General features: G+C 38.0%; 4 protein-coding genes across 8 annotated transcripts in view; 2 read left to right on the top strand and 2 right to left on the bottom strand.

The window, feature by feature from the left end:
• LOC109075956 (molybdopterin synthase sulfur carrier subunit) overlaps nucleotides 1-316 on the bottom strand; it is a 1,739-nt gene extending 1,423 nt beyond the window's left edge. Inside the window, exon 1 of one of the 2 annotated variants that reach the window (XM_019091789.2) lies at nucleotides 105-316. In XM_019091789.2, the coding sequence (XP_018947334.1) occupies nucleotides 105-116 (12 nt within the window). In that variant the 5' untranslated portion in view covers nucleotides 117-316. The remainder of the gene's footprint in view (nucleotides 1-104) is intronic. The other variant, XM_019091785.2, reaches the window with a different exon arrangement.
• Nucleotides 317-8,043: 7,727 nt separating this feature from the next.
• Nucleotides 8,044-13,013, top strand: fstb (follistatin b). The gene is made up of 5 exons (XM_042732284.1): nucleotides 8,044-8,255; nucleotides 9,068-9,259; nucleotides 9,445-9,663; nucleotides 10,595-10,819; nucleotides 11,106-13,013. The coding sequence occupies exons 1-5, from the start codon at nucleotides 8,093-8,095 to the stop codon at nucleotides 11,342-11,344; spliced, it is 1,038 nt and encodes a 345-aa protein (XP_042588218.1). The 5' UTR covers nucleotides 8,044-8,092; the 3' UTR covers nucleotides 11,345-13,013.
• A 9,646-nt stretch (nucleotides 13,014-22,659) lies between these two features.
• Nucleotides 22,660-68,625, bottom strand: arl15b (ADP-ribosylation factor-like 15b). Of its 4 annotated transcripts, none has more exons than XM_042732280.1 (5): nucleotides 68,249-68,625; nucleotides 48,966-49,110; nucleotides 48,674-48,733; nucleotides 43,946-44,154; nucleotides 22,660-23,667 (listed from the first exon to the last, which is right to left on the bottom strand). In XM_042732280.1, the coding sequence occupies exons 1-5, from the start codon at nucleotides 68,354-68,356 to the stop codon at nucleotides 23,515-23,517; spliced, it is 675 nt and encodes a 224-aa protein (XP_042588214.1). In that variant the 5' UTR covers nucleotides 68,357-68,625; the 3' UTR covers nucleotides 22,660-23,514. The 4 variants fall into 4 exon arrangements, with proteins under 4 accessions (XP_042588214.1, XP_042588216.1, XP_042588215.1 ...); XM_042732282.1 differs by lacking the exon at nucleotides 68,249-68,625 and adding an exon at nucleotides 66,389-66,605; XM_042732283.1 differs by lacking the exon at nucleotides 22,660-23,667 and adding an exon at nucleotides 43,085-43,159.
• Nucleotides 68,626-70,387: 1,762 nt separating this feature from the next.
• Nucleotides 70,388-72,089, top strand: part of snx18b (sorting nexin 18b) — a 3,549-nt gene continuing 1,847 nt past the window's right edge. Inside the window, exon 1 of the mRNA XM_042732279.1 lies at nucleotides 70,388-72,080. Within this exon, the coding sequence (XP_042588213.1) occupies nucleotides 70,634-72,080 (1,447 nt within the window). The 5' untranslated portion in view covers nucleotides 70,388-70,633. The remainder of the gene's footprint in view (nucleotides 72,081-72,089) is intronic.

Below are 72,089 nucleotides of genomic sequence, written 5' to 3'. Positions count from 1 at the left end.
ACTGAATGTCATGAGTGATTAACGTTACGTACATGACACGTTTTGTATTTTCGCAGGAGGTTGAGAAGATGTAATTGTATAAACGATCTGAAAAGCAGACTTACCTCGGTATTCATGTATGTATATTGGCTGGACACGAGTAAACTTCAACCCTTCTCCGCGTGCGTCGGTTTGTCTTCCTGAGAGCCCAAATCCAATTGGTTTTGCTTCAGGTCAGCTGACTCGTGACAGGAAAACAGAAACATGACGCTCTGTTTATTCCGGAACTCAACGGCCTTGTGAATGTTTAAAATTGCATCTTATAAATCCGCACTTCTTCTCTTCTATTAAGTCTTCACTGAGCTTTTATCGTTGAAATAGCGGCGTTTAAACGTTCCTTAAATTAGCTCTGCATTTCCCTCCACCCTTCACCAGCAGATGTCTCCAAATTTACATAAAAAAATTGAGCCATTCACCAACCACACAGTTAGGTCCCTAAATATAATCAAGGCTCAGTAATAATATATATCAGTGTAGGAACTAAATTAAAACAATAGATCAAACGCTCATTTCGCCATTATTAAACGGCCGATGGCTGTTTTTGTTCAGTAAGACAATTCTTTGCGGCATTCGATCAATCCAGTGACATCTGCAACCACAGACCACAGCTGTGCAACGTATGTCCCCGTTTCACAGCCATTGTTATTAACAACGTGTGGCAGGAGACACTTGCAGAGTCGTGCATTTCTCCCAATTTTTCAACAGAGGGACAGCAGGGCAATGACGTCAAACCCAGACATGTATGGCAAGCCAATTTAACATTTACTTCTTAAAACTAGTATGTTTTATGTCACCACTAGGCCTACTACTAGTGCAATATGTATATGTATTTTTTTTTTTTTACTACTGACAGATAGTTAATAGATACCAGTATGTGTAACAAAAAAAACAGTTATGTGACCTATTACATAATAAATTGTTACTAGTAAAACTAAAATAAACACAAAAAAATCCAAGGAAACAACAAAAAAAAAAAAAAAACTCTAAGGAAAGAAGTACAGTGTGTTCAATTGACTGCAGTGTTGTTTAACAACATACCTATTGTTCATCTGATTAAATGTCTTTCAACAGACAAGTACACCATAAAACAGTTTGAAAACTGTGAGAATTACATGATCAAGGACCTTTATACAGTGTGTGCCATTGTTAAATTTAAATTTATGCATTTAGCAGACACTTTTATCCAAAGCGACTTACAGTGCATTCAATCTATCAATTTTTACTTATCATGTGTTCACGGGGAATCAAACCCCCAACCTTGCGCTTGGTAACGCAATGCTCTACCACTTAAGCTAAACACAGGGGCGCCCCCAAGGGGTGACGAGGGGTGGCCACGGCCACCCCTGTATAAACTCTGGCCACCCCTGTGGCCACCCCTAGGATGATTTGCAGTGGCTACTATTAATTTAAATCTATTTTAAATCTATTAATTTTAGATCTATATAATTTATATATCATTTAATATAGTTACTATCACACGAAGAGTGACGTTTTTCTCCAGAAGTCTGCATAATTGCAAATGTGACATTGATTTTATACAACAGTTCAATAAAACAAGAAGTTAATATCAAGAGTTTTACGTTTTAGACAACATATTTACTTTTTGCGCTCTATTTTCTAAAAACAAAATCATTCCAAACACAGCCACTGTTTTGCGTCTCTGAGAAACATGATAGTGTTTCGTTCCTGAATGAATCAACCGTTTAAATGATTCGGTTCAATCGCAATGACTCACTTATTAACAGTGACTCGCTGCCATCTACTGGCTGGTTTAATTTCACATTTAAGGTACCATTTCAGTTTTTTAAACAATTTCAAACATCAGTTTTCAATGTTTTATGTTTAAAATATCAAAAACTATTAATTTGTAACTCCAGGTTTAAAGTATTCCATGTCCCTCAGAGCTCCATTAAACAGTGTGTAAAAACATCTAAATGGCACTTCAGATGCAGTTTCTGTTTTCTCTGCATTGCAAAGATCAATTTTGTTGATTACTGATTGCATTTGCTTGGTAACAGCCAAAACTGCAATCATGTCTGACTTAAAACATGGTGCACACTTTTAGAAAAATGGCTTTAAAAAGGTAAAAAAAAAAAAAAAAAAAAAAAGCCTCAGCTGTCAGCACACTTAGAAATAAGATATCAGCACAATACACACACAGCAAAATATTGTCTAATTTTCGTTATCGATAAAATCCCAGAAAGTCACAGAGATATTGTTTTTTTGTCAATATTGAAAACCCTTTATTTATTTATTTTTTGATGTGCCACCCCAAGATTTACTGTGGCCTCATCTGGCCACCCCTATTAAAATTTTCTGGGGGCGCCACTGGCTACAGGAACACTTGTTAGGATAGTAAGTTTATCCTTCACTGTTGTATTCAATATGCTAAATCAAGTAAGGTCTATAACTGGTATACATACATATAGATATGTATTGATAAATGACATTTGACCACTCTAGACATGTCGACGTGTCCGCCATCTTGGAAGAGTCAACGTGTCGTCAATTACAGTAAAAATCAATTCATTTTCCAAGATGCCATAACAGTGCACAGTCTCTGGTTGGAAAATCCACCAAGATTTAAATTCTTAAAGAAATGGGACAACCTTTCACAGGTGAGAATGTGTTGGTTTGTGTTTTTATATATGTATACCTCAATATTACAGGTTTTTAAATTATGGTAACTTTTTAATGTCGTGTTAGCTAATGCCTTTGTCTTTTTGTATTGTGTTAGTTTAGCAGAAAAATCTTCATTAGTCTATTGTAGATATAGATGTTTATACATGCATATACCTATGGTTGCAGATGCACAGTCATTTGCTCTCGAGTGTTTAAGGACTAACTCTGACTGCTTCAATCAGGGTTGCCAGGTCTGCATAAGAAAACCAGCAACAGCTCAAAACTAGCCCAATCATGTTCCAATCACATTCACTCCAAAATCACATTCCCACAGACTACTAAAAAAAAAAAAAAAAAAAAAAAACGGCATAAAAGTAGACTAACTCCATGAGAAAAATATGCGCCATCTCATCAGAATCATACGACTGAATCGTCAGCAATTGATTCGCATGCAGCTATAGCATGCCCAGTTACGCAACGCTATCATTCCCTTATCTCAGGGAACCAAGGTTAAGTAAGAAACTGGAGAGTTCCCTATCGAAACGTAACTCACGTTGCATTGTCGTTTGATGACTGCTTGGGGAACATATCCAGTAGCGCCATGCTATAAGCAGATGCAGAACTTAGCCTGCTCCGCGAGCTCAGCCCAGGAACACTCAGCGATGGCTCCATAGAGGCATATAGGCTCCTTGTAGACAGAGCTCTAGCCTCTAAAATGGAATTGGTGACTTTTGCTGGGAGTTGGCTAGATTCCCGTCGAGTGGCCAGACATTGCCCTGCGCCTGCGAGAGAAGGTCTCTCCTCAGTGGTATTAACCACCGCGCTGCATATAGCAGCTAGATCATCTCTGTAAGCCAGACTTGGAGAGAGCACTTTGTGTCCCTGACTCACCTGATGACCTGGGGTAGCAGGGCGATTGGAGGGAAGGCATAGAGATGGGTGTTGGGCCAATCGTGGGCCAGAACATCCCGCTGTTTTGAAAAATAGGTTGGACAATGATAGTTGTCTTCGGAGTCAAAGAAGTCGACCTCTTGCCCTGCCGAAAACTGACCTGATCATCTAAACCATCTGGGGATGTAGCCTCCATTCCCCTGGAGCCACATAATTGCTCCCTGGTTCAGTCTGCCCGGCACATAAACTGCTCGTAGTGAGAGGAGTTCTCTCTCTGCCCAAAGCAGGAGACGTTGAGTCATCCTGTGAAGGGGACGTGACCTGAGGCCGCCTTGGCTGTTGATAAAGGCTACCACAGTCATGTTATCCGAATGGACCAGGACTTGGTGCCCCTTTAAGGCTGGCAGGAAGGTTTTTAGGGCCAACAAACACCCATAATTCTGAGGCATTTGATATGTAGGCGTCGCTCGTGGGTCGACCAGGAGCCGTATGGCGAATTGCCCTCATACAGAGCACCCCAGTCTTAGCTGGAGGCGACGATTGTGACCACCTTATTTTTGGAGGTCGTTCCCAACTGCACGCCTGACAGAAACAGGCAGGGACCAAGGCACCTTTGCAAGCAGTGTATGTACTTCGGACCGAATAACATGCATTGTCCCATACTGAAGTATGAATAATACCTCTGAAGCAAGTTGGCCTGTGAGCGAACTGGAGCAAGTAACCACATTCCATGGTTTTTAGAATCCAGCTTGACACGCCGCGGATGGCTTTCCAAGCAAAAAGCCAGGCAGCAAGCGGTTACTTTCCTAACTAATGGCAGTTTATGGCACAGGGGCAGGGAACTGGCATTTGCAGTATGAGGAGTGAAGAATTGCTCTTGTGGGTCCACTATCACAGTGGTAGTTTTCTTGGGCACGTGCTGAATGAGAAGGACGTGCCCAGCTTGAACAGAATTTCCATGGAGAGCGAGAGCGAGCGTGAGCTTTCTTTGATGAAGTTCTGCCCTCAGTGAGAACTGTTCCTTTCCTTTTCCTCTCAAAAGTTTTACTTCGCTAGACTCAATGCTGTCAGTGTGATCAGCCAGCCGCCGTGAGCGCAACATCAGTGTGGGCGTGGTCCAGATGCGTCTAATCTGAAGCTCTCAGTATTCTCCTTTTTAATCCACCTAAAAAGATCAAACTGCTTGTTAGATGAGGGGTGTTGATGATCCTTACGTGTAAACACAATGGCAGATCAAAGTGCTGTGTGCATCTGCCTAAAAGGATAAAACCGCTTGTGCAAACGAGGGGTTAATCCACACGTGTAAACAAACTGGCGGATCAAAGCACTGTGGGGAGATTGGAGCATGCGGGAGCTGTGCCGGCATTTGATCACTCAAGCCCGGTTGCTCAGCCCCGTGACTTTACTGTTTCTTCCTCCGAGACAGCTGGGAGGGGAGAATGTGAGAGCGGGAGGGGCGGGGCCGCCTTCATTGAAGAAGGCAAACCGCGAGCGCAGCAGATCGAGACACACACTCTCATAGCGAGAGCGATCTGTCTCAGTGAGCGCAGCCTCAGCGTGGGCGTGGCCCAGGCGAGCGGCGCACTCAAATCCAAGGATGTCAGCAATGTGAAATCACTGGTGACAACCTTTACTCCGATCTGCCTAGAAGGATTGAGCTGCTCGATGTAAGCGAGGGGGCACTGATCCTCACATGTAAAACACACTAGGAGATCAAAGTGCCGCAGTGAGAGTGAAACACGCGGGAACTGTGCAGGTGTAAAATCACTCAAGCCTGATCGCTCAAACTTGTGAGTTCGCCGTTTCTTCCCCGAGGTAACTGGGAGGGGAGAAATGCAAGAGCAGTGGAGGCAGGGCCATCTTCACTGAAGAAGGGTATCTGCGAGCGATGCAGGGATAAACTCACGCTTTCGTCTGTGAAAGCAGCCTGTCCCAGTGAGCACAGCCTCAGTGACACACACCCAAACGCGAACTGTCAGCGATCGGAGTAATTGGTGACAGCACTCTACTTCCGATCCGCATTGAGGCATTGAGCCGCTCAATGTAAGAGGGGCACAATCTCATGTGTAAAACACACACCGGTGGATCAAAGTGCTGGTGGAGAATGAGCACGCATGCTCTTGCCAACGTGAGATCATTTAATCCTGTTGAATGATCCATCCCGTTGAATCAGCTCCGTGACTGCACCGTTACTTTCTCAGAGTTCGCTGAGAGAGGAGAAATGGGAGAGCGGGGCTGCCTTCATTTGAGAAGGTGATTCACGAGCGGAGAAGAGCGAGACTCATGCTCTCTGTGAGTGCAGTGAGCGCACAGTCCCTGCATTGCACACACCACATTCGCAACACAACAAACAAAACAACATAAAAAATAAACAGCAAATGAACTTACCATACCAACAGTAGAATAGCCACACACAAATGAATCTTTTCTTGCTTCTTCCATAGCTGGTACTCTTCTACAGTGGCGAGCTGAAGGCTGAGCTTCATCCCTCTTCAGCTTCTTGATTGCAGAGTCAGCAAAGAGATGGTCTCATCACTGAAGTACAAGATTCTGACGAGATGGCACTCCGAGCCGACTTATGTAGCGGTCAGCCACGCCCCTTCTGGTGGGCTTGAACGCCATTGGTTTGTGCAGCTACACAAACATTAACCAATCAGGCTTCAGTAATGGTGTAAACACAAGTTTCCCTAAGCAGTCGTCAAACAACGACACAACGGGAGTTACCTTTCAATAGGGAACTAAAATGCTCATCTACTCTGCAAGAGTTCAACGTCAGCAGCTTCACGGGAGTTTGTCGTGTCACGTCACGTCACTAATAGTGTAGACGGAGTGTAACGAAACACCCTGATTGCTTCCTTTTGAAGGAGGAATTGTTGTGCTATATTTACAGGTTTGACCCTGAGGAGGACCACACAACTGTCTCAACTATTATTAGAATAACCGTATCCGTCATTCTATTATTACCTGTCAAAATTCACAGTAATAGGCCACTTTAAAAGATTAACACTTATTGTCCAAACTGAAATAGATGGAAAAGTGTCTGGATCCATTCAAAGCAGAGAGTTTTAATAGTTCATATGTATTGCCATGGCACAGAGATGCTTATGTCTCTATGCATATTGTCTGGTTTGCTGTACAGTATATACAGATTTAATGTTACAGAGTGTAGTAATTAGAAAAAACTGCCAGTTTATAGTAATCTAATAGCTCGTTATTGTTAGTTAGGCCATAATATAAGCCAATAGGATTAAATGAAAAGGGTGCACTTTGTGCATGATATAAAAACTGACTATAACTTTTACTATGTGTTTCGGGATTTCTTCAAAATCCCAGTAACTTTATTTCATTTTTAAACATTTGTATGTGTTTTTTCTCCATTTTGTATTGTTTATTTTTTGGTCTGTTCACAGTTTCTGTTGTATTAGCAAATTTTTATGAAAGTAATGAATTTTTAATGAAAAATTAGCAACATTTTGAATAAACAAAAATACATAAAAAAAAAAAAAATACAAAAAAACACAACACTCTTTCACTCACTCTAACTCAATCCAACACTCTCAATTCAATTCAATATGTGCTTTATTGGCATGGCAATTGTTACAATGTATTGCCAAAGCATAGTGTTTACAATGAATCTAGAAGAGCTAGTGTATTTAAAAAAAAAAATACTGTACATGCATGTATATACATTAAAATATAGTCTAGAACACATCAACATTTTAGACTTCTATGAACAATTTATCTCTCTCACTACACATGCACACACATTTTTATTAAAATGACATGAAATTCCAGGTTAGGCATCAGCCCATTTGCCTTATTTATTTATTTATTTATTTTATTGAAAATAAATCATTATAACAGTAATCATCATTGTGAACTTGTATTTTTCATCATCTTATATTGTATTATGATTTTTGGCAGGTACAATCTAAAATAGTCAATCCTGTTGAGTTTGAAAAGTAAACTGGATATTTGCAGAAAGATACCTTGTAGTAGCCTCGAGAGCAGTGAAATATTAAGTATAAATCTCAACCCTGTTATATTGATATATTATATTTTAGCCTTATGGCACATCCCACTTTATTAATAAGAAAAGACATTTGCATTTTCTAAAAATGTTTACAATCCTACAACAATCAAAGTTTATCCCATCAAAAATAAACTAGTATTTATTCTGCAATTTTGCAGAACTGTTTTCTGTTTCATAAAGTTTAACTTCAAAATTTGGCATATGCTGAAAGAAAAAATATTATGCTGTAACAATAAGCCTTCTTTCCACATTAAACACAAACAGACCCCTAAATTACTTTTCTGCTGTTTTCCAACTCTTTGAAATCCCCCCAAACTCAGTCCCAAATCATAATGTTGCTCTTGAGGGGAGAAAGTTTCTAGACTTCCAAGTGTCACCTGATAAATTTCGGTGGGCAAACTATTACAATGCTCTCCCCACCCCCCTATGAAGTATGAAGACCGCCCACCACAGGCATCCAACTCGAGACCCCATATAGATTTAAAAAGCGAGACGGATTCCGTGTGTATGACAGTCAGTGAGTGCGAAGCATCGGGAGAACATCTGTCCGTCTGTCTCCAACGCGCGTCTCCACTTTTTCTGAGGATGCTACAGTTACCGCAGCTCCGCCAGGGCGTTATCGCGCTTCTCATATGGTTCGCGCACTTGATGGAACAGCAGAAAGTACAAGGTAAAGTGGCATCTATCCTTCGCGTGCAGTCTGAAGTCTGAATGAGGAATATTATGCAGTGATATAGCCATTCATGCACTGATTTGGACTTGAGCAGCGGTCCGGTTGCGCGCTGGTGCCTCTCGTGCGTAAAAACTTATATGAAAATTTATATGAACTTGTTTTTGAGACACCTATAAGAATTTACAGTAGATATTTATTTTAAAGGCACTTTCTATATGATCTTGAAATGATTCATGTTTTCAGACGTTATGTCCAACTTTGTGCAATAGGAAGTGTGGTATTTTTATCATTTATGAGGTTTAAAATGGCATTATGTCTAAACGGTTGAGCATGTTGCCGTGCAATGCTCAAAAAACGCTTGCACAACCACAATATAGAGTTTCTTAAGAGTTTGAGTGGATTCAGATGGCAGATAGTCTCTTTGAACATTTGGAATTTAAACCCGAGTTCCTTTAAAAAAAAATACCATTGAAATCATTTTCAAATGTTGTTTTTTTTTTATTATTATTATTTATTTATTTATTTATTTTGTTTTTTATCTTTTACCGGGAACAAGCAACATCTGTGGTTATTTCATATTGTAACTTGACAGTAAAGATGTAACCAGATATTGGATACTGAAGGTACCAAAAGCAGAAATTTAAGACGTAAAGTAAAAAAATAAAAAATAAATCCAGCATGTAACCCTCAGTAGTTGTGGCTCTGCTTGGCACTATTTGGTTTCAATTAGTTACATTCAATTACATGCCTGGTATGAGTGATATATGAGCAGAATATTATTCAGCACGTAATAAAGTGGCTCTTTCCAGCTGGCAACTGCTGGCTTCAGCAGGGCAAGAACGGGAGATGCCAGGTTCTCTACATGTCTGGGATGAGTCGCGAAGACTGTTGTAGAAGTGGTCGTCTGGGCACGGCTTGGACCGAGGAGGATGTACCCAATAACACGCTTTTCAGGTGGCTGATCTTCAATGGCGGTGCACCGAACTGCATACCTTGTAAAGGTACCACATAAGAGTGATTTCATCATTTGGATGACTGGAAATAATCTGGAAGAGGCTTTGAATTGTTAGCCTATGAAGATTTCAGACAGGAAATATTAGGAACGTATATATATGAACATTGTGATCATTTGTCAGTCCAGAACTGATATGCCAATTAATCATAGACTTCTTTATTGATTCCACAGAGACTTGTGATAATGTGGACTGTGGTCCTGGAAAGAGGTGCAAAATGAACAAGCGGAATAAGCCTCGCTGCGTATGTGCCCCAGACTGCTCCAATGTCACCTTTAAAGGCCCTGTGTGTGGCTCAGATGGGAAAACATACCGGAACGAATGTGCCATCCTTAGGGCCAAGTGCAAGAGACACCCTGACCTGACTGCGCAGTACCAGGGAAAATGCAAAAGTACGGTCACTTAAACCTTCTTCAAAGTCAAAATGAAATCTAAATTTAAATGCTTAATTACTTACAAATTATTGTGCACATTCTTGCAAAAAAAATATATATCTTTGCAAACTTAAATATTTAAAAATACTAACATGCGCCATCTCTGAAACAACTTTTTGTTTCAGTGACATCCGTGCAAACTACTGAATAATGTAGGAATTGCTTTTAACAAACTTGCATTTTGATTACATTTGGCTATGTAACACACTTTTCATGATCCACTCAATTCCCAATTGATATAGAAAATTTCGGTCCCGAATGTTTGAATATCCTGAATATCCTGTTTTATGAAAAAAATACATCACATTACAGAATTTAAATGTTCACAAAATACTAATCTGCTCCGCCTCTGAAACAACTTTTTGTTCCGGTGACATCATGCAGGCCATGCGATCTTATTGGATCATGTAAGAACTGTTTAAATTAGCATTTTAAATTACATTTTACTATGTAATACCCACTTTTTATGACCCAGACAATTCCCAATGGATATGGGAAATTTAAATTCAAACCAAAATTGTCAGTTATATATCCTTTTTCACTCAGAAATAGACCACATTACAGAAGTAAAATGGTTGCGAATGCGGTTTCACGTTGACTTTTTAAGTCTAAAACTAAGACTCAATTCTGAATTCTTTAAATAAAATGTGCATTTAAAAGGAACTGAATGATAACTTGCTAGTAATTGAACGAACATTCATAATTTCATGTCTTTTTGATAAAAATACTTTGCCTACCAAAATATATATAGAGAGAGAACAGAATTTTAAATTTTTATGATGCATTGACAAAATATAAAGCTATAGTTTCACATCAGTATCATGTAACCAGGTGTAAAAGGTTGTTAAACAGAAGGTGCCAGCATTGATGGATTATTATTTTCATACAGAATCATGCTATGATGTGCGCTGTCCTGGAAGCTCGACGTGTGTACTGGACCAGACCAACAACGCCTACTGTGTGACCTGCAACCGGCTTTGCCCTGAGGTGACCTCACCGGATCAGTACCTGTGTGGGAATGACGGGATTGTGTACGCCAGCGCCTGCCATATCCGAAGGGCCACGTGCATCATGGGACGGTCCATTGGAGTCGCCTACGAGGGGAAATGCATAGGTGAGAATAAGACAAAATCTTGTGCTTGCACAATCCTCTCTTAAACATGTGGTTCTCATTACTCTGTTTTCTGTTGCAATAACATATTCATGTTTCACATGGGTAGCTTTGACTGTTGCTGCTTTTCTGCATTATTTAATACCTCCTTAAACCACACGGAGTGAAACAAGACTAAAATTAACAGCCGAAAGGGGCTTGAAAATAGGTTTTACATACAGTAAAGTGAAATCATACTTTGGGAAAACTTCAGCTCTCATTTTCTTCGTTTACTCCACATCGTCCTCAGACGCCAGGTCCTGTGAAGACATCAAATGCCGGGAGGGACGAAAGTGTCTTTGGGACAAGCAGACGGGACGGGGACGCTGCGTGGTATGCGAAGACACCTGTCCCGAGAGTCGTCCGGGCGACAGCGTCTGCGCCGGCGACAACGCCACTTACCCGAGCGAGTGTGCCATGAGGCAGGCCGCCTGCTCCTTAGGTCTCGTCCTGGAAGTCAAACACTCGGGCTCCTGCAACTGTAAGTAGAGGATGCTAAACCTAGCCACACCCATGTCCCGCATTCCCTCCCCCTGCCGAAAACACCCCTCTTTCTTGACCCTCCCATTGCGCCCACAAGGAACACGAGGACTGTCGGAGAGAGAGCCTGTACTTGCCCTTGTGTCGGCTTCCTATCGCAAAGACTTAACTCAGTGGCGATGAGATGTTAGAAGTGTTCGGGACAGTGCAGTTGTCCCCCGCTCCTCTCTTTCAATGAGGTGTTAAGCCAAAATCTTTGAGGTCAAGCCTGGAAGGATTTCCGTTTGGGATGCGAGACAGTTTTGAACATGCTGCTCCTCTGATTTGGTTTGACTGTCTGCGCATCAGAGACAGAAACGTGACTGACGGTGTCATGTGGAAAGTGCATAGGGACGTAACTCACTTAGCGTGCTCTGTTTGTGAATCGTCTTCTTGTTTTTGCCCTATGGCAGGCTGACCTGCTCTGTGATGGACAAAGAAAAGCGTACCTGGTGCCATTATGGTGCATGGCCAGAAATTCACCAGTTGTGAAAGTGACAAAAAATGCCCTGGAAATATAAAATATACGGGGCAGAACGTTTTTTTTAAATGTGTATTTTAATATATAGATATATTTCTGACACATACTTTAATTGCAGTTTTTGAAATGGTCAGTATGCTGTGTTTTATATGTCCAGAAAATCAATTCCGAGAGACAAATATTGTCTGAGGACGTTCATTTCTGACCCCAGCTAACATCTCTAACACCTTTGTCTATGTGTAATAAAGGGAAACTCAATTTTTTCACTGTCGGTTTGTTATGTCCATTTTGCGTAATGTGAAAAAAAAAGATTTTTCTAACCATATTCTGTGTTTCAAAAGTATTCTTAATGAAAAAAAGCCACGTATTCCTCTAGAAGAAAGGACTTTCTTCACGTTTCTAGAAAATATCACTTCTTTCATTTTAACCTTATAATGGTTAAAATGTGGGACATAACAAATCTCATGTGGGAAAAATGTGATTTTATGTTTAGTAGGAACATGTTTAAATGATCAGTTGTTAATGCCCTAAAGTAGAACCATATTTCACCCGGCCGAGTCTGTGTGTGGTATTGAACAATCATCTTCCAAACAGCGATATTTTTGTTTATATGAAGGGATTACGTAGTGTCTCTTTGCATGATTTTATTTTATTTTATACAATGACTTGACAAATACAAGAAATTGTCTCCGCTAATAAAAGACAGAGGTAAAGCACCATTCCACAGAGAAAATCAATCCCACCCTCTTGTTCCTCTCTGAGCTGTGATCCCACAACCTTGTGTGAATTGCAAAGCATCAGTTAGAGATGCTTTGGGAGAAAGATGCAGTAAGACTCTGTGCCTGAATGCTGTTGTGTTTTATACTAATGCAACAGCTGCTATATTCCTCCGTAGCTCTCTCTGAAGAGATGGATGAAGGAAGGATGATGAAGATTACACGGATTATAGCCATGTATCTCTGATACTGACTGGATAAACCACCGTCAACAGCAGGACTCCATTTGAGCACAGAGTCGTGTTCATGTTGTACAGAAGTGTATTCTTATTTATTTTCCACAGACACGTGGAAGATGCTTATTGTTGTAGATGTTTATTTATACATTTTTTTGCCTTTTTTATTTATACATTTATAGTCCAAATAAATGATCTCTCTCATCTATCCTTTGTCGTCTTTGAAAGAATATTATTTATTATAATGTGCAATGGTACTCTGTGTAAGATAAATGTGTTTTGAAAAGTGTTAAATTTTATGAAGCAAAAAAAAAAAGTATAGTTTTTATCACTTCCCCAAATGAAATCTGCAGCAAAACATGCATGTGTTTTATTTATCAATCTAATGTTCACTAATAAATGAACTTTGTAGATCTGGATTGGTTTACAATCAAAGCTGACAAAAATAGCTTTGTCAGTAAAATCTATTTCTGATTTGTTTTCACTCTGACACCAAAAATTGGTTTTATTTTACAGAAATCATGTTGATTTTAGTGTTTTCTAAAAATTTAAATATACTAGTTTTTTATGTGGTTGCTCAGACAGAGGAATCCAGTTTATCGTATGTTGTATAAAATTAACCATATCAACTTTAGCATTGTTTTCTTGCAATATATTGTTTGTCTTTTTTATTTTAGCAATCCAGCTATAAATTTCTAGTTTTGTATTTGTATGTAAATGTTTAATTTATATAAAGTTAATGATGCCATTTGTAAAAATGCAATATAAAAAGTAAAAATTGAACCAAATATGTCTCCTACTTCACTGTGGTTGGATTTAAAAATGTACAGCAGCGAAACTAATCTCTGGAAAAGGTATAATTCCAAAACCTTCGTAGAAATGTAAATCTTGCCATTTTAAACCTGTAATTCAGTGATGGGATTTTAAAGAACCTTTAAGAACTTAATTGGCCCTGACCTTGAATCCTTAAAGTGGGAATTTGTTATTCCTTGCTAGTCACAAGCAGATTGCCTTGAACACACACACACACACACATAAGCCAATCCAAGTTCTGCAGAAGCCACCGGAACTGTCTGAGCTGCAGCGAGGAAACTAATTTGCCAGGAAGTCGCACAGACGGCTAATTGGAAAGGAGAGCGACACCACCTCTTTGCTTTGCAAGGCTTCATTAGATGCTTATCGTTAATTCAAACCCACTGAGATGTTTTTCAGACAGTGTGGGAACTCATTTTTCTTCATCTGATATTGTGCACAGATGCCTTAAAATATCGAATTAACCGGTTTTATGACAACAGTTCTGTCTAGACTCTAAGTTAAGCTCTTTACAAACAGACCATCCAGTGATAAACTTACTTTGGCTTCATTGAAACTGAAGTATGGAGAGAGGCGGTGTTCAGTAAGGTGAGGTGTGTTTGTGCTGTCAGGGATGATCTGTGTCTCCTCTCTCCGGGCAGCTGAATCAGCAGCAGTTGTCATGAGGGAATATGGGCATCCGGGTCTTGCCGATACCTGCTGGGCAGCATCTGTGGTGGCTCAGAAACAGGGAAGAGTAATCCTATCTGAAATGACTGCAACGAGGAAGATCGTAATCAAGAATAAACACTATGTCACTGTCTCTCTGCAAACTGCAGCCCTAACTTGTTTTGGACAAAATAGCAGGCCACCACTATAACAATGTTAAGAAACAGCTGATGTTACACGAGAGAGGAGAGACTTTTTCCTATAGGCATGCTGATGATGTTAAAATCATTGACTTTCCTATGGTCAGGATTTACATTTTACATTTAATCATTTAGGAGACACTTTTATCCAAAGCGACTTACAAATGATGACAATAGAAGCAATCAAAACCAACAAAAGAGCAATAATATGCAAGTGCTATGACAAGTCTTTTAATTTTAACTAGCCTATAATTTGGCACATTACAGTATATGACAAAAAAATCTCTTCCTACTCAGTAATTTTCTTATGTTGTCCAGAAAAATAAAAATAAAAACTTGCATAAAACGATAAATTTGCCTGTTTTCAGATATTCACTAAAGGAATCCTAGTTAACAAAATATGTTTTAAGAATGTTTTGCTAAAGTTCTCATTATGTTATGAAAATGTCATTTCTTGATGATCTCGGAATTTTCAAAACATCCATGTAAAAAATTATTTTTTCTCTTTGGTTATGTGAATGTTATGGGAATGTTTCTTGAATATTGCTCTTTAAAAACCATCTTTGTTGAATGTCCAACTAATTATTAAACGCGCTGAATCAAGCTCATGTTGGTGAATTATAAGCAAAAAAGAACACATATTTTTCCTCGAGCAGACCAGATACTTTTTCTATTAACGCGCTGAACCAAGAATGTTTGGTCATGAATTAACTGCAAAAGAATGTGAGCTCAAGGTTCTGAGAACTTTCGCTGTTAGCTGGGATATTCACCTACAAATTTCAATTCTGTTATATTTATCTTAATGTGGTGTCAAAGCGTTATAAAACTCTCTAGAACAGCAGTTCACGGTGCTCACAGGCTGTCCAAAAATCTAAATAATTTACAACACTCCATATTCGAGTTATCCTCGTGAGATTTTTATATTGATTTTTAGTTAATTTGGAGCCTGAAATGCAAGGTCAAACAACCTGTGTTATAAGACAAGTTGTTCTTCAAGCTCATGTTGGTGAATTATAAGCAAAAAAGAACACATATTAATCATAAACAAAAAAAAACACATATATCTGAATCAAGCTCATGTTGGTGAATTATAAGCAAAAAAGAACACATATTTTTCCTCGAGCTATGAATGTGTTTGTATATTGAAAATAGTGTGCAGACAGAGATCGTTTTTAATGTAAAATAATTGCTAAAAGACACTTTCATATTGAGTTATCCTCAATAAATCCAAACAAAATCAAACAAAGAACCATAAACTCAACAACTAAATAACTATCAATTAATTAATTCAATCATCCATATACTCAACAACTTGACTAAATAAACACTATACCAGTCTACAGCTAAACAGCGTGCCTGAATCTTCCCGGTCTACTGACATTTTTTACGACATCAGCTTCAAATATGAACATGATATCTTTTGTTAACTCTACCATAAGTAAATCCACTTCACCAGCTTAAACAGTGATGTTATAGAGTTAAAAATATAAAATAAAATAAAAAAATAAAAATAATAATAATAAAAAAAAACCTCAAAAAATAATAATATATAAAAAAAAATAATAATAATAATAAAATAAAACCTTAAAAAATGATTTTTGTATTGCAGTACAAACGGTCACCATTGATTTGAAAGGTCTACAGTTTTCTGCCAAGTTCATGTGAGGACACCCTTTTTCTCTCTAGGTATAAACCAGTGCAAAAGGACAGTGCTCAAAAAAAGCATAAAGTGTTCTGTGGCGCAAACAAAATGTTTGAAGAGAACCCGTCTGGAGAGAACTGAGCTCTGTGGGTCATTTCCTGACAGTTCATTGAGTCTCTTTAGCAACCAGTCTGCCGGATCCCCGCTGGGTCTCTCATAGAAGTTCAATACAAACATGCGAGTCAGTCGATGTCTGCGAGACAGACAGCCACTGGTCAGCTTAGCACACTCTATGTGTGACAGATGCCTGGAAATAGAATGAGAAATGTACTTGGGGGTGTAATCGAACAGCTCTGCCGCTCTGGACAGCAGTCAAAACAGTCTCTTCTGCCTGTCTCTGTCCACTTTTGATGAAGGCAAGCCAGAGTGTTTCTGTTGCAGCTCATGCACGCAATATACAGACCTTTATCTTGGTTTATACACTCAGTCTGTTGTCTTTAGTGTTTATAGAGCGTTATTAAAACCAGCGATCGCTGTAGAGCGAGTGACTGATGGCCCTGTATGGAAAATCCATGCTTATTAATGTGCTGTTGACTGTTTTTGCCATTTCAGAAATGTTCTCTATTAGCGGTCGTATAAATTTGGTTTGAATTTTAACAAGGAAATGGAATGCACAGAGACATCAAAAGAGGCGTACGCTTCCTCCAACTTCAATGCGCCGACGGAGAATCGTAGTCAAATCAGAGAGGGAACTGAATCTGCTGTTAAAAACAATCAGCAATTAAACCCTGGCTTGAGGCTTTGAAACCAGATCACAGAGAGCCTCTATTAGAGACTATCTTTGTTAGTCCTAACTTTACTAAGAAGAGGTTTTCTCACTCGCTGATGGAGAAAGTGTCCCAAATGAGCATGCATGCCTCGTTACCCCAGACGGGCCTGTTTTGATGTCCCAGTATTGTAAAGCGGAGAATGTACATTTTGTCCTTACATTTGACCCTTGTGTTGCAACACAATGCAAAATGGCATTCACTATTGGAGGCAATGCAAGCTGCAGCCCTAACTCATTATAATCAGTCATGGGAACATGTTTGTGGAAGTACGGCGGCGATAGGAATTGCACATTTCTTTTCAGACACATGTGTTTTGCTTTGAGTGAGTATGGCCTAGTTAAGTTCATTTTCATGGGAAATTCTGGGATTCTTGAGTTTCATTGTTTTTTCCTGCACTATTTTGAGGTTTTTGAGCTGTTTGGCTTTTCGTAGCATGCTGTGTCAGAACAGTAGAAAGAAAACATGCATAATGCACTTCTAAGTGTTTATTTCATTTGCATCTATAGCCTTCTGTTACTTTGTTTCAATTATGTTATTTTTGAGCAAGAAATCTCCACTTTGTTGCACTTATACATACCGAACTTTACAGCTTTATCCCTATCTATATTCTGAAGGTTTTCACAGAGGGGTGTTTTTATGTCATTTGCCAGATTTGATAACATTTCATTCCCAAAAACATGATTTTTTTTTCTTTTAAGCTGCTGACACCGTTTCCCATGGAAGCCCATTTCTGCCACAGGATAAAAAAAAAAAAAAAATATAAAAAAAAAATAAGGCAATTGCGACTTTTTATCTTACACAATTTAGATTTTTATTCTCACAATTCTCAGATAAAAGCCTTGATATAAACAATTTTTTTTTCTTCAGAATTCTGAGTTTGCATCTCAAAATTCAGTTTTAATTATAAGTTCATGCAATTCTGAGAGAAATACATCTCACAATTCTGTTTTTTGTTTTCTCCACAAAATAAAGACTAAAATAGGTAATTGCAACTTTTTATTTCACAATTTTTTTTTTTGAGTCTATCTCACAGTTATAACTATTTTTCTCCTAATTGCCAGGAAAAGAGGCCTGAATTGTTCCACAATGCTTCCATAATTCTCTGTTTTAAAAAGAGATCCAAAATCTCCTCTGGAAATATTCTCTATTATGTCAAGAAAATGGACTTTGAACATGACTTTTTCCAATGTTTAGATTTCTGTTCTGGAATTATATACATATCAGTGCTTATTTAATGATAGTGTCTCATTTGCATATATAAAACATAACATTTTTTAAAATGTGTAATACAAAAAAAAAAAAAAAGATATATCTGTCAGTTATATGTTTTTACCTTATTCACCTTGTCTTAAAGCGACAGTTCAACCAAAAATTAAATTTCTGTCATTTTTCTTTACCCTCATATCAATGAAAGTCGATGACTTTCAAAAAAAAAAAAAAAACATTTTAGGAAAAAAAAAAAAAAAAAGAACAAAGAACTATCATTGTATGGACAAAAAGAGTTAGATCTCAGAATATCTTTTGTTCTTCACAGAGGAAAGACCACAATTTTAGGGCGAACTATTCCTTTAAGAGCTGCAAAAGAAACTAATAATACTTAAATTTAAGAAACTTTCTGAAACTCTCCCGTTGCACAGGTGTGATAGAGAGCAGAGACATTCTAAGAAGATTAGCGCAAGGCTGTCAGACTGACACTGGGGAAAAAGAAGAAAACATTGAAAGTTTGTCTTGCAGACAGCTTTGTGAAGTTCTTCAGACATGATTAAAGTTGAAAGATTAATCCCAAGTGTTCATCTGTCTGCATACTAATATTCGCCTGGTATAGCGTGGGTGAGTAATTTCAAATGGTCTCAGGTTATTTTAGATAATGTCTCTTTGCCAGACACAATACCCATTAACAAAAGATGGCTTTTTCAGAAGTTCATTCTTTCAACAGCTTCATTTGCATTTCATACTGTCAGAACAGGTTTTGTCAGTCAGAGCTGAAAATCAGAAGAACAATTTTCTGTCTGCCCCCAGAAAGCAAAGTCATGGACAATTTCAATGTTGTATTTAGAAATTATTAACTGATCATCAGTGTCTGTGCTGCTTCTTACTTAAGTTGTCCTCTGGTCAAGGAGAAATGAGACAGATGTTAAACTTTAGGAGCCTAATTATATTTCCGGATGTCTGCTGTTAACTAAAACTAAAAGAAAGTTTCTTTAACGTCATAGAATAACAATGTGGTCTAGTGTTTGTGGTCCAGGTTGCCTGAAGCTTGCATTTAAGATGTTTTTGTTCCCAATCTGTTTTGTTTTGTTAAATCCCCAGCATCTATAAATGTGTCATTTGACATTTTATCACGATCTGGTTTTGTTAAGCTCCTGAATGGACATGGATACATTATGTTTATTGGATACATGGATATATTAACTTCAGAGTCTGATTTATGGGATTCCCTATAAGCCAATGAAAAGAAACTGCCTCCATCTCATAGTTTTGTGGGTTATGAGGACAGCTGGAAATGACTGAAGATGACTAATCCATAGACAGGGAAACACTATGACTAATCACTCGTGTGCTGATGACCCACAGAGATGCTGGCGTTCCTTACACTTTACTCAGTAGCGAGCTCAAAGCCATTCAGATGACCAAAACAAAGGGAAATATCAAAGAAGCCAACTATGGTTGTTGGTAAATGGGTCAGTGAAATGAATGGATCTGAATTCTTAATTAAAATTCATTTTTATAAATTTGGGGAGATGAAGTCAGAAATAAAGGGATAGCATCGTGATATCATGAAGAAAAAAGTGAAACTAAAGAATGTATTTCTTGAAAGCAAAACTTGAATAGTTCACACAAAAGGAAAGTTTGCTAAAAATGTACTCACCCTCAGGCCATCCAAGATGTAGATGAGTGTTTTTCTTCATCAGAACAGATTTGGATAATTACTTGACTTGCTCACCAGTGGATCCCTCAGTGAATGGGTGCCGTCAGAATGAGAGTCCAAACAGCTGATAAATACATCATAATAATCCACACATTTTTTTCACTTCACAAGATGTTAACTGATGATTTGGAGTGGTGTGGATTACCTTAAATTCAAAACAACAAATATCGACACCCATTCACTGCAGAGGATCAATTGGTGAGCAATAGGGGTGTCCTAATATCTGTGATATCCGTGATATTCAAAGCAACAATTATCGATATTGTGTTAATTTAGTGTGTGACGATATACCAGTATTAGCGCCAACCGCAATATTTAAATTGAACAGTTCTCTTTTGATAACACCACATGTAAATACTCCAGTGCCAGTACCTGGTTGAGCTCCCAGGTGGCAGTATTGTGCCTTAACGCTGACACCTGTCACACAAGAAGAAGACGCAGCGCTGCTCCGAGGAGAGCCGTGTTCGCTAACACCTGTTAACAGCGGTTTTCTGTGTTCATATATTTAAGTAAAGGATGATTATTTAAATAAGTACTGCATTTTCTTTACTCGTCTTATTTTTCTATTTGCAATCAATACGGCTTGTGCGTAGTAACACTTTATTTCTTTGTTCAAATCTATTAACAGTTACATGATTAAAATTGATCTTGAAAAACTGAGGGACCACATTGCTACATTAAACTCTGTAAAATGTTAAGTTGGTCGCAGTGCCATGCACTTAAAGGGATACTCCACCCCAAAATGGAAATTTTGTCATTAATCACTTACCCCCCTGTCGTTCCAAACCCGTGCAATCTGGGTTATATGAAGCCACAAGGATGCACTGTTTCTGTGTGTATTTAGCTTTGATTTGAAAGAAAAACAGCGCATCATTGTGGCGCGAAGACACAGAAGAGCATACACAGCATACGGTGATATGAAGAGACACAGAGGAGACTGATGACAAAGGAATTATTATTATTATGTTTTCTTCGCTTACAAAAAGTGTTCACGTCACTTCATATAACCCAGATTGCACGTCCTTTCATACATTTAGTATTCTGATGACGACTTTCATACCTTTTCTGGACCTTGACACTGTTATTTACTTGACAGTCTATGGGACAGTCACAGGCCTCCAGGTTTTCATCCAAAATATCTTAAATTGTTTTCCGAAGATGAACAAAGCTTTTACGGGTTTGGAACGACATGGGGGTAAGTGATTAATGACAAAATCTTCATTTTGGGGTGGAGTAACCCTTTAATGCCTCATCTGCGGTCATTCTTCAATAAGGTTCATTAGTTAACATTAGTTAATTACATGAGTTAAAATATATATAAAACAAATATAAAAATGAACAATATTTCCACAGGATTTATTAATCTTAGTTCACGTTAATTTCAGCATTTACGTATGCATTATTAAAATCACAAGTTGTGTTTGTAAACATTAATGCACTTTGAACATGAACAATAAATGACTCTATTTTTATTAACATTAACAAAGATTAATAAATTGTGTAATAAATGTATTGTTCATTGTTCTTTCATGTAAGTTAATACATTAATGTTAACAAATGACATCTTATTGTAAAGTGTTACCATTAATATTTATTCATCATACTGTTGAACTTGACGGTATTTCTCTCCTTATTTCATAGCTTCAAAGAAGACGGAGAAAGCCAGAGTCTTGTGCCCTGTGTTTATCAGTATCCTTATGTTCGTTGGGTGAAAAAGAAAAACTCAATAAACAAAGCAAAAAATTAATAGAAACCCCAAGGTTTCTATAGATATCATGATATATCGATATTGTGAATTCTTATGGCCACAATAACCGTGATATGAAAAATCTAATATCGTGACATCCCTAATGAGCAACTAAAGCAGAAACAAACTCATTTATGGTCTGAAGGTGCGTAAATTTTCGGCTAATTTACATTTCTGGTTGAACTATTCCTTTAACTAGTTTTCCATAAACTTTTACAAAAACTTGTTAGAAAAAAAGACATAAAAAATGTTTTGCTAATATATTAAAATTATTACCAGAAAAAAGAAAGACAGAAAGCGATGTCATAGAGAGGACCGTTGAAGACCTTCACAACTCTGCGTCAAGGTCTAGATAATTTGTTCTCACATGAGAGTTCAAACATGATATCATCCTATAAATAAATGATGAAAGACAACATATTTGTCCTTCTTCAGCCTTTATTTTCAATGTTGCTCAGTGGAAATTATGCATAAATACACATAAACACTGTCAAACATGTGAATGTCTTGACGCCACCTTGGTAAACGGCTTAAAGTCCACCTAGACTTTTTATCTTCCAGTACAAAGACAGGCACATGTCTTTCCAGAGACTGATCTGTAACAAATGTACAAATATTTGAATAACAAAAAGGCAGCTGAATTGGGTTTCGGAGGGTATAAAATTGTAGTAGATATAAATAAAACCCAAGATGTTGCCTGAGTTTGATGATGTTTATGCAGTCAAGGTGTTTGCTTGCTTTTGGAAGTGTGGCTGATGTGGCACATGAATGATTTGGTTAACACCGAACTGGACTCTTGCATTCCTCAATCCAAAAAAAACAAAACCAAAACAAGCAAAATATAAACAAAAGGAGGTGTGATGATGCAGAGAGAGCATGTTACATTCAGGGCCAACAGAAATACGAAAAAAATTCAAATATAGCAATATCCAAACAAGCACATGATAAATACATCATGCATACAAAATCAAAGGCTGTGTCACGGTTCACCTAAAGGGGCTGATTGAGGTTGTAGTGTCTTTGGTAAAAAGACAAAGTCAAACCAGTGTTATTTGTTTCAGTAGGGCTTTGTCAACCATTACCATCCAAGATAAAGAGACAGATGAGCAAAATCCTGGATATGATCAGCTGTGAAATAACACTAGACCAAGTTATGAAAACATCAGTGTCCTCAATGATCCCAAATTAAAAATGTACATTTATAGTCGCTCTAAAGCTCCAATGGTACATCAAGTGCGGCTCCATGCAATTTAGAGATATTATAGAATATTTATTTATTCACGACTGAGGAATCACTCTTCTTTTCACTTCACAGCCACAAATATTTAAGACGGCCTATTTGAATTACATCTAAAGACTGTCGTTTATGAGAACACAATGAAACGTTTGTTTTAAAAATATATTAGCACTCACTTTAAGGCTTTTAAGTACAAACTGACATATCTCTCTCGCAAACACGCATTCACACAATCACTCGCACGCTGTGCTAAGAAAACAAACTAGGGACTACAAGACTTCCAGTTGCTCTACGTGACCAAGCATATGACTACATCTATTTAGTAGCAATGTGCAACTAGGTCTGTATTAAAAAGGACAGATACAACCATTTAACTGAGAATGGTAATCGTGTGTGGAACGCTTATTCTGGGTAAATACGTGTGGTTTGAGAGAAGGTATCAAGCTTAAGGGCTGAGATACCTTCTTTTTCTGCAGATATGCATCCTCACGTGAGGATTTACCATAGTCCATTTTTCCCATGGCTCAATTTGTTTCACCACAGTAGCAGAGGTAAAGTAACAATGTAGTTTGTCGGATGGCCAGGCTGAACCGGGATGTGCTGGCCTGTGGTGAGTTGGCATTCGGTAGTGTCTGAGGGACACTGGGATGTCGTCCCAGAGTCATATCCTGCCTGTCTCATGTTCCTTCTCCTCGAGCAGATGAATGAGCTGACCGAAGATCTCCTTCACCGCGTCCATGTTGTCCACCGTGCTGCCCTCCAGAATCCAGCTCTTGCCTCGTGCCAGAGGTTCCAGCTCAAAGTATTTTTTTATCTGTGGGATAAAGAAATAAAGCTTAGTTCAGTGGAGGCATCTTACACTATGAACTTGAGGTAAAAAAATAAAAAAAGAGAAAGTGTTTTAATCTAGAGAACCAACCTTTTAATAAAGAACCATATGAACAAACCAATGCTAAATTCAAAACAGAGTGCAAATTTATAGAATAGATTAATGGGATAATAACAGAGCAAATATTTTGATGTAGGTTGTGCATCTAATTAAACTTAAATGTAAATTTACTGGATACTTGGTAGAAGCTAGTTAAATTAGATGCCAACATTTTCGAACATTATTTAATCTTTAGCAAAACTCAAAATGAATATACACTATCATACTGCACATTATGATGCCTAAATTCTCTTGTAGATTGATTTTACTTTTTAGTGTTTTTATTTTTATTTACAAAAACAAAAATTAACAAATATCAAAAAAAAAAAAAAAATAACAAGATAAAGATATTTAATATCAATGCACCCAGCTTTGTAACAACCAAAATATGCAATTAGAGGAATGCAATATACCAACAGACACGATTAACGGTACAAATTTGTCAACCGACAGAGACTTCTCTATCACTGTTACATCTCATGTGACGTTGCTGTGCTACGTGGTCATGAAACGTACAGCTTGCACGTGTTTAAAAGAGAACTGTCTGAAAGACTGTTTCTGAGCGCTGTCAGAAAAGCATGTGCACTTGAAGATGGCACTCATAGAGTGCGGAAGATATTTTTTCTGCTTATAGGCCTTTAACTGTTAAATATACAATTCTTTGTGTCAAAATGCCTGTCTTTGCAAGTATCGTCGTAAACATAGTAAGTCTTAAGTGAAAGCAAACAGTTAAAAAAAAAAAAAAAGAAAACACGTGTAACAGTATATTGAATCCGGGCAGCTCTTAAAGTGACAGCAGTCTAATATTCCTGCTGTCTGTCATTCATGTTAGGGTGTGTCCACACTTGTCATGTTTGGTTTGATTAAAACTAACTCTGGTGCGATTGCTCTGTTAGTGTGGTTCGTTTGAGTGTGAACAAGTGTGAACACTGCCATCCGAACCCTGGTGCAAACCAAACAAGCGGACCGAGACCCATCTTTTTAGCAGTCTCTGTCCGCTTGTTTGGTTTGCACCAGGGTTCCAAACAAACTCTGGTGCGAATAAAATATGAACACAACATGGACCAAATGCTTCCAAATGAACCAGAAACAGGATGTGATGACAAGATGCGACACTATGCAACATTATTTGTTGACACGGAATGAACAGTGTATCTAAAACAAAATGAGCAGAGGGTAAATGTAGAGCAACAAGGAGGTAAAATGCCTTTTATGAGATCTTCGTGAGTTTGCAGTTGGTACAGAAAAAACATGTACATGCAACGAGCGAGCTTAGTCCAGCAGATAGCATCAGGTGTACTCTACTTAAAGCGTCATATAATACACATGCAGCGCTGCTTTAAGTCGAACAAACCTATTGTTTGGAGTGTTCAGTAAGTTCTGTTATGAAATATACACCATTCAACCCAACCAATCAGGTTGTGGACGTACGACTATGCCTTTAGGTTTGGTATCTTTTGGTTTACTGTCAAAAATGCCAGTGTGAACACTAAGCAGACCAGGAACAAATGTATCATTTTCTTTTTTGGTCCAGACCAAACAAACCAAGAGAACCAAACTACAAGTGTAAACATACTTAATCAAACATCAAAAGAGAGAAAATCTCTCACTGCTCTTGACTAAATCACTTTTGCAACTTTAATGAGAAGAAATATATATTTATTTTACACAGCGAATAATATGCAGTGTTTTTATACATTTGATTACTTTATACAATGTATGCAGCATTTCTTATTTATTAGTTCTACTGTAGTTTTTTTGTCCTATTGCTTGTAATTAGTTACTTATACATTGTTAATAGCTGACTGATTACTTGTCTTCAGTGAGTTTGAGTTTATTTATTTATTTATTAGGCTAGTATTAGTTTTTTGTGATATTGACACTGGTGACAAGATTAATGAAATTTCCATGGTATCAAAAATGTTGGTATCATAAAGAGCTTATTTAAAGCAAAAATAACTATATTGTGGTATTTACTGTTAGCGTGAAATAAAATTTACTCATTTACTCATTACTCATACTGTGATAAAAGATTTTGGTCACATCGCCCACCCCTATGTCTAATGTAGTAAATTATTAGCTGCCATGAGCATGAAGCTGTATAGAAATCAAAATTGACAATATTGTTTGCTCTATTGTTGGTTCAGTTGGATCACCATGTGATGTTTAATATAAAATCTGTTACCCTGAACTGCTGCTGTAATTGACCTCATTTACAAATGAGACATGAATCAAATCTGCAACGCATTAACTTACATGCTAACAAATGCTGTATTGGTGTTAGCATGACTCACTAGATAACAACATTGCTAGCATGTGTTGGCTTACAATTTTTATCTAGGTAATTATCTAACTAATATACTAGCACTGTACTAAAAATCCATCCTAAGATCAGACTGTTAGTTTGTAGATTTAACAAGAGTTTAAACAAGAGTTTTTAACGAACATTTGGCTGGGGTTGCTATTTTGGAACAAGTTTCCCCTATTGACCAATAATAACGCAGGATAAATTGTATCTGTAAATATTCAGCCTGTAAACGAGTTCCAAAATAAAACAACTAGATCTTTATTCTACTGAAGTTAGAAAGTATGAGGTATCAGCCAAGAAATTCCAATGTATTAGCCAGGGGAATATGAGGACAAACTTGTAGCACTAGCGCCAGTCCTTTTCAACGGGGCAGAAATGGGAGGGGAGACCGGAATGCGCGCACACTGCACTGATCAGCGTTTGCTATGGTAGATGATGTGGAGGAAAATTCAAGGTAACAGGAGCAAAAAATGCAAAAAATCTTTTTTTTTAACAGTCCTATGATTAGCAAACATGATAAACACAAAGACTTGAGGGACAGTAATGTCACAGAATTGATGGCAGCATTACATGAGATAAGGCTCTTCTGATTATTATCAGCTCTGTGTTTTCAGAATTTCCAAGGCAACAATAGAAAGCAACAAACACAAATATTTCAACAAGAGATATTTCCATGCTTGAAGCCCTTCAGGAATGATCTACAACCATCTTATTGATAAATTAAAACAGCCAGGTGTAACATGTACAGTGGTCCCAAAAGGCATTTGGAAACTTCTGGATACAAAACAACACTTAAAGGGATAGTTCACCCAAAAATAAAGGCCTTCTGAAGCAAAGTAATCTCTAGCTTCTGCTGGCTGTCGTACGCGTGTTCACGAGAGAGTAGCGTAGGCATAGCATAAGCTCTGGTGAGAATAAACTAGTTTCGCGAGAACCAAGTTTTGTTTACAGTAAAGGAAAACCAGTCTCCTCTTGGCTTACTGTATATTGAAATCCACCATTATTTTTCTGTTTTGTTTTGCCTACTCCTCTGCGCTGCCACATTTGTAACTTCTCACTGGAGCTTACGCTATGCCTACGTCCTACGTCATCCACTGGAACGCCACTCTCATCAATGCGCGTACGACAGTTAGCGGAAGCTAGAGATTACGGTTTATAAAGGTTTAAATATAGATATTTTTACACAAACGCATCGATTTGCTTCAGAAGACATTTATTCACCCAGCAGAGCTGTGTGGAGCACTTTTTATGATGGATGGACATCCTTTTTTTTGGGCTACAAAATCTAGACCTCTATTCACTGCCATTATAAAGCTAGAAAGATCTTTTTAATATAACTGACTGTATTCATCTGAAAGAAGAAAGTCATATACACCTAGGATGGCTTGAGAGTGAGTAAATCATGGGGTAATTTTCATTTTTGGGTGAACTATCCCTTTAATATGTCTGAATGTCATTGCATTAGATTCTCATTGGTATATTTGTAGCAATAGCCAAAAATACATTGTATGAATCAAAATTATATATTTTTCTTTCATGCCAAAAATCATTAAGAAAGATCATGTTCCATGAAGATATAAATACATTTCCTACTGTAAATATATAAAAACTTAATTTTTGATTTGTAATATGCATTGCTAAAAACTTCATTTGGAAATTCTCAAATATTTATATTTTTTTGCACCCTCAGATTCCAGATTTTCAAATAGTTGTATCTCGGCCAAATATTGTTCTATCCTAACAAACCATACATCAATGGAAAGCTTATTTATTCAGCTTTCAGATGATGCATAAATCTAAATTTTGAGAAATTGGCCCTTATGACTGGTTTTGTGGTCCAGGGACACAAATATCTTTTGTGTGTGCAGAGGGAAAAAAAGGTCGTACAGGTTTAAAATGTCAAGAGCAAATGGTGACAGAATTATCATTATAGGTTGAACTAGCATGATGCCAAAAAAAACCTTGACCTTTGCATAAACAACAACAGCATCTAAACATCCAAAAATATCCCTGTCAGAGTGATTTCTCCCCTCCGGCTCCTAATTTATGCTTGTACCTAAATCGTTGACCTCTGACCTTGGGGGACTTAAAGAAGCCCAGAATAAATATAGAGTAAGCCACTAGCACAGGTGTGAAAAGTGAAGGCTGAGAGGCTAAATAATTTCAAATGTTGTACTCACATCATTCCTGACACAAAAGAAACACAAAATATTTTTCTCTTGTTTTGGCGGTGTTTCTGGAAGCCAGCCTGTCTCTTCACCTGATTGGTTCAGCCCCAAACCTCCCCGCTGTGGAGAAAGACCACCCCAAAGGGAGCACTTCGTCAAGCCTGGCCTGTGATTCCATGTTTAAACTCACTCACAGCGCTTAAAATATGGCATCAGTGTCACATCTAGGAAAACTCTGAACTTAACTGACAGCCAGCGGGAAGGGGCCAAAAAAGTTGTTGGAATTTTTTACTTCCCTTTGAGAGTGCAATGAGAGGAAAAAAATAAATTAAATAATCAAACAAAACATCCTTTGAGCCAAAGCTTTCCTATTATGCCAAGAATGTTGATTAAGATTTCCCTGTCTGGGACTTCATTGCTACAAAATTACACAATCCTGCTGCTTCGAAGAGCAAGAACAATCTTGGAACGTAAAGCCATATTTGTCTATTGTTTCACAGTGAAACCAATCCAGACTTGAAAAGCAAAAGTAACATTTGCAGAAGACAGGAGGTTTAGGACGGTCTGCCAGTGACGTTCAGGAAAAGTACTTAAAAAGATGATACAGATTGATACAGAGTGTTGGTATGTATGACAACAGCTGATGCAGCAAAATGTGTATCATCTATAAATTGCACAATAGCTAAAAAAAACTAGGCAGAAGGAATGGGTCAGAATGAACGTCTATGGAACCTTGTTCACACGTATATGAAAATTTGTAAATGGAAAAGCATTTTTCGTCTTGCGTTTAAAAAAAAAAATCCTGTCCACACTGCACTACACTGTCCTATCATAAAGGCAAAAACACCAAAATTTAAATCTTAAAAAAAAACCTTTTAAAGGGTTACTCCACCGCAAAATGACAATTTTGTCATTAATCACTTACCCCCATGTCGTTTCAAACCCGTAAGAAGCTTCGTTCATCTTCAGAACACAATTTAAGATATTTTGGATGAAAGGCTTGAGACTGTCCCATAGACTGCCAAATAAATAACAGTGTCAAGGTTCAGGAAAGTATGAAAAGCATCGTCAGAATACTCCATCATCCATCAGTGATTCAACCGTAACGTTATGAAGTGACGAGAATACTTTTTGCACATGCAGAAAACAAAAATAACGACTTTATTCAACAATTTCTTTCCTCTGTGTCTCTCCAAATCAGCGTAGCACCATTTTGACAAATCTGACTAGTACGCAGGAAGACGAACGAAGCTTTTACAAGTTTGGAACAACATGGGGGTAAGTGATTAATGACAAAATTTTCATTTTGGGATGGAGTATCCCTTTAACACTTTCCCTGCCTGCATTTAAAAAAATAAAAATAAAGACACTGCCGGCATTTTTGGTCATTTTAACGAAACCTTGGCCACCATAATATTTTGTTACATGAACATCTGAACATGCCAAATTTGCAAAACATGCATATTTTGCAAAGCATGTATTCTGAGAAAATTGCATTTTTGTACTACATCTCAATCGAATTTAGAACAATGATCAACTACAGACGATTGTAGTTTCTGCTTCTTCACCATGTTTTGATTTAGGGGATTCAATAAGGAGATGTGTAATAGTGCATCCCTAACATATAACAGTGGAAACAAAGAAAGCCAGAAAATTTTGTCAATGGTGGAGACAGAGTTAAGAACATTTTGGCAATGTACAATTTACTGATGCAGTTTATGCATATTCCTCCATATAGCGGTATAATCATTAAACAATTGTAGGCTGACCTGTAAACGTCATCGATGACAGCTGACCACAATAGCAAAATGCTGCTTAGTTTTTTTGTGGTCAGCTGTCATTCAGAATCCTTCTTGACAAGTTCCAGCACATTTTTATAATCAACTGTTGCCATGCACAAACGGCGCTCTTGAAGTGTTTTCCGAAACCTCTGTTTTCAGTGAACTAAAATGTTTACATGTGGATGGGAGGCCAAAACACAGCGAAAACTCAACGTTTCCAGAAAAATTCCATTTGTTTTGAATGGGATTTTAATTAGTGTCCTGTTAACGCAGACATTTGTTTAAAAGCAGATGCAATTATGTTCTGCCAATCAAAGCTGGTAAAAAAAAAAAAAAACTCAGTTTGGAAAATATCTATGTGGCTTAGGTGAAAATTAAAAGGATTTGCAGAATGAAAAACAGAACACAATACAATAAATGATATAAACAAAACAAAACTGACAAAAAGTTGACAATTTAACCATTTAATTATTCTTAAAAATAAAAGGATATCTAAATGTATCAATGGATGTTTTAAGAAACTAGATATCAGTATCAGCACACAAATACGATTACACAAATTTAGGCGTGCATCCATACTGAGAAACCTTGGCTAAGCTCAAGATGAAGCTTACCTCAGGACATTTGCAAGGCTCACATGGCGCCAACTAAATCTGCACATCCTCCAAGCCAGATTGGCTTTTACACCTGGTTTACTGCAGATCTTTCTCTTTATGACATGTTTGGATATAAAGCCTTTCCAGGGTCATTGGGATAAACCCTTACTGGAGACAAGCCGTGACTAAATCACTTTGTCAGAGACCTGACTACCGATGCCCCTGCACAAAGTCAGAAGCTCACAGGTTCCAGGTCAGATGCCGTGAACAAGGGTCTTGGCCTGTGAGCTTTCATAGTGTGTCTGCCTGGTCATAGAGCAGATTTACAGTAACTCAATTTGCGTAAAGCTTGACGGTTCACATCTGGATTTGCAACATGATAAAAAGGAGCTGGGATTGAGCTAATTAACTGCAGCATAGCAGGACCTCAAGGTCTCTTATTGGTCAAACTAGCCAACCACCAATCAGTTGACCTCTTGCCCTGTGCGTTTGTGTGGACTGACCTTCACTTGAGGAACTCACCCACAAAGAAAGAACATACGCCCACAGACGTACCGCCTAAGGCACTGACAGGTGACCTACTGGTGAGCCCATATCAACAAACCCGCTCAAACTATGATCCATCTGATATCCATCAGACTCTGAACTTCGTATGCTTAACCACACACACAGACCCACCTGCAGGCCTGCTCCCCAAAAAGGGAGAAATTCCCTAATGGAAGTGCTCATTTCTTAAGCATACTGCAAGTGTTACCATTGGGAGAGTCGTTTCGAGGATCATATCACAGTGAGTTTCTAAAGATAGAAATGCATAAGCATTGCAATATTCATCAATTTTGAAGAGAAAAACATAACAAATTTTCGGTCCAAAGATGGAGTTGAAGCAGAACACTACAGAGAAACGGTGGATAGCACACCTCCTCCCCCAACTGCTGAGACTCTGTCCAGTTGTTTTGTGGAGCTCTAGTTTCTGTTATTCATGTGTTAAATCAGGCTCATTCCACAGCAAACCACAGCAGTTCCATGGGCCCCCTCTATTCACATGCTGGAGGCTGCACTCCCTTTCTGAAGAGATTTCCTCATATTAATAAATCGAACAGTATTTCATGCAGGGCAACGAAGGCCCTGTCGCTGGGGATTCCTCAGTGAAGAAACATTCCTGACAAAGTAGCTCAGAACAAGAGCTTCAGCCAAAATCGTGTTCAAGTTTCAAAACAAAAAGTGCTGGCCAAGCAATATGGGTATACATGTGCATGTATTAGAGGTGTATACATGTGCGTTATGTATTGCTCAATCTCTCTTGACAGAAACGTCTTTGCGAATCTAGAACATGAACAAAGAGACAGATAGTTTAAACTGTCAAATCTGGTGCAGAACAAAATGTATTGCACTCACTGGATCTCTCCATGCACCTGAGATGAAAAAGCGCCATCTGCTCTGATGCCATGACCATCAACCCCAAACAATAACTTCCCGTCGTCATGACTAGTGTTGGTCGGCTCTTATGTAAGCATGTGTTTGAGTTACGGCGATGACTGAAGTGAAGTTCAGAGTTCTTATAACTCACCAAGTCTGGCTCTAGAACATTAGGAACATATTAAAAGGAGCTGAACCTGGCCCCCTGGATATCTTCAACAACACTTTACCTAAACATAATCCCAACCGGGAGCCCCAGGCCATATCAGCACTGATTCATAGACAAAAATTCAAATCTTGATGCTAACCCAGCAAACAGTCATCCATATGCTATTTCACTTTCCTTTACACATTCACACCCTTCTAGCGTGACATGCTCAAACGCAAATGTTAGGCAAGGCCTGCTGTTCAGACTCACAAGACTGCAAATCAAATTGGTTAAAAATAACCAATTGTAACTGTTGCTCATGAGAGACGTGATTCAATTAGAGTAGATGTTGCAGGCCAAATGTGGTCTGCAAAAGTAAAAATAGTCTATTACAAGATGAGCAATCTGGTGGCCCTTTTCAACAAATTAGGCGTGTGCCCATTCTTGAAACACTGCTGATTAGACAAAGACAGTTCCATCCTAGCCCTAAATGATTGCCGGTCTAGAATCAGGAATCTGCTATCAAATATTATAGAATACCCAAGACATGTCATTACTATAGTTGTGAATAGAGAAAAATGCAACGCTCAATATGGGCGCTCTAATAAAGGAAGCCCCGCCTTCTTAATAAAAGAGCCAACTGCTAAACTGTAAAGTCATTGCGTCACTGCAGCTGCTGTTAAAAGTCCTGTGGCGCTTTTTCACTGTGTGGTACGACTCGGCTCGGCAAGGCTCAGTCGGGCTCAGCACGACTCGGCTCGGTTTGCGTTTCCACTGCAGTTTAATACCGCTTTAAATGGGCAGGATTATACAAGTCACGGCCAAGAGCTGAGTGACCTCCTGAAAAACTTTTTCCAACAGAGCACGAAAAAAGGAACCTCTCTTCATCCACCAATCAGATAAAAACCAGAACAACATCAACACAGCACTAAAAAGACTATGAAAGAGACATATTTTGGTTGTTAAAAAAAGGTGCGCTCGTTCACAACAGTTGCATTCATTAAAAAAAAAAAGTTTGATAATTCGATCCTTCGCTGGCTGTGCTGATTTAAATCTAGTGGGTCTAGTGTCTCGTATCGCAAGTTCCATGACGCAGGTAGTGACAATTCTCTCCAGCCAATCAGTGGTCAGCAGGGTTTACGCGTCACATTTTGGAAACAGTATGGCTCGCTTGGAACCTCAGCCGAGGTGGTACTTAAAAAGTACCAGGTACCGGGTACTGTACCCAGTGGAAAACCCCCCAAAAGTGAGCTGTACCGAACCGTAACATGCCGTACCATGCATTGGAAAAGAAACAGTCAGCATTCTGAGATGTGAGCTTAGGACAGCGTATGCACACTGACTGGTCTAGCAAAAGAAAACATTTATGAGAGTTTCTGTCAAATTCATTGGTGATTTTGAATATGAAATTTAATCGTAAGCTTGGTGAACAGTTTTGGAGAATTTGATGTTTCCCCATTCAAAAAGATAGGAGCTGCACTTGGATGCCCGAGGAGGCATTCCAAAGATAGCCGCTAAGTTAAATGATTTTGCTTCTATGTCAGGGAATGGGGTGTATAAAAAAAAGTGGTCACCAGGTCAACAATCTTTGCTTCTACATCGCTGCCTGCTTAGCCCCGCCCACCAATTCACGCACACAGTAGGTACATTGTAACAGCAGCAAACACAGGTCTACGCAGTAACCAAACGATAAACTTCATTTGATAAACTTTATTTTTAATGAAATACCAAACCTTGTGAGAAATAACTTTTTTTTTTTTTTTATAGTGACCACATATTCATTTACAAACAAGGCAAATTCGACAGAGGATTTTCAGAAAGATTGAAACTTAAAGTGTGCAGACTATATTGGATCCGATGTCGCACCACACAAGTGTTAGTAACTGTTTTTATTATGTGGTCACTATTGCTTTGTCTGTTATTACAGATCATTTGATATACTGAGTATTTATGAATTTTTTAACCTTAATCCCAGCAGCTTCCATCTATAAAGGATGTAGGCTGTCAAACATACACAACTGTTAGCCAATCATAGCAGTGGGTGTTCACTTCCGAGTCTACAATCCGCCACGCCGTTTTCAAACAGGGCATTCTGATGACACTGTCAATGATTAGATCCTCCTGTCCATCTTCTCATCACTGGACATCATAGGGATTCCAATACGCTGGTTTGAATCCTATCTCACTGGTAGGTCTTTCAGGGTGGCCTGGAGAGGGGAGGTTTCCAAAGCACATCAACTGGTCACTGGGGTTCCTCAGGGATCAATTCTTGGACCCCATCTCTTCCCCATATACACTATATCACTGGGTCCCATCATACAGGCACATGGCTTCTCCTACCATTGCTATGCTGATGACACACAGCTCTATCTCTCATTTCAGCCAGAGGATCCAACGGTAGCTGCACGGATCTCAGGCTGCCTGGCAGACATCTTGGCATGGATGAAAGAACATCACCTACAGCTCAACCTGGCAAAGACTGAGCTTATTGTCTTCCCTGCCACTCCAACTCTACAGCATGATTTTACCATCCAGCTAGGTTCTTCTACAATTACCCCATCAACTTCAGTCAGAAATCTTGATGTAATCTTTGATGACCAGCTGACCACATTGCAAAGACTGCAGGTTTGCATTGCACAACATCAGAAAGATCAGGCCCTTTCTAACAGAGCATGCTGTGCAACATCTTGTCCAGGCCCTTGTCATTTCTTGGCTGGACTACTACAATGCTCTTCTGGCTGGATTTCCATCAAGCACAATCAAAACTCTTCAAATGATTCAGAATGCAGTGGCATGACTGGTCTTCTACACGGCCAAAAGAGCCCACGTTACACCTCTCTTTATCTCCTTGCACTGGCTACCGGTTGCGGCTCGCATCAAATTCAAGACATTGATGCTTGCATATAGAACAGCCACAGGCTCAGCACCCGCCTACTTCCACTCAATACTACGTATCTACATCCCCTCCAGAAGTCTGAGATCCGCTAGTGAGCGACACCGTGACATCGTGGTACCATCAAAGAGAGGCTCAAAATCACTTTCCAGAACATTCTCATTCAGCATTCCTGGCTGGTGGAATGATCTTCCCATCCCTATCCGGAATGCTGAATCCCTGACAATTTTCAAGCGACAGCTAAAAACTCATCTCTTTTGATGCTACTTGACTTCATCCTAAATAAAATAAAAAATTAATAAATAAATAAAAACTTTGTCCTTCTCTTTATTCCTTCCCTTTCTAGCTTGTACTTATTTGAACGAATGCCTGAAACTTGGTATTACGAGCATTTCCTGTGTCTGTTTGCCACTTTAAGAAGAATCGCTTTATGTATTCCCCAACTGTAAGTTACTTTGGATAAAAGCGTCTGCAAAATGGCTAAACGTAAATGTGATGGGGGGGGGGGTGTCACAACATTACAGAAAATAGCCTATTACTTCTAAATTATGTTTTGTTTTTAATGTAAAAAATCTTGATAATATTATAAGCAGACCTCAGAGAACAGTACAAAATAATAAAAAAGGCAGTTCATGACCCCTTTAACATTTAAAGTAAGGAGTAGTTCTGAACACTACAATAAAAACTCTACAACAACAAGAACTTAAGCTCACGATGCTCTCCTAGCAAGCTAATCTCCGAATCAGGTGTGTTAAATAAGAGAGACAATCAAAATCTGCATAGTGCTGAGTTCCCAGGATCAGGACTAAAAACTACTGATGTACATTTACGGCTATATGGAAAGTATCCAGCCATGTAATATGAAAAATAGAGACCTTTATGAAAGAATATACAAGATACAAAAAAAACCTTTACATAAGACAATGGTGCCTCAGTCTCCTTCAAATGTGATTTTAGTTTTGGGAAAAGCAAGAAGTCACAGGGTGCCAAATTTGGGCTTTAGGTAGGGGCCTATGACTTCCGTGATATGGAAAATGCAGACGGAATCACAAAATCCATTCCTAAAAATTTAATTTACTGTATAACATGGAATGTCACAGAATTTGCCAAATTTTAGATTAGTAAATAACTTAAAATGCGATACGAACTGTCTGGGAATATTAAGCCACAAAATTATTGTTATTCATATTTAAAAACTATTATGAATCCTGCATGTTCATCATGCACGTGTGTGGTTTCGTTTACTACACACATACTGAAGCCCGCATGGTGCTCGTGGTGTTTTCAGCCTTTGCCACTTCAATATATGAGTACATGAATATAATCTCCAGTACTGCTCTGAGAGTCACTTGAAGAGCATGTTTCAACAAAAAACTCTGCATGAGACATAGACAGGCACATTGTCGTGATGAAGCTGCCAATAACCAGTTGCCCATAGCTTTGGCTGTTTTCGTTATATTGCATCTCTCACCTCATATTTTTTATATTACATGGCTGGATACTTTCCGGACAGCCCTCATGGTTTGAAGAGAAAATCTACAAACAAAAACAATTATTCATTACCAAAGTAAACTGAAATCTGCAAAAAAAAAAGATTGCATAACCTACACACTTTTACATCCAACACAAAACGGATTGTGTTGCCTACACATGGTGGTGTCTTAGACACATCCTCTGGATCTCCTCTGTCAATGCTTGTGAGCTTTTGCAGAACTGCCTTGCTTGTACAGTCAGCTCTATACAGACGGTGGGCATCATCTGCCAGACGGTACGTCACACGTCCGTTCAAAGTGCAGAGGAAAGAACACTAATTGCCATCAAGAAACTATAAGATGTTCCAGCACACAATGTTTCCCCGTGAAATGCTTTGTGCACCACAATAAATTATTTACCGTGATCTCGATGACAACTTGTTCTCTGGTTTGCGTGCTGTAATCTCAATAAAGCACATTGTCCAAAAACCACACAATTGGACTTCAAGAATTTGGATACTTCAACTGCATCATCTATCCAGGATCCATGACCATATGGTCTTCAAGCAGATGGCTGCTGGTTGTTCAGACACTGGGCACTGCCACCAGACAGAAGTACTCCATGTGGCAGCACCAGTGACCTCTCCCAGCAGAATGCCCTGAGTCAGGCTGCCAGCCGAGACACATAATAACGTCTGGCCAGCATGTTTCTTTTGAGGCCAGACAGAATACAGAGTCCACCCAGCCAGACAGTTCTACCACAGTTCAGTCTCCTTCAGACATACAAGATGGCCTTTGTCTTCACATCTCAAACACATCTTTCAGGACGAGGAAAAATTCCTCCCCCAAGAAAACATTCAATTGATGGCGCCTGATGGCAATGAGGACTTCAAGATTTTCCTCGCCCAATGTATTTTAGAGATTCACAACAAACCACTCAGGACCAGTTACATAAAGTGCCTTAAGGTATGTTGTACATCTCATTGCTCAGTGTTGGTCAACACGTTGAGATTCAATTCCATTGTATAGCTAAATGAATTTGGCGAGCAAGCAACGTCCAGGAATGAGAGTATCCTTGAGAAAGCAGGGTGTGTGAGTATTGAAAATGAGAAAAGCAAAAGGGTCAGTGAGGACATGAGAGGAGCAGATAAGCCAAACACCAAACATGTTTGTTTTCCAGCTCTCTCTGTAAGGCAAGCGATGTAAAATGGCACCTGCATGCATTAGTGGAGAGAAATCGAAGATCTGATCAGTCATCAGAAACAGGTCCAGTTCTGGAGCTTGGGGGTCTGTGTGTGTCTCCCACTCATGTTGGTTCTGTGTGCATCCATCTCTATCAGTCATAACTTTATTAAAGCCAGATGTTACGGGTGCCATGTCTACTTCCAGAGCCGTGGTAATTTTATTATTACTCTAAATCACAAACCAGTGAGATCAGCCACAGGAGAAGGGGAGGGGGTCTGGGTCATGCAGGGGAAAACCGGGCGGTTCTTTTAAAGGTAAGACATTGACCCCTTCCATTACCACATGGGGGGAGCTGCTTCCAAAGAGCAGATGGGGAGACGGGGGCAGTAAATTACACCAGTGACTGTGACTCTGCTGGGTAGAGTTTCAACTGCCAAGCCCTTACATTTGAGGACCATAGAGCTCCAGGGGTACCATATATCAAAGATACAAGAGTCTTGTATCTTAAGCATGAGGAAGGGATTTAAAAAGTACACACACACCTGTAATAGTCAACATTAAAGTGTTGCTTTGAAAAAGTAATTTCCTTAGAATTGTAAGACTGGTTTAGAAATGCATCGTAGCTCTATTTAAATCATTTTTTCTGGCGATCAAAGCCAAACTATGTCAAATTAGACAAATACCAATATGGACAGGTTATGCAATCTCCAAAACAATGAGCATAACTATGTAAGTAAACCAGACAATATTAAATATAGGATGAAACAAGGATGAAATATTTATATTTACTTTAGTATAAAAAGCTTAAAATGTGGCTTGAAATAGAAACCCTATTTTCTATTCACCCTATTTTCAATTCATGCATATGTTTCTTGTAATTTTCAATCTAAAGTACTTCTGTTACATTGAAACTTTTACATTTTTGCTCATAAATATTAATGACATGATATGATGTCTGCCTCATAGTCTTAACTGATTTGGCAAATGCAGAAAAACAGTCATTAGTCATAGGAAGACTGATGCTTCTGCATTTGCTCAGTAAACTGTTGATGGAAAAAGCTGAGGCTTTAAATGGATAGTTCAAGTCGTTCCAAACCCATAAGACCTTTGTTCATATTCATAACACAAATTAAGATGAAATCTAAGAGCTTTCTGACCTTCCACTGAGAGCAACTCAACTACCACATTCAAGGCCCAGAAAGATTATTAGGACATTGATAAAATAGTCAAAGTGACATCAGTGGTTCAGCCACGAAGACTGACATGAAAGAGAAAAAAAAATTTTGAATAAAGTTGTTATTTTTTCTTTGCAATGTGGCCAAGCAAAACAGAAATCTTAAAGTGTTGAGAGTCTGTTCCTGCTCAAAATATAAAGACAAGCGTGTTGAGATTTACTTAGTAATATTAATAAATGATCATGTCTAATGTCAACCTGTGTCCTGAAGCGAAACCAGTCAAGAACCACTGGTCTAAAGAGTCACTGGACTCTAGTATCTTTGCATAATCAAAATGAGAAAGAAGACAGAGTTAGGGAAGGAGCAAAAATGGACAGCACCAATCTTTCCCACAGCAAGTAACATGAGAGACTGAGGAAGGGGCGTAAAGCCAGACAGACACCCAGACAGTGGAGTGAGTGTGTGTGTGCGTGTGGTATGACGGAGAATGGTGTTTCTCCTGCTGATCAGACACTGGCCTTGGCACCCAGCACTGAAAACCATGCCAATGTCGGCTGAGCAAATTCCGAGCCCCCGAGGAATACAACAAACGGGTCTGTTGTTCGGACCCAGATAGCTGTGTGACCACGAAGGACACAGATTCCAGGTCTATACTGACTGAACTGAGCCGGATTCTCACATCTCTTCTTGGATCTAGTCTTTTGTTAACGTGCTAACTGAATGGTACTAACTGCCTAACTGGCTTTTCTCTTCTAGATCTTCATCAATTTTGTGCTGTCACAACTTTTCTCCATCAGTTTGGCTTTGGACTGTCAACAGTGCAGTGATTTGATGACAGATTTCCAGATCTGCAAGAAAAGAAACTCCTTGTTCCCTTTCAAATCTCATTCATCAAAATGTGCTTTGTATAGTTACATTTGTCCCCTTAAGCAACCTTAATTGCAGCCTCTGGTCAACTTGGCACACAAGAAGGAGAGAATTATACATTATTTTTCATGTGGTTGTTGAGACAGTCATGCATTGGTTTATTCAATTTCGGTACAATAGGTCCCTACTGCCACATTCTTAATCACTTGTATTATTCTCATACTCAAACATCTCAACAGGTCCTAAAAATTAGCTTTTCGTCTCATCTTCATAAAGAGCAGAGGAAAACATAGTCATAAATCTAGCAGTCAACACAAATGGGTTCTTTTGAAATTCACATTATTTTCAGTTTCTCCTGCGTCATATCGTGTGCAAGACAGAAATTTTACACTTGACTAGTTCTAATCCAAACACAGTTGGGCAAAACTGCTCATAACCACATGTTGTTTAGTGATGTGCGAAAATATATTCAAATTTGACTAGTCATTGGGTTGCCTGAATGATCAGTCAACTAGTCGTATCTAGTGCAACGTGGCTAAAAATCATTAAAGCTAAACATTTAAATCTAGATAAACTTCAATAATCAACCATTTGGTTGGAGGACGACTAGTTAGTCCTCCTGCTCCTGCTCAACCCTAATCCAACAAAAAACTATGCTCAGTCATCTCAAACTCATCTCTTAACAGTAACCTACTGTAAATCAAAATATTTATTTGCAAATGTCAAAATACAAACTATAGTAAAGGCAATCGAGACTCAAATTTATGAAGAATAAGTCCAAGTTGTCTTATGTCTTGTCACTAGTCTTCAGTAATTTATTTAGGATTTAGTATAAATTGAAATAAAAAGTAATTATTCACCTCTGCAAACAACACGCCATCTTTAAAATATCAGGTTTACTATTTTTTAAGAATCTGCATAATGGAAAATACACAGCTGCATGCATATTTTGGGAAGGGGGTTCCTCGCAAGGGGATCATCATATTTGGAGTTCCCTGGCAATAAAATATTTGAAAACTCTTGACATAGGTGGATTACTTAGTAACCTTAGAAGTACAGAAATGTTTACTGGAATCAAAAGCATTATGAAATGGTCATTCAGGGCAAGACAGATGATCCATCACAGTTCACACCCTGAAATATAAAACAAAACAGGTTGATGCTGGCGTACAGGCCACTTCCATGCAAACCACATTGCGATGCAGACCTTCATTTGATACATTCAGCAATTTATATCTGGCAAAAATGAAAAACGATCTGAAATGTCTCCACAGAATAGCATGTGCAGATGAAGTAGTATAGAGGGAGGATTGTATTTCTAGATTACATTTAACAGCAAGGCTGTTGGCTGAAGACTTGTGGAATTAATCAGCAAATGCAGCGCTGTGGCAAGTAAACAGTCCAAAAAATTAAAATAAGAAAATACTTTTTGGTTTATTTATATAAAGCCTCAAAGGTACATTTAAACAGCGGTGAAGCTAAAAATCAGCTTGATGTAATTTGTCACCCAAAAAGTTTTTCATAACATAATTCAACAGTGGATTTTTTTTTTTTTATATAGATGCTGGCAGCAACTTTATCCCTTATAATGACCAAAAAATATTTGACCAGTTCCCTTTCTGTTTTCTGCACTGTGGAACTTTTCTTCTTTCAAAAAATGCCCATAGGAGGTTCAGGAGATCTGATCCAGTCTGAAATCGATTGAGAGCAATTTAATGGAAAACAAGCTGGTCAGGACCGATATTGTGTAACCCAAGTTGTATCTCCAGCAAGGAGAGCTAGTGTCGCTGCCAACTGAAAAGCCCCGTTTGACACTCATCAGTGAACTGGGATGTGTTATTCTCCAAAGGCAGATATTTACTGCTCACTCAGGACCACTTCTCAGCCAGTTAATTAGCTCTCTGTGCATTGGGTGATACCCTGCAGCCCGTGGACCGATTTCTCCACTCGGAGCAGATGTGCGTGCATGCACGCTCACACACAGACACACAAACCAACACGACTGGTATCAGCCAAGTAACACACACAGACACCAAATCATTCAGGAAAAGACGCACAGGCTGAGTAACTCAATCCTCCAAACATAAAAGTGACAAGAGGACCATTAAAATAGAAATGTGACAGCAGAGACATGCCACACATTCCAACTGTTTGCTATTACCAACAGCGGCCAGCAATTCATCTTAATTTCGATGGCACTTGCTTTTGAAATGATGTTTGAAAGAATCTCAAATACAGTCATCGGTAAAATGAATACACTCTTATGAGATGGGACAACAGCTGTAGTGTTTCCCCACACCACCAGTGTTTTGGGCTCCCAACAATACAAAGACATATTGTCAGGAAAGCCTGAGAAAGTGGGTAAGCTGGGTGCTGCAGATCTGTGGGAGAATGTCTTGCGGCCTGTCAGTGTTTGCAAACAACAATTGAATCCTCTGAAACAGACAGAGTGTTGCCTAATGTTGTTATCATTTAAAGGAGTGGTTCACTTTCAGAATGACAATTCTGTCACCATTTACTCACCCCCCACTTGTTCCAAACCTGTATGAGTTTCTTTCTTCTACTGAACACAAAAGAAGATATTCTGAAGAATGTTGGGATCCAAACAGTTGATGAGCACCATTGACTTCCATAGTAGGAAAAAAAAAACACTATGGAAGTCAATGATGTCATGAAGTCGTCAACTGTTCAGATCCCAAAATTCTTCAGAATATCTTCTTTTGTGTTCAACAGAACAAAGAAACTCATACAGGTTTGGTACAAGTGGGGGGTGAGTAAATGATGAAAGAATTTTCATTCTGAAAGTGAACCACATGGAGGAATTTTTTGGTCAGATTATAAACAAAAATCCTAAAACAAAAACTCACAAACATGTCTTTCCAAACCCATCAGATTTTTTCATCATCTGAAGAAAAATAAAGATATTTTTAATCAAATCTGAGAAATTTCTGTCCCTCCACTGAAAGAACCAATGCGTTTTGTTCTTGTGCATCAAGTAAAGTGTGGTTGAGCTTCTGTTTACGCTCGCTGATCAAAAGCCTAAATTAAATCATCATATAAACCTATCACGTCTCTTCAGAAGACTTGGCTCAATCTCCAATTCATTTTTTGACCTCTTTACGAATGTTTTGAAGAGTTTCAAGTTTCAAATTTATCTAAGGTTTAAAAATGTCTTCATTTGTGTTACAAAGATGAACAAATTTCGTAAAGGTTTGGAACGACATGAGGGTGAGTAACTGATGACAATTTTCATTTTGGGGTGAAATAATCATTCAACATTTACAATAAATATCTCAAAAGTGGTACACATTTTTGTAAATCAGCAAAGGTCTAAAGATGTGGTTGCATTTACCATTCTTCGCTGAAATTCTGTGGGAGAAAAAAAGCAAGATCAGGAAATTAATGTAAGGTTAAAACGTTCCTCACGTGAAAAGTTCCATAATTTTTTGCCCATGAAAGCATGCCAAAATTGAGCTAAAGAGTGCACAACTTAAAAGTTACAAAAACAAGAAAAAAACAATGTTAAATATGGGGGCTATGGTCCCGCTGTGCAGTTTTCATAAAGGCATCCATTTTTGGGGGTGTTTTTGAGTGATTTGAGCTAAAGAAACAATTTACGATATTGTTGCCAGATTGTTATTTTAATGTTACACTGATACAAAAGTTTGAGGAAATTTCGTTCTATTCTGATTAAAGCATATATGAGCTGCAGCTGCATGACTGGAAATAGCTGCCTAGGGCAGACGACATTTTGCCTTAAAAGGGACTTTGGATTTAGGAAACCTGCTGAACATATATGATGAACATAAACAGATATTTAAAATTTTTTTTTATTTTTTATACATGTAATTCATGTTTGGGACCCCGCTGACTTTCATTTCCCGGAAGAAAGTGAGTCATACAGGTTTGGAATGACATGAGATGACTCTTGAATGGAGTGTATGACCAGTATATAATGATGATGGGAGGTATAAAGTGAGTATTAGGTTCGTTTTAGTACAAAGGGGGCGGCAGGCTTGTCCCAGTGGTTGGCAAATACGATGATGGGAAGTATTAAGCGAGTGTAAAGTTACGGCTCGTACAGAGTGGGCGGCAGGTTTGTTTTGGTGGTTAGCCAGGGTGAGGAAGGGAAGTATTAAGCGAGTATTAGGTTACCTCTTGTACAGAGCGGGCAGCAGGTTTGTCCTGCTGGTTGGCCAGAATGAGGAAGGGAAGCGTGCAGAGCTGCGGATGCTGCAGGGCAGAGTGGAGCTCCATACGCGCCACCTCCAAGTCCTCCTCCGACGAAGCGCTGTCCAAAACAAACACCACCCCCTGAGAGCCCTGGTAGTACCGGCTCCAGTACTTTTTAATTGAATCCGCTCCTGCAACACAAAACACAAATTCACACCATCAGGATCGCAGCGAGGAAGTCAGAACATTTAATACACACATCAACCCCTTTGCCGAAAAAAGGTGGTTTTCCTGTCCGACATAAATCAGACGACGAAAACAAGGCAGAGCTCTAAACAAAAAGCACAACGAGAAACTTTCTGGCAACTGAGCGGGAAACGGACTACATCGTGTTTCGACACAGCATCGGTTCGAACATTGCTGGAATCCATTTGGTGAGGACCCTGACCTCCTTTCAAAAATCATTGCGGATATTGCATTATGTATTTTTATGACTTCAAGAACACATGCCAACTCGCACTCTCGCTCAGGGAGGCCTGTGGGAAAAGCCGTGTCCAAATGAAGAGCGCTCAACGCAACAAGTCGACCCTGAGAGCATATTAAAATGGTTTCTTTCTGATGGCCAGTCTACAGCACAGTTCAAATGGGCCCACTTTTACAGTGAACATATGGTTTCTTTTGTGCACAGCAATTTGGGGGTACAAAAATGTGGCCACCAAGACACACAAGCGCAACATGGCTTCGGTTAAAGTGAGTCACTGCGGGGCCTGTACCCTAACCGTGAAAAAACAGAGACCAGTTTGTCTATACCTCTCGTCCTAGTGAGTCTCCCAAATGGAATTTGTCTTATTAATTACTAGCATGCCTCGCGCGCATCATATCCTATGACGAGGAGTCCTAAAAAGTAGCTTTATTTCTCTGTTTTCATCTCGAGGCATGAAATAATAAACAGAATGCTATCCAAATAAGGTGGCGTCTTAAATCAATGCCAGACAGTAATCGACGGCTTTATTCAAAGCTCTTGAAGTTCGGCCAAGACGTATAAGCTGTTTGCTTGACACTAAACAGCTGCGCGATCCTTTTTTGCCCTCGCTAAACACACTGGACGCAAGCTTAATGGTTCCACTTCCAAACTTCTAAGCCTTTGTCACACCACAAATTGAGCTCTTAGTCATGCCTCGCCAAATTATCAGCACTAAAACTGTTCTAGAGGTCTCGGTTCACGTTTGGAACAGACTCCACCTATCAGATTGAGTTTCAGAGCTCGATTCCCCGATATCATCGCTGTGTATGATGCACAATGTAATACTTCCATTTCTTATTAGGTATTATCCATTGCGGAATTCGGGAACAGCTTTCCAACCACTGACATGCAAGCCTGACAGCAATAGCACACGCTGGCCAAGGAAATAATAATGTTTTTTGCAGATGTTTAGACAATTTGTGACTCACAATAAATATTTGGGATCCTCACAGACAGGCCATGTCCGAGGCTGACTCATCTAATTAACAGGCGTTTGATCTGCTGTTGCCATTTTACCAAGCACTATTAACGCATAATCACTCAGTCTGATATTTCTTTCCTATATGGCCTGGCTTTTCCAAAACACGACATCCCATCAGTCTCAAATGTGCATCAACACTTTCTTTGTGGCTTGACTTTTGTATAGTTTTACTCAGAGTCTCCATCTACTGGCTGTGAATATAAAATCAAAACGCTGGGAGGTCTTGGGCCTTGAAAAGCAGCAGTTTACTTTCATTTCAAATGCATAAACATGTGCATTAAGACGAAAACAATGTGACGGAACAAAACAGCATTTATCAGCAATGGGCCTGTGCATTACAATCTCATGTGATAATGCAACTAAAGCACATTTTCGCAGAAATCATTACATCATGGCTGTGGTCCAGAGACACAAAGAGAGAGAGTCTGCTAAGTGCTTTCAGATGGTCGCTGCGAGATGGTAAATGTGAGCATGTGGGGCTCCCTTCTCTGTTGCGTCTGTCAGCCTGGCAGATCGTACAGGGTGTCATCGTGACACTGATGGGAAATGCACGCAGACAGCACTCCGCTTTGAACGTCTACCGGCTTCCTGACATCACTCACGCAGACCCAAAACACAGGCCAGACGGGCAGACCAAGCAATAACATGTGAGAACGGTAAACGGTGGGAGAGCCGGCGTGCCAAGCCGGCACACAACCTCCATCAATAAAGTGTGACATGAGCCTTCCGCGTCAGGTTCAAGGTTAATTTCCCAGCCGTAACCCTACACTGATATTTTTTGGGGAATAAGGTCGCGCTCCGCAGGCCCCTGACACTGAACTGAACTCGTTGGAGGTCTGGAGGAAAGGTTTCCAAAGTGCTTAAAAGGAAAACTGGACATAATTATACCGGTTTTCAAGGAGAATTCAGAGGTTCTTTAATTTCAAGGCGATCTCCCATTGTGGCCTTTTTCTCACCAATAAGAATTCACTTTTAAAGGATGAGTTCACCCAAAAATGAACATTTGTCATCATTTACTTTCTTCTGAGGAACACAAAAAGAGAAGTTTTGAAGAATGTGCTGGCCGCTCTTTTCCATGCAGTTAAAAATGAAGGGGGATAAAGGTTGGAACAACACAGCTGTGTCATGATACACAATACTATTCACAATATGACACTCTGATGATACTTCAAACTAAGCCAAAATTTATAAAATATTACTTCATATTCAAAACAGTTAACAAAAAGTGTCGTTCATTATCCATAAAGCCATTTTCCCACTTAGCTAAAAATACAGAATTATGTGAAAGACATTCTGTTCATGACTACATATATTTAAAAAGTATATTTAAATGTTTTTTATTTATTAATAACTGTTTTTTATTATTAAATGATGACTAATAATTCATAAAATGTGTGAGCTTCTGGGTTTACCATATTTGATGTGCTCTTTGTATGTGTACTGATCAATGATTATATGTAAAAACAAAACCTAAACTAAATCTGCCTCAACATTTATTACTGTAATGTCACTTTCCATGATACATATTGTTGCATTTTTGTATTGTGATATATTGTGACACAATATATTGCTACACCCTTAAGGGGGACTTGAGCCTTTAAACTCCAAAAAGAAGGAAAAATGGCACAGAACTTTAATTGTGGTCCAAGCTTTGTGTCAGCAACAGGTCAAAATTTAAAGCTGTGATTACGTTGGAGGACATCCAAACTTTCAGTATTTTCATTTTTGGGGAACCTATTCCTTTGAAAAGGTGACATCTGCTTTTCTATAACAGGCTTCAATACACATAACCTAAATGGAAACGTCCCTCTTTAATCTCAGTTACAGCATTTTTTTCTCCTCACCTATCTAGCCCTCCCTTCCCCTCGGGTTCCCTGCATCCTCAACACCCTCTTATTCTAGTCATCACTCACTCATTTTAAAGACAGATTCAAAGCCTCAGCCCATCACTCATATGAAAAAGGAAACTCGGGCCAAGATGGCTCTGGGTTCATTGAGCGAGTGACATCTTAAACATTTCCTTTGCGTGCCGCATCCAAGCACTGGCGCTTCCTGGGGCTCAATTTACCTTGAAGAGAAAACTATTAGTCATCAAAGAAATGAGTTTGTGTCCTTTCTGATCGGGCCCTCATGTAACATCTGTGTCCAATTACATTCATATTCGTCATGATATGTCAGGTGATGTGTTGCCAAAGTTTACTTTTCAAAAGATCACATGTGAAATAATTGTGAAATAACAGCTTAAAATGTTGTTACAGATGCGTCCGCAGATATTCGCTAATGGGTCAATTACATAATGCACATTTTTTGTCTGGACTGATTAATTTACTCATACATCCAATGACTTGAATGCACTTCTTACACTACTATTCAAAAGTTAAGGGTAGGTAAGATTTTTATTCAGCAAGGACACATTAAACGTCAACAGTGAGAGTAAAGACATTCATAATCTTAAAAAAGTTTTCTATTTCACATAAATACTGTTCTTTTGCATTCTCTATGAATCTTAAAAAATGCATCAAGTTACCATAAAAATGGAAAAAGTTTTCAACATTGATGATAAGAAATCAGCATATTAGAATGATTTCTGAAGGATCATGTGACACTGAAGACTGAAGTATTGATGTTGAAAATTCAGCTTTGCATCAAGAGAATAATTAAATTTTAAAATATATTAAAATAGAAGTCAGTTACGCTGAATTGTAACAGTATTTCAAAACTTTTCAGTTTTTTCTGTATTTTTGATCAAATAATTGCAGCCTCGGTGAGCATAAAAACACACATTTTTGAATAGCAGTGTATATGACAAAATATTTTAAGAAAAAATAAAATAACAATGTCTCTTGCATTATCAATTGATTTGATCTTTTCAGTACAAGACACAAGGTCTGTTGGACAAATGCATGTCATGTAGTGTGACTCCCCAAGAACAACTGTTTATGAAAAATATATCAAATTTCATGAAACATGTTTTACATTTTAAAACAATTAAATATTAAATTGTGCACACTCACATTATTTTGTGAGGAAAATGTTATCATTTTCATTTGATGGTTAAAGAATCATTTTCTAAGAACTTGGCATGTGTGTTTTAAATATTTTTAGAAGACTTTAATTGTCGTTATTTTTTATTATTTGTCACTGACCCATAAATTAAAAAAATGAAATAAAAGCAGTATTCTCATGAACAACAGAGAGCATTTACCTCCGAGTTCCTTGACATTTAAAATGGCATTCTGGAACGGGACCGCTTTAATGCTAAAACCTGCAAATAAAAGTTGAACAAGATTAACAACCGCAGCCATGAGGATTTCATAAAAGGAAGTCATTAAAACACCTTCATTGCTACACTGACCGAGATTTAATCACTCAAAAGACATTCACAAGGCAAAATCTCAATACAAGGGAAAGCGTATCTGAAGGCGAAGAGGAAGTGCAAGGATCTGTGTTTGTGTTTGCAGGACGGGTCTGGTATTGCTCTTTGATGGTGGGCTGACCTGTGGTAGGGACGATGTTGTCTGTTGCCTCACTGCAAAGTCTGGAGAGCAGGCTGGTCTTCCCAGAACCCGTCAGACCGATACAAACCACGTCATATTCTGGTCTGGGAGGGGGAGGTCCTTTACAGCACAACGTCCTGAAGCACTGAAGACGGGACAAAGAAGGGGAAAGGGGAGGAAGGAAAGTAAGAAAAGTTACAACAATTTACATACAAACATCCCACTCATGTTTGTGTTTATGCGTTTTTTTGCGACTGGCCATTCTTCGCGAGAAAGGCTGTGGGTGTATGCGTGTGTCACTCTAGAAACAGAAACACATCTCAAAGACATCTGACATCTGTTGACACCATCTGGTTGAGGAAAAGTTACTGCAAAAGAAAAAAACAAAGTCTACCACACAGTGACTCCATTGAAATCATATGGGCCCAAAGTCACCACAGTGTTCTGGGATAAGTAAGCACCCCTATATATTTCCGCCAAAAAAACAGCCCTGTTTTCTGTAAGCCGCTGTCAGAGCCCTTCGGTTGACGTCATGACATTGAGTGATAAAGCAAATAAAAAATTACCCAATAAATTTCAACATAGCGGAGTAGAACTAACCGCCAAAACACACGCACACACACACACACACACACATAAAGAAAGCTCGTAATACTGCTTAAACTGATCACATCAAATCAGATCAAACGCTTCCTACTATACGGTCTACGCAAGGAAGATCAAAGCATGTTTGACATGCATATTGTGCGAGGAGGAGGCATTGTGTTTCGTTACGATGGTACGGGTAATACGGTCAGGCCCCTTTCGAGTAAAAACAAACCGATATTTTGTATTATAATCTTCCCTTCCAGTCTGAATTTTTTTTTTTTTTTTGAGTTACAAAGTTCATTTCACATCTGAAGGTCTTTATCTTGTTGGCTGTGTATAGCTGTATCTCTAAACAGAGGCTCATAATAACCTCTGCTGCACAAACTTTCTACTGCCTACATAGCATCCTGACCCTGATAGACCCTCCAAAGTGATTGACTTGGACCTCTTCATAAGCCAAAACGCAAAAAAAATATGTTGTTAAGCCAACGAAATGAGACTCTAATGAGCATAGAAATACACAGCACACTAACATTAAAGGAAATAATCCATTTAAGTTGATTTTTTTGCAATTCCTTTTCAAACATTTACATTTTTTCACTTAAAGGGATACTCCACCCCAAAATGAAAATTTTGTCATTAATCACTTACCCCCATGTCGTTCCAAACCGGAAAAGCTCCATTAGTCTTCAGAACACAATTTAAGATATTTTGGATGAAAACCGGGAGGCCTGTGAATGTCCCATAGACTGCCAAATAAATAACAGTGTGAAGGTCCATAAAAGGTATTAAAGTTGTGGTCAGAATACTCCATCTGCCATCAGACGTGCAATCTGGGTAATATGAAGCGATTTATTCAACAATTCCTTTGTCAACGGTCTCCTCTGTGTCTCTCCATATCACCGTATACTGCGTATGCTCTTCTGTATCATCCACACCTCAAGGATATGCTGTTTTCTTTCAAATCAAAGCTAAATACACGTAGAAACAGCGCATCCTTGTGGCGCGGATGACACAGAAGAGCATACGCAGCATACGGTGATATGGAGAGACACAGAGGAGACTGTTGACAAAGGAATTGTTGAATAAAGTCAATTTTTGTTTTCTTTGCTTACAAAAAGTATTCCTGTCACTTCATATAACCCAGATTGCATGTCTGATGGCAGATGGAGTATTCTGATGATGACTTTCATACCTTTGCTGGACCTTGACACTGCTACTTACTTGGCAGTCTACGGAACAGTCACAGGCCTCCCGGTTTTCATCCAAAATATCTTAAATTGTGTTCCGAAGACGAAATAAGCTTTTACAAGTTTGGAACGACATGGGGGTAAGTGATTAATGACACAATTTTCATTTTGGGGTGTAGTATCCCTTTAACATTTTTATGCAATGCATTCTGGCATTGTGTGGGAAAAAGCCTACTTTTTTGGCTACAATGTCTTAAATTACTGTCTAGGTGCACAACTAGAGTTTTAAATTAAGTCCATTTGACTGTTGGTTTTTAGAAAATACATTTCAGTCTATTGGTACTTAAGGTGGCAATACTTATTTTTAAATGTCTGCATGCATACTAAAAAAGTTGGCGATAGAGTGCAACAAGTGCCGCCCACTTTTTCAGTGGCCTTGGTACTAGAAGCATCTTTCCCATAGAGATTTAAGATGTTAAAGAGTTATGAGTCACAAATCAAACAAACCAGCTACGAGGAGAATCACAACATAACAAACTTTGATTTGAAGCAAAAAAGTATTTGAAAATCTTACAAAAAGACAAGACTGTAAACTTTACAGCTTTAATGAGGAAAAGAACTACAACAATCCCATGAAGCACTGTGCATGACAATTAAATAGAAATGACAGAAAATTATAAAATAATTATTCTACATGCTGATTATATGGAAATAATATATTTTCAGTTTATAGCAAAATATGGATATATATTTTAAGATTTTGATTCTTTGATTGGTAGAGATTTTTTTTAAGAATCATGGGTAATGTAGTTTCTGACCAGCATTCCCACTGTTAGACCATTTTAAAAAATATTTTGAAATAATGCAAGCTTCTGGCTTCAACAAAAGAATACACCATCGATTAACATCCACAGTAGGTCTAACATCCACAGTAACTTACAGTAGGTCTATCTGTTAACGATTTCTAAGTTATCATTAAAAACTAATTTCCATATGGAGAAAATGAATGGGATTTTTACTTCTGGAACCCAACAGTTCCACTTTATAGCACTTGACAATTTTTCGAACCTCCGCTAACTTTCTGAATAAAATCCATATGTCTACTATGCTATGAATTGTGCTCTGACTGATTAAAAGACACAATGTGTGAAATCGAGCTAGCCAGACAAGTCTTTTAATGAGATTATGAGAAGTGCCACTTGAACAGGGCATTCCTTCATCATCACGGGTGGGAATATCTGTGCATTGAGTTCTCATGTGACACTCAGTCAGCTGAGCCAGGCAAACACTGGAATGTGTAGAAGAGCGTAGACCGTGACCAATACGGTGAGAAATCATGACAGTCTATAAATTAGTTCCTTCATTCATACATCATAAAGCCTGAACATGTGACTGCGAGGAAACTGTGGGGGGTGTGGTGGGGTTTCACTCTAAATTGAATACAGACCGAGTTTGTGTGTGTGGTTAGCAAATGCTGCCCTCTAGTGGACACACATAGCTTTACACCAATCAAATAAAATGAGAAACCAGTCATAGCTGTCGAGGTTTAGCCTGCTCATAAATGCTACAACATCCTGCGGTCAACAGGCATCTGCCTCCACTGATGGCCATTCAAAAGTAAATATCCCTTTATACTCATTAAATGCTTTTGCAAGCAATCCAAATATGTTACAATATTATGACTTTTGTACCAGCTGCCATTGTTTTTGGAAGGCTCTGAAAGACGTGAAATGAGATGTATGTGGACTAAGTGCCCATGAGCAACATTTTTAGACTATAATTTTGTTTATGAAAGGCAACAATACCAGCACTCTCTCCACCTTCAATACCACAACTGAGGTGAGTCCAATATTCACAATTCAATCAATTCCCAACGGGTAAAATCAAGTCTCGCCCTACATTGTTTTTCCCAATGAATATCCTGCTATTCTCGGAAATACTTCTCTGTTGACATAAACCCCACTCCAAGCAAACAGGGAAAATAATAATACTAGATTTTCACATGTTTTGAAGGAAAAGTGTCTTAGTTCTCTATTAAATAGAATAGCCACCATGATGCTAATGTGTTTTGGGCACTGCTTTCTGTCCCAAAGTCATTGGCTAATATGTCAGTTTAATATGTTAATTGTGTGTGGTTATTTAAAAAAAAAAATGGGGGTGGGCTACTTTTACATTCAGCAATAGTTAATTAAAAAATATTTACACTACCCTCTTTAAGAAGAATGAACTAGACACGTATCATTTTTCTGAAGCCATAGTTTTAGGTGAACTATTTCTTTTATACTACCCATTATTTGTCACCTGAGTACAACAACTGCCCCACTTTCTCTCAAAAAGAGACAAAAACAAAATACAGCCTGCAGGGGTCCATGAAAACATTACCTCAAAACTGATATGCTTTTAGGAACAGGAAGCTTCTCAGCGAGTAAATGCTAGCAGCACTTCAACAGACAGAAGGTGGCAGCACTAACAATGCTCCTGTCTAGTTCAAACTGACTTTCTTCAGTCTTTTGATAGTGTAATAAAAAGATAAACATGCAAAGTATTCAGTCAAGAGGTAATCTTTGTAGGATTGCATAAGTGCTTTATCATGCAGACCATCTCCTTAGGAGACAGTAATGCATTTTGAGAGTAAAACAGGTCAGACCTGTAACTGGTGATCTAGGTTTCTAAACTAATGCAGTAGGTACATGTGTGTACAGTGGTGTGTTATGAAGAGTTTTTTTAGAAACGGAAAGCTGCTCTGATTCATGCACAAGCTTGTCAGCATGCATGAAGAAGAGCACAGGTCCTTAATTACAGTTTAAAAACAATTAATAAAGTGTTACCAAATTGAAGTCTAAATTTACGGTCAATAACAAAAAGTGTTAAAAAAAGGAAAAACCTTTAAAAATGTGATTTAAAACATGTACAATAATTTGGTTCTAAAAATATATTATTTTATATAATTTTCAACAAAAGTTTAAATTTAAATGACTATAAAAATAAAAAAAAAATAAATATATTAAAAATATGTAAAATATGTAATATATATATTATATATTTATTTGTTTTAATGCCATATCAGCAGCAATGGCTATATAATTAATGGCAACATAAACAGTATCATTTTAATACATCATTTTCAATAAAATAACACCTTCTTTAAAAGCAATTACTATACAAAAACTTACAACAACAATATTACTGAAAAAAAAAATCATATAGAATTTTTCCATTTAAATTAATGATAAAATTCCAAAATTCTTCCCAGAGAGACAATTTTAAAAATTGTCTTAGTAAAAATTTTCTCAAAAAAAATTTTAAATAATACAATCTAAAAAAATAACAATCAAACAAAACACACTTACACAAGACCCAAACTAGTTTCTTTTCATAACTGGATGGAGGCAGATCTGAATGTGAGCTTACAATGGATTGTTTGGAAAAGGGCAGAGTAGAGAGTAAATGAAATGATTTAAGAAATTCAGCATACATCACCAAAGAGAAGGCTTATGTTTCACTGGAAGATCCATGACATTGATTAAAAATAATGAAGTCAATAACTAAATAAATAAACAATTAATCATGCATGAAGTAATTGGTCACAATAATACCAATAACACAAATTCAGAAAACGTCATTTTTAAACACATTCATTCAAAGAAAAGGTGAGTCACTGCATTTATGAGTTGAATTTTTAAAGTATTTTTGAAGTGTCACGCTACTAACCAACAGAATAATACCAAAAGTGGAAGTTGAACTATTGTTCAATGGCATGCGAGTATCAAGTGGACTATCACAAGAGTATAAACACACCCACTTCACTCAGTTAATCATGCATAGAGCAAATTACACCATCATTACAACATCAATAGACTAATCTTTACACAGGTAGTGCAGGTGACTATCCTGATACATCACTGATAATCACCATCATATGCTTCCACAACAGTACAAAGGGATATATCCACAAGCCAAAATGCAGACTAATTCTGCAGGTCCAAACACAATGGACTGTGGCTGTTTTGCAAGCTCCGCAAGGCCCCAGAGGCATCTTCATCTAAGTGGAAATGGCCACCCATGCCAATGACGCCCATCTTACTCTACATTTCTGTTATGATAGTGCTTTCAGGTAAAATACGGGCTGGGCCCAATGCCAGCTGGAAAGGCCAACAACAGGAAACAGGAAGGGTCTAAACTGTGATTGATGCCACAATCAGAGGACTGGGAGGAAGAGGTAGTCCCATGCCTGAAACGCACCAGAGACATGCTGGCGCACGATAAAAGCAAACAGCACCTGTTTGTTCTAGGATAAAGATAAGGGAAAGTGGAAAAATCATATCACAGATGCAAGGTCTGAAAGACACAAGCAACTTCAAGTTGATGACTTGTTTGGCAAATGTTTAAGACTCAAAAAAGATTAAAAGGATATAAAAGTTGAGATTCGCTGTGGAAATGCTGATTCCCTGTAACCTAACAATATTTTCAGCCATTATTCAGTTAAAGGAATATTCTGGGTTCAAGTTAAGGTCAATTATGCAAAGATACATGCAAACTTCAGGGTCGAAAGATTTTATGTTTTTGAAAATAAGTCTCTTATGCTCTTTAAAGGGTTAGTTCACCCAAATATTAAAATTATGTCATTAATGACTCACCCTCATGTCGTTCCAAACCCGTAAGACCTCCGTTCATCTTCGGAACACAGTATAAGATATTTTAGATTTAGTCCGAGAGCTTTCTGTCCCTCCATTGAGAATGTATGTACGGTATACTGTCCACGTCCAGAAAGGTAATAAAAACATCTTCAAAGTAGTCCATGTGACATCAGAGGGTCCGTTAGAATTTTTTGAAGCATCGAAAATACATTTTGGTCCAAGAATATCAAAAAACTACTACTTTATTCAGCATTGACTTCTCTCCCGGGTCTGTTATGAGCGCGTTCACCTCACATCCGGTTCGCGAACGAATCACTCGATGTAACCGGATCTTCTTGAACCAGTCACCAAATCGAACTGAATCGTTTTGAAACGGTTCGCGTCAACAATAAGCATTAATCCACAAATGACTTAAGCTGTTAACTTTTTTAACATGGCTGACACTCCCTCTGAGTTCAAATAAACCAATATCCCGGAGTAATTCATTTACTCAAACAGTACACTGACTGAACCGAGCCAGATAACGAACGAAACATTGACTCGTTCTCGAGTCAAGAACCGTTTCTGTCGGACGCGTCCGATTCGAGAACCGAGGAGATGATGATACTGCGCATGGGGTGATTCAGACTGACACACAGCGCGTCTGAACTGAACTGGTTCTTTTGGTGATAGATTCTGAACCGATTCTGTGCTAATGTTATGAGCGTGGGTAAACCGAAGGCTTCAATCAAGGGCAATCATCGGCAATGAAGTCATTACGTCGAGCGCAAAAGAACTGGTGAACCATTTTCGGCAACCGGTTTATTGAATCAAACTGTCCGAAAGAACCGGTTCGCGGAGAAGAACAGAACTTCCCATCACTACCGGTGATCCAAAAACCGATGCAACCGGTTCTTGACTCGAGAACGAGTCAATGTTTTGTTCGTTATCTGGCTAGGTCATCAGTTCAGTCAGTGTACTGTTTGAGTAAATGAATTACTCCGGGGATATTGATTTATTTGAACTCAGAGGGAGTGTCAGCCATGTTAAAAAAGTTAACAGCTTAAATTGGTGGATTAATGCTTATTGTTGACGCAAACCGTTTCAAACGATTCAGTTCGATTTGGTGAACTGGTTCAAGAAGATCCGGTTACATCGAGTGATTCGTTCGCGAACCGGATGTGAGGTGAACGCGCTCATAACAGACCCGGGAGAGAAGTCAACGCTGAATAAAGTCGTAGTTTTTTGATATTTTTGGACCAAAATGTATTTTCGATGCTTCAAAAAATTCTAACGGACCCTCTGATGTCACATGGACTACTTTGAAGATGTATTTATTACCCTTTTGGACGTGGACAGTATACCGTACATACATTCTCAATGGAGGGACTGAAAGCTCTCGGACTAAATCTAAAATATCTTAAACTGTGTTCCGAAGATGAACGGAGGTCTTAAGGGTTTGGAACGACATGAGGGTGAGTCATTAATGATATAATTTTAATATTTGGGTAAATATAACAAATTAAGGCTGCAATTATTTAATCAAAAATATAGTAAAAGCATCAATATTGTGAAATATTATTGTAATTTAAAATAATTTTTTATTTGAATATATTCTAAAATGTCATTTATTGCTATGATCAAAGCTAAACACAAAATATCATAAAAAAATCATTAAAATACACATGATCTTCTGCACAAAAAACAATAATATTCCCATCCTAAGCCACACCTGTGCAAATTATATTATCAATGTTGAAAACAGTTGTATTGCACACTATTTTTGCTTAAAATAGGGCTGCACGATTAATCGAAATTAAATCGCAATCGCGATTAGGCAAAAGCTGTGACTGTCATACTTATCTTTCAGTGACGCACGGTTCTGTGATCAGAAGTAAATCTCAAATTAATTTATTACACAGAGCTGTAGTTCACTGACATGATACGCAAACTGCTTTCATAATCGCAGAACGATTTCATTGATTTCATAATCATACGATTAAATCAGTCTGCGATTATGACAGCAGTTTTGAGTAGCTTGTCGGTGAATTACGGCTTCATTGTTAGTTTCCAGCCACAGTGGTATTCCTTCTAGCCATGACCCTGGAACAATGTGCATTACCTTTCTTCTGTGGAGCATATCTGGAGTTTCAGCGCGAGAGCGCCCTCTGGCCTACGGATGGAGATTTACTACTGATCACAGAACCATGCTTTACTGAAAGATAGGCATGATGCATGAGATCACATTCGATTATTCCTGCAGCCCTAGTCTAAAACATGATTTTTTTCAAGATTCTTGGGTGAAAAATTTCAACATAAGATATACACAACTTCATTGCAACACAAAACTTAAAATGAGTTTACAGATCAAATTATACAAAAGTTTTAACAGAAAAAAAAAACAATTAATTATAATTTTCAGATTTCTGCTTTTAATGCCTTAAATATACCCTTAATTTTTGCTTTTCTCAATCTTAAGTAAGGATTAAAAACTGGCTCAACAGTAAACTGAGAACTTTCACTCAGCCTCTAATGCTGATTCATCGAGGTGATTGGATACACTGTGAATATCTTCCATATAGTGGAGTTCTGCATCAATAGAGCGCATGGGGATTTGCACAGTATTAAAACTGCAGCAGGATAAAAGAAAGGGGCCCAACAATGCCCAGCTAAGCTAGAACTCCCCCCGCTGTTCCTGCACTGATGCCGTTAGATTACAAATCTCCACCTTTACCCCTCCTTCAGCATTTAAACATGTTGAATAACAGGCTCCAATCTCCAAACATCAGATAGAACACTTCAGATAACAACACTATTCTCAGCCCTTAGGAACCATCAAACAATCACATCATCCACAAGGTCAAGCCATGCCCTAAATAACTGGTGAATGGGGATTTTATTTAGACTTTCTGAATAGCGAGTGACTGGCCAGTGAGAGATGGCTTGAGTTATGGTCTCAGAATCTGGAATGGCTGGGGCAGCCTTCAAACTCAGTGCACTGGGAGCTCATACAGGAAGTTTCTTTTTTTTGTTTTCCTATTCCATGATGATTTACACTCAGTTCCCACCTTTGATGGGCTGTATTTGGAGTGGTATCCTGTTTGGTCTGACGAGGCTTCCAATTCCCAGCAGCTCCTGGGTCCCACTAGCCATACTGGACTGTGGGATATTCCCCGCTCGAGAGGAACTCTGCGACCTCACTGCCACATCCTGGCTTATCAAAGCACGGAAGTGAAGCGAGCAGAATACATGGATAGCGTCTCCATTCCAACATCAGCCAGTCTCCAATGTGGGCCGCCGTCTGCCAGAGATGTCGCCCACCCTCTCATTGTACCATACAGAATGAAGTGCAATGAGACCGGTTTTAAAATCATGACTAGTCTAGTACTGAAAAACACAAAAAATATTGCTGGATGATTTCTTACTCTATTCTCTGTAGGGATAAGTCACGATGGTCAACTAGTCATCCAACAACTGACTAGTTGGTTGACATTGGCATGCTGTTTAATTGAACACAAGAATGCATGTTATTGAAATGCTTACATTAAACACATCTGTCCAAAGACAGGTGACAACAAAACCAGCCTATATATACAGGCCTTAGGGTTCAGTCCAAGTCAAAACCGAGTCAATATGCTCCGGAGTCTAAGAGCAAAATACGGTCTTGGCCCTTGAGTCCATGTCAAAAGTCTTGGTCTTTTTGGACCATGCATGAACAATGAATATATGGACTTGAACTCAGACTGGAGAATTTGTGGTCTTGGTCTTGTCGAAGTCCAACAAGGCCAAGACCACAAATTTTTCATTCAGAGTTCAAGACCATATATTTATGGTCTTGGTTCTCAAGTCAGATAAGATCAAGACCTTGGAAACAGACTCAAGGACCAAGACTATAGCTTCATGGTCTTGTTGGACTTGAAGACCAAGACCAAGACATAGGCCATAAAAATATGGTCTTGGACTTGGAATTGGATACCAAAACCATAACCATAATTATTTTTTTTTCTTAGACTTGATAGCATGTGGACTCCTTAATAGTGCTCTACACTTCTAGTCTCATTACTTACTCTCGAATGAGCTGGTCTCTACTACAACAATGTGTACCTTTATATCAGTGTATTATATGTTCCCTGAATATAAAAACCCTGGATTTTGTGAAAAACTGAGGGCATTAGCATTTTCTGAGACACTCAAATGACCTTGTTTGGCACCAACAATCTTTTCACAGAGAAGTCACATTTCTGGCCCAGTCTGATGTTTGGGTTGGAAAACTGACCTGCTAAACCATGTTTGCATATTTTGGGTTGCATGAATGCTTTTGGATATGAACCGCTTTAACCTAGCCTATGAACTAAGGTCATTTAGTGTGCAAAAGTGACACTAAAAACACTGCCTAACTGGTTTCACACCGTAAACCACAGGTAAACAAAGAGAACTCTAACCTAAGGGTTGGTTCTCGACAAGGTTGCTTATTACATGCTTACATTCACTATCTTAGCAACATCTTAGCAATTTGTCAATTATTTTACTTTTTTCACCTTGGAGCAACCTGGGGCAAGTGTATTGGTCAAGGGCACAGTGATGATAACGTGTGGGGTTTGAACCTTCAAGCTCTTATTTTTTCTAGCTCAGATCAAAAAGAACTAGACACAAAACTGCTCATGAATGGTAAAAGAATGAATGTCTTTCAATAATTTGATGCCACTGTGATTACCCTGTATGTTGTAAGCAAGACTTTGACTAATTCAAAACAAAGACTTGCCCTTAATCCTAAATGCTGCATAAAGCTAATCAATCAGACCGGAACTGTAGATTTTAGCCAGCACTGATTATTTTTATGTGCAATATGCATCAGAGGATGAGTGAACAAGGTGTGGGTGGCCTGTGGCTGAGCCATCAGTGCCTGAGACAGAAGAACAGGTGCATCCCCTGTGGGCTTCTGTGGTCCATCTGAACGCTCTACTTTTTTCACTCAAGCAGTGAATCTTGTAATGGCCTTTGAATCAAATAGTGCTTGAGCCTGTTGCATAAACATGAGAGTTACTGTGACTAGTGACCTCAGAGCATCCATTAAGAGATCAGCCTGATAAAACGACTATTTAACACACCATTAGCACTGAAACTAGATCACACAGGGCACAAATGACCCACATTACACAAGCCTAAAGACCTCTTTCAGCCTACGTCTGTTTGTTTTGTGGCTACGTAAAAATATACAAAAATCACTTTCATCACATATCAAAACAACCAAAATTCCAAAACAAACAAACCAAAAATTTTAAACTTCCACAAAAAAAATTTTACAAAAATCTAAAATTAAAATCCAAAGAAAGCTAAAATATTAAATTTCACAGATGTATATTTAATCAGTAATCCACTATTTTGTAGAGGGGTCAAAATGACAATTTTCACCTGATATTTGGAGCCAATTTACGGGGGTGTAAAAATGACTTGCTGGCAGCATCATTATTTATAATAATGCTCATTATTATTATTCTATTAGTAAAATCTGTTGACTTTAACAATATTTGTTTCATTATATACTACTGGTGGGTCGTCGTGATTTTGCCAAGTAAGACATGTTCCTGGATCAACATCTTTTGATGATCCTGGATCAACATTATTGTCCAAAAATATAGACTTAGCCCAATCCCAATCCCTACCCCTAAACCTAACCCTACCCATAATTTATTCCTAAAATCAGTGGGAAATGATAGCTGATTAACAAGGGTGTAGAAGCACCTAACCCTGATTGTAAGCCTAAAACAGATATTTCCTAAATAAAGTTATATCACAATTCTGATTGGTTGATTGGAATGTTGTTCCAGGATCAACAAGGAAGTTGATCCAGGAACATGTTGTACTTGGTGAAATCACGCTCACCACCACTGGTGATAGTTCAGAAATGGCAAAAAACACTTTTTGATCACATCAATACCATATACCAGCCACAGTAAAAACTAATAATATAAATTATTCAAATAAGAAAATTAAAAGAGAGAAAATAAATAATTAAACAAGTCCTGACTAAGCAGAGAGATGTTCTTCATGTTGATTTTATCAGTGGGAGATTTGAGGTCAGATCTTTTCAGGTCACCTCCTGACAAAACATAAAAGACAAAACTCTCATTATTAGCACTTTTTTGATACACAATGCACTAATGCTTTCTCCTGACTATAGGCTTGACTTAAGGATGTGGAGCAGAGATGGAGTTCCAGAACCCTTAGAGGGTCTACAGAGACACCAATGAGGGGGACAGAGTACCTCCTGCAAGAAGACCCGAGAGGAGCTCAACCCTTAGGGAAGGACCCTAGATATTTAACATTATAGAGCACATCATGAAGTTTCCAAACCCAGCTAGGAAATCCAAAGACGCCAGGAGAAGATGAGACTTGTTTTGCTCCACTGCCCCAATGACATACTGTGAGCAAAAGCCACGGGGCAGAACCAGCAGGCAGATAATCGATCAGGGCGAGCACAGTCTTCACCACCCGAGAGTATAAACAGAGCTCAAGAGCTTCTGTGTCAAACCTCTCAATTTTATCCAAGCTGTGATAGTTTGAAAATACATCAGGGAGAGGTCCACTCTAATTTTGGAGAGCCTGAGAGTTGTGGAAATCTAATATGCTTGAGCTAATTAAAAAGTGTTTAGGAAGAGCAAAAAAACAGTGTTATAGATTTGGAGTACAGTCATAAGCACTGGCGCTGCTAATGAGTGCAATGCTAAGATGGTCTCCAATAGTCTTAAGCAATCAATAGATGGATGCAGAGATGATTGTTTAATCATCAATGCATCAGTGCATAATTTAGTCCACACCACAGGGCAACAAGTTCTTATGTAAGATTACAATAGAAGATACTTCAAATCTTAAAATCTTAAAATCAGCCCTGCTAGTTAAAGGGATAGTTCACCCAAAAATGAAATTCTGTCATTAATTACTCACCCTCATGTCGTTCCAAACCTGTAAGACCTTTATTCATCATCAGAACACAAATTAAGATATTTGTGATGAATTCCAAGAGCTCTTTGACCCCCCCATAGACAGGAAGGATCCTAACAATCAAGGCTCTGAAATGTAGCAAGGAGATCGTTAAAATAATCCATGTGACATCAATGGTTCAACCGTAATTTTAGGAATCTATGAGAATAGGCCTACTTTTTGTGCATAACGAAAACAAAAATAACGACTTCATTCAACAATCCGCGTCACCCTATAGTGCCATTTTGGAGAGTATCATATACATAAACAACGTGGATACGTTGTTTACATTCAGATTAAAGCATAAACAACGTAAACAACGTATCCGTGTACATATGTTGAAGCCCTTGCTGTCTATGGGAGGGTCAGAGAGCTCTCGGAATTCATCAGAAATATCTTAATTTGTGTTCCAAAGATGAACAAATGTCTTACAGGTTTGGAACGACATGAGGGTGAGTAATTAATGACGGAATTTTCATTTTTGGGTGAACTAACCCTTTAAGAACCATCTTTTGGACATTAGCACATTCCCATCCAAAACCCAACATATGCTGGCCTGTTTTACCACTATTAAAGGATTCAATCACAGGAAATCAAATACATTTGAGTGCTTGCAGCAGCCAATAAAGTGTCTTTATAATAGTAAATCACTGGATTTTTACCTTTAGTCACTGACTTCCTCATTGCATTGCCCGACTTTCTCTCTTGCTCAAAGTCAGCCGAGCTCACAACTACCGCTGTTGCTTTTGGCAGTTAAACTCAAACCAAGGCTTTAATGCTCACCAGGGTAAAAGTTAAACAAACAATTCAAACACAATGTTCCCGGACACATATTTCCCATGAGCCAATATAATTTTTCACTTAAAAATACAACCGTCAACTTACAATGAAACATAAAAACAATAATTCTGACTTAATGGCTTTAACACGCTAGAATAGTCCATAAGAACAGCGAATAGACATTGACTTCTGTCAAAAAATGCAATAGAACAGCACTAACCAATAACATAAAATCCATTGCCATTGATCCAGTTTCACTCAGAATATCCATGTCCACAAGCTATGATAATAAAAGTCCATTAAGTAAAACCAGAAGATGCTTTACTCTTTAGGATAAAGAGATTTCACATACTCTTAAAGAGGGGTGAGTGGTATGATGGGTGATGGAAAAGCATGGTAGAGATTAGGTCTGCAGTGATTATTTAGAAGAAAATAAAATGCGACAGCTCAAAAATTTGTGATCGGTAAAACTTTTTTTGATGATTTTTCAGTCTTATGCACAGCAAAGCTGCATTTATTGTTAAAATAGTAATATTGTGAAATATTATTACAATTTAAAATAAAATTAAAATTATAGTATAATATATTGTAAAATAGAATTTATTCCTGTGATCAAAGCTCAATACTCAAAAAGCTGTTTAATAGGATCCTTCAGAAATCATTCTAATATACTGATTTGCTGCTCAATAAATATTTGGGGCCTATTTTATTATCAATGTTTGTGATAATGTTTGTAAAACATTTGTGCTGTTTAATATTTTTGTAAAATATTCAATAAAACAAGAATTTATTTAAAATAGTAAATCTTCTGTAACAATGTAAAGGTCTTTACTGTCATTATTAAGCAGTTTAATGAGGTCCTTCTCTAAAAATTAGCATATATATATATATTATATATATATATATATATATATATATATATATATATATATATATATATATATATATATATATAAACAAACACTCACCACCAGAGGAATCATAATGTATTCAAGCATTTGTCCAACACAGCCGTTTTTTGGTGTCCCTCTCATGAAACTAAACAATGACTTAACGAACAAATTTCTCTTTCTTAAAACAAAATCAAAATAATTACAATTCTCTTAGGGATAAAAATATAATTACAATTCTCCTATTAATAAAAAAAATCTACCTCAGCTTCTGCTCCAAACTATAGTGTGCTCTTAACTTAAATATATTTACTATATATTTTTAACTATAATAATCAACACTCAAAATAAAAAAAATTTATGCAAAGATGTAAATTACACACACTGTAGTTTTTAAATAAACTTCTAAATTATACAACAGGTAAAATAAAAAATATAATCATTTACACAGTGGTTGTCCTAACTTGTTTCATAAAAGATTTATTTAAACATACATTAAATAATTAAGACATCACTAATAGGTAAAGTAAAATATAATGAGTATATAGCCTAATATTTTCTATAGCGAATGCGCTTTGGACACTGATGACTTGCCTGAAGTAAATTAAATGCTATGTGACATTTTGTTTACAAGCTTTTTACGCGATTGAAGCACTGATTGAGTGATTACATGAGGCATAAGATGTTCATTCATGTTTATTTCACGTTAAAACTAAGTAAAGAGGAAGGGATGATCACGCTGACTCTGGGCTGCCATTTAAACTGAGGTGTTTATACAGCGACCTGGCATGCCACATCAAAGAGCACCAAAACAGCATTTATTGTCTGAATTCCCTGAAAAATTTTATGATTTGTTCGGTACATATGGGTACGAAACCGAAAGACCCAAATCTATCTATCTATCTATCTATCAATGTATATTAAATAAATAAATAAAACACTAAAAACTAAAATATCTATCTTTAGAAAATTTAGGTGTCACAACAAATAAATAAAACACTAAAAACTAAACCAATCAATTCAAATGTTAGAAAATTTAGGTGTCACAACATTGTAATGTACAGTATGATTTTTTTTTCTGCTGAAGATTACTTTATTAATTATTCATGCATTTAAAGATTAATTTTAAGTGAGCATCAGATGATGGCAAAGGTAATCTAAAAATACGGCATATATGAAAGCAATCAAAAAAAAAATGGAATAATGTGAAAATACAGAGCGGGATGTGCCTACTGTAAACCACATAACAAGCAGGTGAACTTGTTATTAAGCAATTTAAACTGTTTCGCTAACTACATCTAAAAAAACACCTCCACCCTGTCAACCGCATGTCCTGTCTCCAAAACACTGCCTTCCAAAGACTAAATTAAAAAATAAAACGTGCTTAACTGCCCAAAAACTAGTAACCTGGCATACTCTCTGCTGACGTCTGACCTCAGTCCCTCAGTTAACCATTAAATAAAGCTTCCGGTTTGGCTGTAAATTAGCTCGGCTGTCCGTAAAATGAATAACATTTGAAAGGATTAAAAGAATACAGCAGCTGTATGCGATCCAGCTTGATTTAATGAGAGGGACACCAAAAAACGGCTGTTGGACAAATGCTTGAATACATTATGATTCCTCTCACAAATTAACCATACAGAGTCAGGGAACAGAACACAGTACAATAGGATCATTGTTGTGCCCATTCATTTCTAAATCAGCAGAGCCTGGACCAAATGAGGCCAGATCCATAATTAAACCGAGCTAAGATTCTGCACTGAATCCACTGTGTCCTTTAATAATGGAAAACCGTGGGGACACCCAGAAGAATGAACTCAAACCTGAACAGTTAAAACTCAAAGCAAACATTAAAACCATTGGGCACGGATGGCCAGCACATAAAAAGCGTGAAGGAAATGCGCTGCTCTGGAAAAACATACCAGAATCGTAGATACAATAATGTGGTTTCCATGCCAACTACAAAGGCACAGATATAAGCTCCACCCATTTCAGGGAGAGAGGAACCGACTGTGCATGGCATGAATCCCAAGAGCTGACAATGATAAAGCTTTCACTGACCATGCTAAAACCTTTTTTCTAAGCAAACTGTTGATAAAAAAGGCATAAAGTCTGTTTACAGTTGTGTACAACCTGTTAACTACAAATATATGCTGGTGTGCACATGTGGTTTGTTTTAGTCCAACCCAGTTTCCACATTCTAGTGAAATAAAAGTAGGTCTTACCCTCAAAAAGTACAAGACCCTTTGAATTTATATACAGTATATATATATATATATATATATATAAAATATATGTGATTTTTCCAAAAAACCTGAGTGAGAAACAACATCCTCTTGTCCTTAAAAAGTGTGATTTTTCCAGTCAAAAATACTTACATAATCAAGCATGCTCTTAATCCACACACTGCCAGCACTTCCAGTCTCTTTTCAGCTCTGTTTCTTGAGGAAATGGTTCTATTCTGAGAATCCTGACCGGAATATCCAAAAGGAAACACCCCTGTGACCTCGCTGCATATGTCCAAGTCAAGTATCAAAGCACTGAACGTGCGAGAAGTTTACTGGCACCAGAATTCAACACTGTCACACAGTGGAGCTGCACCAACACAACAGTACAGCAGCGTTCCTGTGAAACTGTTATTATCACTGAATATTGTAGGCAAATTATATAACACGAACGGTGCAAAAAAGGACTTCAAAACAAGTCAAAACAAGCCCAAAAAAAACAAAAATAAACATAAAAAAATAAAAAAAAATATATATATATAAAAAAAAAGATTATATGTGATCTGTGAGCACTTTTCATGCCAGGTAAATTCATTCATGGAGCGATAACCACAACACAAGTGGCTGTTTATGTCACTATAATATCTAGATGAAAAGAAATGTCATAAAATGTAATTGTATTGAATTTAAATAAACTGTAGCAAGGTCACATTAAAGGGTGTTCATTTTGAAAACAAACAATAAGCTCCAAATGTAACCAGAACACACAAATATCTGTAAACATGTCAGAAAAAAAAGCAGATACCCAACTATACCCCATCATTGATATATGTGACTTAAATATAGGTCACCCAAAACCGACATTTATGTCATCATTTACTTTCCCTCAATTCTTCTGAAACCTATACTTTACACAAAAGGAGATGTTTAGGAGAGTGCCCGGAGCGCTCTTTTCCACAAAATTAAAGTGAAAGGGCACTGGTGTTGTGATGATATAAACTCACAATTCTGAGAAGAACAGTCAGAATTGTGACTGTGAGATAAGCTCACAAATACCAGATTTTTTTTTTTAATAAATCATAATTATGAGATTTAAAAAATATAAAATATATATATATATATATATATATATATATATAGATATATATATATATATATATATATATATATATTATATTCTGTGGCAGAAAAAAAAACAGTTAAATAAATCAGAATTGTGTGATACAAACTCAAAAGTATGTAAATTTAGAGTTTATATGATACAATTTTGTTTATATCTTGCAATTCTGACTTTTTCCCTCCGAATTGAAAGAAACAAAGTCTGAATTGTGACACAAAAGACAATATACATATATTTTATCCTGTGGTGAAAACGGGCATCCATACCATTCACTTTTACTGCATGGAAAAGAGCAGCTGGGACATTCTGTTAGCTGCTTCAGTGTTCAGAGGAAGAAAGGAGGTCTACAGGTTTTGAAGGACATGAAGGTGAGTTCATAATGACAGAATTCACATTCTTAAATAAACTATTCCTTTAATACTTGTATTGTTTTGTTACCTGATTTCGGATAAGTGCAGCAAAAGAAAATTAGCTTTGCAGACTTAATAAATGACCTTATCTTACAGCAAACTACTGTACATTACATCTAATGAGAAAATTATACTAATCCAACTGCATACATACTTGTTTACATTTTTTTCAAAAAGGCAGAACAAAAATGGCTAAAAAGCATAAAATAAAACAAAATTGTTGGTTTATAAGGAAAGGCCTTCTTTTAATAGTGCTCAGAAGTATGTTTCCTGGACACCCATCTCTACTGGCTTAGGTTTGTTTTTAAGCGAAACAAACAGCGAACTGTAAGTGACTTCACCTGAGTATATTTGTAATAGCTGCCAACAAAACAAAACAATCCCGAACAAGGTTCATAAATAGTTGGAGCAGCACTGAAAACAAAACACCTGATCCTACAGATTCTGGCCATCTTAAAAAGAAGTAACAACACTGTGAATTACCAGATAATCCATGTAATTCCTCGATAGCTTCTTGCTGTTGTCTCCAGAAAACAGAAGTCCTGAGATGAGGCGACTGTTAAATGAAACGCGTGTGTTAATTGAATGCATCCAAAAGTCGATTTTCTGACAGCTTTGGCTTTGGATTCCCCGCCTCTCAGATGTGGAAAATAATATATGAATAAAGCGGCTAGCAGCGTTAGCTGTGCACTCCTCTTCCTCTAAATCCCGCGCACAATTATGTGATTAAAACACGTCCAGGTAAAAAAAACATTCAGGGTTTTAATACATTCAGAAACATTACTACATGTGTATTTTAAGTCGTAATAATTCGGACTAAGATGTATGTGCGGCGAATGCACCACAGTTTAATGGTGTGGGCGGGGCTGTTTGTTTGTTGTGTGTTCGCGAGCCACAGAAGCTCGAGCTTCACGACTTCCACGTGACGTCATTGTCACGCGGAATGTTACCTTCATTCATCCAACGTGGATTGAAATTCTTTCTCGTTTCTTACCCCTTTTAATTGTTTAATATCTAATAGGTGGTCACTCTTTCGACGCGTTTAACGTAATGGTTGTCTTTGTGTAATATTAATAAGGAAGGCTACGTGCTGGTTTTACGAACGTCTGAGCGATCACGTGATAGTTGATCGTAGCTGTGACGCTATAGGGCCTTTTACATCACGTGACAAGGAACTACTGGTGCCAGATGTTTGTTTGACGGTGACCTCTGCTGGTTAAAGTAATGTATTATTCTTCAGAAAGATTGACAGGATACCTACAGTGTGTATAATCTGAGATCATATGTCCATAGAAACGTGACCTGCTGCTAGTGTCTCTCATAAGGCATAACTTTTTGTGTTTACCTTTAAGTATAATACACACATTTAGGAATTTAGTACAAAACGAGTAAAGTAGGCTAGACTGGACAATGTATTCAAAATAAGGGGAAGTAAAAACACATACAAATAAAAGTTGTTTATGCTAAAGACTTAATTTAAAAACATGATTATCAATTTAAAAATACTTAGGCGTTCTTATAATGTTTTAACATATTGCATCATGTTTATTTATGTATGAAACGTTTTGAAGCAATGTTTGACCAGTAACCTAACACTCATCTGGCCATAATATCACAATGCAATAAAATTTCAGTTTTGGCACAAACTGAGTTTGAAGGTTAATTTGCTTCCTATTATAAACAGTAGTTCTGTTAAAGTGAATAAAATGTTCTGTAAGTTTAGATGACATGCATGTTTGAGACGTATTTTTCATGTTTTACTTTTCATAAGTAATGTGTCTAGGATTAGCCTACATTAAATTTGGCACAGTGACTTTTATGACCGTTTAGGTCTTTAGCCTCGTATATATTTTCAGCCAATGAAGTATGTTGATAATCAACACATTATCCTCTTAACACTCAATCCAGGCTAAGTGAACTATAAAAGCTTTTTTTTTTACAAGTACAAGCGAAAAAGACGTTACACTCGGAAATATGATTTATTAAGTATTCACTTAAAAATCATTTTTACATTAAATGTTTAAAAATTGTTTAAAAAATTATTAATGAACACTCTAGTTACAAATAAGAATCTAAACACATACTGAGCATTTTTTACAAAGTACAAGAGAAAAAAAAGAGGATACACTTGAATATATATATTTTTTTACTCAACATTCAATCATTTTTACATTAAAAATTGTTAAAAAAAATTATTAATGAACATTCTAGTTACAAATAATTAATGAAACCGATACTGCTATACATACTGAGCATTTTTTACAAAGTACAAGAGAAAAAAAAGAGAATACACTTAAAAATATATTTTTTTTTACTCAGCATTTAATCATTTTTACATTAAAAGTTTAAAAAATTGTTTAAAAATATTAATGAACATCCTAATAGTTATAAATAATAACTGATAGAGATATGCTATATATACTGGTCATTATATTATGATAACAAAGTTGTTATAAAAATGTTAACGATGCGTTAATAGCAACATATAATGATATAAAGATGACATGTCTTCGATGAGAATAAATCTACGATGGTGTACATTCAGCGGTATTGCTCCATGAAGGGGCACCGGGGTTTATTCGTGACCCCAGGCTGATTATTCTGACTGGCTCCACCCTCGATTATTCTGCCCTGGACCACAGAGCATTCAGCGAGCAGAGGCAGGCGTACACAAAACCCACTTTTTCAATACTCTTCTGAGAGGAATTTCAATCTGTTTTCACGGGATAATGTCTTTAAAAGTTATCGACGTGTTTTGGTAGGAAACAGAGAGCGTGAATTCCCGAAGAGGTTGTTTTAACGGGACGGCGCGGAGGAGAGTTTATTGTAACTTTGTAAACTGAGTTTACAAAGCGTTTCCACACAACTATGGCGCTCAGAGCGAGAGCTTTATACGACTTTATCTCTGAAAATCCCGGCGAGATATCTGTGACAGAGAGTGAACTTCTAACTTTGAGTAGTGAAGAGGTTGTCGATGGTTGGTTGGAGGGCACGAACAGCAGAGGTGAGACGGGACTCTTCCCTGCATCATACGTGGAGATTATAAGGACTGACACATCACTACACGGTAACGGGACACCCGCCAGTCAGCACTATTACTGCCAAACTAGTCCTCAGAGGAGGGATACCTCAAATGAATCGACTCCCACTCATTCCGCTGTTTACCAGGGACATCTTCAGCAGCAGCGACACAGTTTTCAGACCAGTCAGGGAAGTGATGAGGATTGGGATGATGACTGGGATGACAGCGGAACTGCGGATGAACACGGAGGAACACCTGAAAAACGCGGGAATGCTCAAGCGGGATATCCCATGACAAGCACCTCAGCTTCTCGACGTGGTAGTGCACAACAGTCCAAAAGTACAGGAACAGTTGGGAAAAACCTCAATAGGTTTTCAACCTTTGTAAAGTCAGGCGGTGAGGCGTTCGTTTTGGGTGAAGCTTCAGGTTTGGTCAGAGATGGAGACAAAATATTTGTGGTTATGGGCCAATACGGTCCTGAATGGCAAGATAACCCATATCCATTCACTTGCACTATTGATGATCCTACAAAACAGACCAAATTCAAAGGCATGAAGAGCTATATGTCCTACGGACTCACGCCTAGTCATACTCAAAACCAGGTGAATAGAAGATACAAGCACTTTGACTGGCTTTATGCACGGCTTGTAGAAAAATTCCCTGTCATTTCGGTTCCTCATTTGCCTGAGAAACAAGCCACGGGTCGATTCGAAGAGGATTTCATTTCGAAGAGGAGGAAAGGTTTAATATGGTGGATGAATCACATGACAAGTCATCCTATTTTATCTAAGTGTGACGTTTTCCAGCATTTTCTCACCTGCAGCAGCAACGACGAAAAAGCTTGGAAGCAAGGCAAGCGAAAAGCTGAGAAGGATTACCTAGTCGGCGCTAACTTCTTCCTCACTATCTGTCCTCCAGCTTTACCGCTGGACTTACAAGAGGTGGAAAGCAACGTGGATGGTTTCAAAACGTTCACCAAAAAAATGGACGAAAACATCATACAGCTCAATGTCACTATTAACGAATTTGCCAGAAAGCAGATCACTGGTTTTAAAAAGGAGTATCAGAGAGTTGGACAGGCTTTCAGACTTCTAAGTCAGGCCTTTGAATTCGACCAGCAAGTATATTCAGCTCCATTAAACAAGGCCATGGTGCACACTGGAGAAGTCTACGAGACCATTGGGGATTACTTTGCAGAGCAGCCCCGTCAGGATTTGGAGCCAATTTCCGATCTTTTAGCGATTTACCAGGGCCATCTTGCAAACTTTCCAGACATTATCCATGTTCAGAAAGGTTTGGGAT

Source organism: Cyprinus carpio, chromosome B10 (assembly GCF_018340385.1).
Source record: "Cyprinus carpio isolate SPL01 chromosome B10, ASM1834038v1, whole genome shotgun sequence".
NCBI classification, from domain to species: Eukaryota; Metazoa; Chordata; class Actinopteri; order Cypriniformes; family Cyprinidae; genus Cyprinus; species Cyprinus carpio.
This window is presented reverse-complemented; position numbering and strand designations above follow the sequence as displayed.

What these genes read in the sequence shown, in the direction of transcription:
- arl15b (XM_042732280.1), bottom strand. Translation starts at nt 68,356, where the DNA reads ATGCATTCAATTAACACACGCGTTTCATTTAACAGTCGCCTCATCTCA. An exon ending in GGAATTACATGGATTATCTG is followed by an intron (nt 49,111 to 68,248) that starts GTAATTCACAGT and finishes TCCCGTCTTCAG; the next exon opens with TGCTTCAGGACGTTGTGCTG. An exon ending in CAACATCGTCCCTACCACAG is followed by an intron (nt 48,734 to 48,965) that starts GTCAGCCCACCA and finishes TTTTATTTGCAG; the next exon opens with GTTTTAGCATTAAAGCGGTC.
- fstb (XM_042732284.1), top strand. Translation starts at nt 8,093, where the DNA reads ATGACAGTCAGTGAGTGCGAAGCATCGGGAGAACATCTGTCCGTCTGT. An exon ending in GAACTGCATACCTTGTAAAG is followed by an intron (nt 9,260 to 9,444) that starts GTACCACATAAG and finishes TTGATTCCACAG; the next exon opens with AGACTTGTGATAATGTGGAC. An exon ending in CTACGAGGGGAAATGCATAG is followed by an intron (nt 10,820 to 11,105) that starts GTGAGAATAAGA and finishes CATCGTCCTCAG; the next exon opens with ACGCCAGGTCCTGTGAAGAC.